We start from the raw sequence: 72,089 nt of genomic DNA, 5'->3' as shown, positions 1-72,089 counted from the left end.
AGAAATTAAACAACCAGGATTGACAATTCCATTAAATGCAGAAATTCAGAAAGTAACTGAAAAGTTTTATTCAGAATTAACTGAAATACATCGTGAGAAAACAAAAGTGCCTGATTTAACTTTCAATGAAGGTTCATTAAACAGAACACCAATGGGTGCAGAGTCAGATACAGAATCATCAGAAAAGACAGAATCTACTTCTAAACTTGATGTGGCAAAACTAAAAGCAGACTTAGAAGAGTTAATAATTGGTACAATTGGTCCTGACAGTTTGAAGTATTATCGGGATGATGAACTTCTATTCATTAGTAAGAGTATTCAGTGGAAAACTAAAAAGAAATATGAACAGTTGGAGGAATTAGCTGCAGAGTTAAATTTTGATTTAAGTAAACAAAAAAATTTTGGAAAACATTACAGATTAGATTTTACCGAGAAGTACATTGCGAATTTTAATACTATGGGAAGAATCATGCACATAAAAGAGTTGATTGTGTACATCAAAAGGTTAGGTGATTTAAGTAAATGGAGAGTGAAATGGACCAAAAAGAAGGAAGATGAAAGATTAGAAAATCTATCTAGACAGCTTCCAATGAGGGAAATTGCTGGGGGTGGATATGTTCATGTTCCATGGTCAAGACAAGATATTCTGCTTTTTACAAATGATTTTCCTCGGCTGAGGGAGAAACCTGTGGAATGGTATCGACAAGTAGACAGGTTCATTAAAGTTTTGAAAGTTCTGTGGATTGATCTAGATGGATTTTTTGACATAGTTGTCCCAGGTGGCGCCGCGGCCAGGGCGACTGATGCTGGAATCTGGGGATCAGGGTTCGATCCCCGGGTCCGGCGGCAGGTTAGCCCAGCACCATGCGACTCTGGGCAATAGCTTGCTTAATCTTCCTGACGGCCCCCAGCGCCTAGAGACCCTAACGGGTGATTGTGCGCTATACAAATGTGGATTATTATTATTATTATTATCAGATCTCTGGACAGAATGTAACATTTCTGTGACTTGGCCAAAAGTGGAACCAGACGTAACAAAGAAACAGGTGCTCCAGCATCTGAGGTCATGGATCTGTATGACAAAGTGATTTACTGGTTGAAAAAGAAAATTGCCCCAAAAGAAGTTGATTGGGTAAAAATAGACAGAACGAACCAGGAACCAAAGGAGTCAGTTCATTCATTCTATGAAAGGGTACTACTGGTTTTTAAGCAGTACAGTGGCTATGAAAAATTAGATGAAAAGGATATGAGTCACTTTATTTACAGATTTGTTTATGGTCTTAAACCTTAAATTGGAGAAATGATCAGGAATAATATTGTCGGATGGCAATCAAATTCAGTTGATGATATTTTGAGAAAGGCAAAATACTGCAGTGATGAGTTGGAAGCAAAACAAAAGAACTTAAAAGAGAAAGCAATGTGGGCTCAGGTAAAAGTAGCAGAACATCAAATTGCAAACCTTGAAAATAAAAATTTTAATTTTGTTCTGAACCAGAATCAAGGTCAAGGAAAATTTAAAAATAATTTCAACAAGCCAAAATGTAATGTTAACATTGAGGAATTAAAACAGAAGTTACCTTGCTTTAATTGTGGCGAAATTGGACATTGGAAACGTGAGTGTAAAAACCCGCCAAGAAATTTTAAAAATGCAACATTAAATCCACAGATGCAGAATGATATAGATCTGCAGCAACAGCTACAGCGACAGTTGAACGACTTGAGTCTTCAGCAACAGCTACAGCGACAGTTAATACATCAACAGAGTCAGATTCCACAACCTCCTCTTCCTAACTGTGGAGGTGGTCAAAGGTATAATCAAAATACAGGATTCAGCGGAGGTGAACAGGTAATAAGAGCTCAAAGGCCAAATGTAAAAAATGCATCAGGACAATTTTTGATAACAGGGAATCAAGGAAGTGATTCTGACAACTGTTTCTGACGGTGCCCGAGAGAGGAGGAAGAGTGTGTAATTGGAGCCACTCTTGAGGTTAACCAGTCTGGTCCATATGTAAATGGAAAAGTGAATGATGTTGAAATCACTTTTCTTGTGGACACTGGTGCTACCCGTTCTACTGTTAGATCAGTGGAAATTGAAAACGTTCCTCTCTCTGGGGAGTCCATCCAAGTAGTCGGTGTAAGTAATCAACAAATTAAGACAGATCTAACAGAGCCTGTTAAGGTGGAAATTGGCAATTTTAAAGACAAACACAGATTTGTAGTTTGTGATAGTAGTCCAGTAAACTTGTTGGGGAGAGATATATTGTGCAAGATGAATTGCAAAATATATTGCTCACCAGAAGGAATTGAATTACAAACAATGGAGGAAGATGGATTGTACAAATGAACAATGTTAATGGTGGAAGCAGAAGAAGCAGGAATTTTTCCTGTATTTGATAAAGAAAATTTGCCAAGTGAATTAAAGGAGACAGTTAAAACTGAAATTTGGGATTTAACAGGAAATGAAATGGGTTTGATGAAACATGTGGACCCAGTCAAAATTACAGTGAAACAGGGAATAGATTTTCCAAATGTTCCACAATATAAAATGAAAGCTGAAATAATTGAGGGTGTCAAACCTGTGATTGAAAAATTTATTAAACAAGGTGTTTTAAAAGAAATTAAGAGCAGTCCTTGTAACTCACCAATTATGGGGATTAAAAAGCCAAATGGAACATATAGGATTGTTCAGGATTTGAGAAAAATTAACCAAATTGTTGTTCCTTGTTGTCCTGTTGTTCCAAACCCTGCAGTCATTCTTTACCAAATTCCACATGATGCAGAATGGTATACTGTCATTGATCTTTGCAATGCGTTCTTTACTGTTCCATTACATCCAGAGAGCCAGGAAATCTTTGCGTTTAGATTCCAGAGTAGAACCCTGCATGGTGTAGAATTCCTCAAGGGTATACAGAGAGTCCTTCTATTTTTAATGAATTGTTAAAGAAATCTTTGGAAGATTTAGATTTACCGGGTCGATCAACTTTGGTACAGTATATTGATGATCTTCTAGTGGCAGCAAAAACAACAGAAAACTGTGTTACAGATACAATTATTCTTTTGAATCATTTGGCAGATGAGGGACATAAAGTGTCTCCTGCAAAATTGCAGTTTTGTAAACAAGAAGTAAAATATCTTGGTCATAGGATTGCAAAAGGAATCAGACAAGTTACAATTGAAAGAATAAAAATGATTCAGGGAATGCAACCTCCAAAAACACAAAGGCAAGTCAGAATGTTTCTGGGAATGGTTAGTTACTGTCGTCAATGGATTAGTTGATTTTCAGTAATTGCGAAACCACTACAGAGATTAACAAAATCAGATATAAAAGATCCGATTGTCCTTACTGAAATTGAATTGGAAGCTTTTGAAAAATTAAAAAGAAGTTTATGTGAAGCTGCAGCTCTGGGAATGCCAGATTATGAGAAAGATTTTGAACTGTATTGCAGTGAAAGGGAAGGATGTGCATTCCTATAGGCCGCTGGATCAGTAGCAGGGTGTGTGTGATAGTATTATAAAGAGACAGGGGCTGTGATGGTGTTATAAAGGAGTAGGGGTGATAGGGGTCGTGGTATAAAGGAGCGGGGAGTATATGATGGTGGTGGTATAAAGGGGCAGGGTGTGTGTTGGTGATATAAAGGTGCAGGGGTGTGTGTTGGTGGAATAAAGGAGCAAGGGGTGTGTGATGGTGGTATAAAGTAGCAGGGTGTGTGTGATAGTATTATAAAGAGAGAGGGGCTGTGATGGTGTTATAAAGGAGTAGGGGTGATAGGGGTCGTGGTATAAAGGAGCGGGGAGTATATGATGGTGGTGGTATAAAGGGGCAGGGGTGTGTGTTGGTGATATAAAGGGGCAGGGGTGTGTGTTGGTGGAATAAAGGAGCAGGGGATGTGTGATGTGGTATAAGGTAGCAGGGTGTGTGTGATAGTATTATAAGAGACAGGGGCTGTGATGGTGTTATAAAGAAGTAGGTTGTTGTTGTTGTTTATAGCTTTATTTCGATTTCATCTGATATCATAAAAGCATTACATAGACATTAAAACAGTTAAAAAAGTGAACAGTACAAAATACATAGCTCTATGGAACACTCTATGCATATGACTCAGTAAAACAGTACAGCAGTATAAAATGGACTCAGACAAGATGAGAAAGTCTATTAAGTCTAATACGCCATGCCCAGCCTAAAAACTTGGCCATTTCAATAGCGAACAGGGGGCGAGGGTCCATTTTAAGAATTCCTAATGCCTCCCGGTGTGACCTAGTCCCAAGTGCTCTACAGAGTGGCTTCAACCATCTGCTACGAGGTGCTGCGTAGGCCACACATTCAAACAGCAGATGGGGAACAGTCTCTAATCTGTGTGAACAACAAGGACAATAGGGCGAGGTCTGAGCCGGAACCTTCCAGTTAGCAGTCACAGTTCCCACTGGAAGCACACCTACCCTGAATTTGAAGTAGAGGGCCCTATCCCAAGAAACTGTGATGGAGTCCAAATATAACTCTCGTAGGGGCACAGCTTTTACCAAGAGAAATTCAGTCGATGACCTACACAGGTTAGCATCCATTTTTCTACCCTCAGACACCCAAGACCAAAATAACTTTTTTAGCGTTATCTTTGGCGGAGCAGATCTGTTGTTCCAGTGATCCTCAAGACCCAAATTAATTAAAAGATGTTTGACTTCCCTTAGCCACTGAATCTTCGCCCAGCCAGGCGATGCAAGAATCTCTTTTAAACCATCTGCAGAGCTGGACAATTCAGGGACTCTCCAGATACGGGCCCATAGGAGGAGCGGGCGCAACCTTGCTTGATCACTAATAGGACAAATGCCCATATCTAGTAAAAGGGGTATAGTTGGAGTATTATAAGGGAGGGCCATTAAGTCTTTGAGGAATTTGTTTTCGGAGCGGGCCAGATGGTACGCGTTCTGCACACCCCATAATTCTGCACCATAGAGTGCTGCACTAACACCCCGAGCCCTGTAAATATCCAGTGCCGGTGCAATTGGTTTCTGCGAGGAGCCACGATGTTTTTTGAGAAGGGCACCTGTCACTCTCTTATGGGACAGCAACATCTTTTGGAGGTGGGGTTTCCAACTCATGGAATCGCAGATACGGATGCAGAGATAGTCAAACTCCCTGACCCTCTCCAGTGGAACTAGATCAAGTATAGGTGGTTTGACTAATTTCCTTGGGGGATTTAAAACCAGGAACTTCGTCTTCCCCGTGTTTATGACCAGACCTCTTGAGTCACAAAAGGTCTTAAAGCTGTTTATTAGACTCTGTAGGCCCACTGGTGTCTTAGAGATCAGGAGAGTATCATCTGCAAATAAGAGGGTAGGTGTTTTCTTTCCTGCCAGGGAGGGGGCATCTGCTGGATTTTGTAGCAGATGCTCCACCACACCGTTGATATATAACGAAAACAGTGTGGGGGCCAACACACAACCCTGGCGGACACCTCTATTTACAGGCATACGTGATGTCTTTTGTCCGTGTGCTCCCCACCTGATCTGGGCAAAGTTGTCTACGTGGAATTTTATCAGCATGTCTAGCAGGTAAGGGGGGATGCCCAATGTGTCGAGGACACTCCAGAGCTGCTCTCGTGGGACCAGGTCAAAGGCAGTCCTGAGGTCTATAAATGCCAGGTATAGGCTGCCTTTGCCCAGTACAACCACTTTCCAATAGAGCATCAGCAAGCGGAGTGCTTGCTCGATTGTCCCCGTACCAGTTCTAAAACCTGCTTGGAAGTCTGACAAAACATTGTTCTCTTCAATCCACTGCGTGACTCTTCCTAAGACAACCTTGCCTGCCACCTTCTGGGAACTATCAAGGAGGCTTATGGGGCGATAGTTAGCAGGGTCGTCCCTGTCTCCTTTCTTAAAGACAGGGACGACTTCAGCTCCCCTCCAAGAATCCGGTAAGGCCGCACCAGCCAAACCAGCATTCATAACGGAACCAATAAGTCTCCCCCACTTGGCCAGGTTAAGACGGAGTAAATCCCCTGGAAGGCCATCCGGGCCCGCTGCTTTATTTGGGACCTGGCGCTTAATCGCCCACTCTACTTCTTTACATGTGATTTGGGAATCCTCCTTGGGCTCCGATTTACCCAAGGCGTGCTGGCCCACCTCATTCGGGACATAGGGCTCACTCACTGCATAAAGCTTAGAAAAGTGATCGAACCAGGCTCCCTCAGTTATATTGCACGTTATGAGCGAGTCCGTAGGTTTATCCTTTCTTCTTATTACGTCCCAAAAGCATTTAGAATCTTTCCTAAGGCTGGCTGCCAGTAGATCCTGCCAAACGTGGTTCTCGTATTCAGCCTTAGCCTTTGCCAAGATCTTTCTATAGTGGCGCCTAGCACAGCTAATCTGAGCCCCGTCCTTCGCTTTTACCACCCTAATCAATTCTTTTTGGCGACGCTACAGTCGTGCGAATACCAACCCATATTACGCGTTGGTCTACGATTCGCGCTGCGCCTTGAGCCTGAGGGGTGAGCCACAAAAAGTTCTCCCAGCGCGGTAATCGCATCAAAGAATAGATTAGGAACTTCAAGGTCACAATCAATGGGTCCTAATGAGTCTAACCGCGTTGCGATGTTGGTCATTATAGTTTTGGCCTCCCAGATCTTGGCATCATTTGCCACAAAGGTGTTCCATTTTAACCGTCTGGCACAGTTAGAAGGGATTACTTTGTTAGTTGTTTTCCAGAAGTGAGAAGTTAGGGCAGATGGAGCACCCTCCACGAGGGAAGACAGGGACAGGAGTAGAGGATTGTGGTCACTAACGGGGGACTGCATAACTTCCATATCGGTTAGGTGTGCCCAGAGCCTATGGTTCAACAGTATGAAGTCAATCCGCGAGGAATGACCCACTCTATTGTACGTATGAGCTCCTAGCTGGTCTGACTTAGTTCTACCATTGGTGGCCCTAAGGCCATGTTCCAGGCAGAGTACATTAAGATCAATAACATTTTGAGACCAGCTTCTGATAGGGGCCAGCGAGAGAGATGGAATACCTCTTCTGGCATCATCCTCCCAAGAGCCCAATATATCTTCGGTAGCCAGAGGTTCAAATGTGCAGTTAAAATCCCCTGCAAGTATCACCAAGGCATCGGGCGCACAGGAACTAAGGCCCTCCTCAATACCCGTAGTGGACAATGTAGATTTTCCACCCTTTGCCCCCCTAACATAGATGTTAAAAACTTCGAGGCTACTCCCCCCCTGTGGCATTCTAATAGAGATTCTCTGTAGATCCGGTGACTCCTTAACTATGTGTCTAATGGTGAGGCCTAGCGAGATGTTTGCCCAAATGAGAAGACCGCCAGAAGGACGGCCTTTCCCTGCTTGCGATTGTGTTGCAGAAACAAAATAAGTGGTAAACCCCACCTTATGACATGGTTCCAAACACCAGGTTTCCTGGAATAGGCACAACCCGAATTGTTCAATAAAGAGATTCCAATCGGGTATGTCTATATTCCGGGCAAGGCCTGCTATATTCCAACTGAGTACCTTAAAGCCCTCCCTTGAAACCCTATTTAGGCCATACACATGGTCATTTACGGGGTTGGCCAGAACAATACTAGGAGTGGTGATAGGGACAGCAGTGAAGGAATCAACCGTCGTTGTTACAACACTCTCCGTTACCAGCTCTGCTGCCGGGGAACAGAATAGCTCTCCGCCCTCGGTCAACAGCGGTGATGGAATACAACTGTTGGCCAGTTCGGGTGAAGATGGTTCTAGGGGAAGGGGTCCCTCTAGCTGTGGGCAGCCTGTTGCAGGCAACTCCCCGGGGAGGCAATTACACTTGACGTTGTCGTGAGAAAGGACCACCTGCCTTGATTTGTTACTGGTAATGCGCTCAAGGATTGTGTCCGCTGATCGGAATTCGTGTGGTCTATCCTCTGAGGACAAAACCCTGTTTTCCGGTGCATTATGGTTGTGGTGAATACCTCGAGAATGCACACGAGTAAAATGCTGGAGAGGTAGGGACAAGTCCTCATAAAAAACTGTGCAAGGCGCATTATTAGTGAGTCACTCGATATCTTCAAGGCAGCCAAATCTATTGTGGGTAGGTGCCCCATCCCATCTCCCTTGTGTACCCTGCCAGCAGTCTACTGCATCATCCCATGCATGTCTTCTAGACAATGGCCAATTCCCCCCATTTTTGGGCCGTAAAGGCGGAGGATAGAAATACGTTAGGGATCTTGCTACTATGGTCGAATTCCCCCCATGATCATTCCATGTACATATGTGATGTGCTGTATAGGGGTCATCAAAGGAAACAATTATACAATCACCTGGGATTGATTTGGGAGAGGAGCCTACCCATGGTACCCTGCGAACCATGAGAATGTTACTTCTCAGGTGAGCAGATAACGGCCTATTTTCATTAAGCCAGTGTGTTACCTTGTTTCTTAGTGACCCATAGTCTTCCTGCTGATGGTATGCAATTTCTGGGACGCCTGTCAGCACCACCACATAAGGTCTAACATCTGGGGGGAGCTCGACATAACCCTCACGATGCTTTTCCTTATAGTTTACCCCCTGCATCTTTGGATAGTAGGACTTTTGTTGTTTTGCCCTTGTAGGTGGTATGGCCTTTGTAGCTGGAGCTGTTTGGGCAGGTGGTTGCTTGGGTGACTGCTTTATGCCATTAGTATTATTACTTATGGTTGCCTTAGAGCGGGGTTTGGGGATGGGTTTGGTTACAGGGATCAAGGGTATATGGACTGTGGATGGTAATATGGGGTGGACTGGGTCAGGTATACTGCTCGGTTTGTGATCAGTTAAAGTAAGAGTAGCTAAATTTAAAATACTTTTTTCTGTCTCAAGCAGTTGATTTTCTATACACGTAAGCCTGACTTCCAGAGGTGCTAGAAGTTTTTTCAGCGTTTCCCAGACAATCGTTAAGAATTCCACATCCCTCCCCCCTATCACACACACAGGGACCCCTTCATTCTCACCATCAATAACTAGATCCTGCACCCCCCCTGAACCCATCCGACTAGTTTCTGCACTAGTTGTACTGTTGGGGGCCACAGGTGGTAGGGATTGGGGAGGGAAGTGGGAGGATATAGTGGACGCCCCTCCTACAATAGGGTTAACATTTGTAAAAATCTGGGCCTTTGCAACCTTCGCCTTCTTCCTAGAAAAGGCAGATGTAGTTTGGCGCTTACGTTTCGAAACAGCCACTTCTTTAGGTGGAGAAGGATTCTTGCCTCCCTCTCCCTTAGGATCAAAAGTTATGTCAGTAAAGGATCCCTTTACCGGCTCCAACACTCCCAAGGTGGACGAGCATTCGAGGGGCGGGGAAAGTAATGGCCCCTCCATCGGGGCAGGGGGTGGAGAGACCGGAATCCGGTGGACAACTGCCTGCGTCAGGGCGGGAGCAATACCTGTCCTACGATCGGTAGTTTTGGCTAATGCAAGGTGGCCTAGGGATGACTTCCTCGCTACGGACAACTCCAGCGATATTCTTCTGGCTGCATCAAGGTCCATAGAGACTCTTTGCTGCATTTTGTTAATTTCTACATCAATGGCAGTATTAGTTCTAGTGATGAAATCATCAAGAGTCCCGTTCATCTTCCTACCTTTAGCTGCCCTGTTTCTAATCTCACGTACAGACATAATGCCTATGCAAAAAAATCAACAGGGATTACTAGGAAACAAAAGGCAAAAGTTTAAGAAGCAAATGAATAGGACCAAGAGGAGAGGCCCGGTCCGGTCTCTTCCGTTCTCTAACGGCCTCAAACGGCCCGCTCTTTGCCCGGTCTTAGCCCCGAGCTGAGTCCCGCGCATGCGTCCCGCGCTGCGGGACACAACGACCAAGATATAAGAGTGGTAACGGGCAGTGGGCGGAGCAACAGGGAGAGCGGACCGGAAGATGGATGGCGGTCAGGCAGGGACTCCTGGGAGATGGAGTCCCTGCAACGCTCGCAGCCCCGTTGCGTGCCTCTACCTGGGTCTAACAGTTCCCAGCTCCCTCGGTGCGTCTAGCTGCCTCTGTGTCCACAAGCGATGCGGCACCCGCGGAGCGGGTGCGGCGAGGTCCGATGTCCGAAAGGATGCAGAATGTGACTCCCCTCCAGCAGAGTCTTCGATAGTGAAGTAGGTTTGATAGGGGTCGTGGTATAAAGGTGCGGGGAGTATATGATGGTGGTGGTATAAAGGAGCAGGGGGGTGTGATAGTGGTATAAAGGAGCAGAGGGGGTGTGATAGTGGTATAAAGGAGCAGGGCGTGCTGGTGGTATAAAGGAGCAGGGGGTATATGTTGTAAATAGATGATCCTTGAGCCAGGTGTATAAAACAGGATAGGTTTATTTAGCTTAGTTCCAGGTTAAGTTCATCAGGATAAGATAGATAGATGGAAATGTAAATCCCACCAGGAACAACCTCCCTGTCGCTTAGCCTGCCTGCCATCAACTGCCACTCCACACACAAGCCTGGCACCAACATTCCATGATGTCACCAGGCATTATACCACTCACACTATCTGAGCAACAGGGAAGTCCCAGCCAGGGAAAAGAGAGACACAAGTCAATTATAACAGTATATGATGGTGGTGGTTTATAGGGGCTGATCTTAACGAGCTGAAGTTAATGAATGAGTCGGTGCAGAGGTTGGTTTCGCAGTCAAGGCACCTATGCCCCCGCCTTTGCTCCATTTATTGTGGAAACAATGCTTCAATGTAGTAAACGCGGCCAAGGCCAAAGGGAGTGAAACCGGTTGGACAGCTTCTGATGGTGGCAAGGCCGAGAGGCTGATAATCATCACAAGGTATGAGCGCCACCCACCCCTATTGTTGTAGAAACTCCACTGTGGTTAGGAAGGCTTTTTTTTTTTAAACAAAGAGCAGCACACAATGTAATTTTTATGAAGTGTTGACACTTTTTTGCTCCCTCAGTTGGGGATGTCAGACACGGAGGTAGATTGTGAATGTTGAAGGTGCAGTGTGTGTCCCATTGTAGAGTCCCAGTGCGGCCTAGGAACAAACACACCGAGTCCGAGGTGTTGCAAACTCGGATGCTCCGTGACCACTGACGTCATGGGCCTCGCCTTTATTATTTATACCCCGCATTGCGTCATGCTGAGGCAAACTACAAGTCATGATGGGGTGGGCGAATCTTCCCTATCACCCCGCGGGCACACTTTACTATTGGAACATTACACCCATCTCAGCCGTTAGTGTAATCAAGGCATGGGCGAAGAACGATGCTGGATATGAAACATATAAAGTGAGCAAACGGACAGTGCTGTAGACAATTTTACCTCTTGAAACACAAGAAAATAAATATTTATCTCACTCGCCTCATGAAGTGGAACCACAAGCATGTAAGTTTTGTGTTTACAGTTCCTGTTTTCATAAAGTTTTGACTTCGAAATTGGCGCAAATAGATATTCGGCCTCAGTTCGTCAGCAATTCTGATATCCAGCTCAAGGCAAATGGTATTATATTCATTTGTAAGCCCAACAGTTAAAATGAAGGTCGAGACACAAAAATACAAGGCGTAGAAGAAGTGAAATCACACACCCTTAGACAAACCCAAAAAAGGGAAAGCAGAGGGAAAGCAAAGAGTAACAAAGAGGGGAAACAATATGAAAGAACACAGGGCTGAAAAAGACAATACGTCTCATCTATGAAAGCTATAGGTTTTGGCAATGTTTTGTAGTCATGCTATACAGAAGCGCTGATGCTTTTCAGTGTTGGTAAAACTAATTTAAAAAAAAGACTCTGACACAGATGTTCTCTAAAAAAAATGCTTTAGCGCTGAATCCATGGTAGTCATTTTTTAAATGATTATTTTTTAGCCATGCTGCACTGCAGCTTTGCTACTATACAGCATAGCTAAAAATCATTGCCAATGTCCGCAATGCCCATGATGTACAAAAGGCAATGTCTGACCCAATAGTCGCAAAGACCTATTGATATCGCCAATGCTTGTTTGATCTCCGCACAACCTCCCTGTGATTATCAGAAAATCAGTTAACCTCCCCATCCATGAAAAAAAATATGGCATTTGGCAAAAAATGCTATCTCCTAAGAAAGTAATTGCGCCCATGTCTTAGAGAAAATGCATTTGTAAGCTGGTAACATCTGTTGTCACAATAAAAGCAGATAACATCTATTGCCACGATAAACATCCATTTTAAAGGAGGACAGGGCTTCTTTGAAGTGCATGTGGCCTTGTAAAACATACCTACAAATAGCAAGGGGGTTCAACAAGGACGGTAGGGAGGAAGAAAAAATATAAGTAGTACTTCAATAACAGCGCGATCAGCGGAAGGACAGCAATGAAGCTGAAGCAATCAATTCAATTCGAAAACTTTATTCGATCATTTTAGAAAATAATCATAAAAGTGCATACAGTACATCAAATAACTACATTTGAAAAATTGGGTTTTTACAAACATTAAATTACAAAAGACATACTTTTCCTGACGGATACTGATTTTAAAATATATACAGCAGTAAAAAATCACACATCAGGTTCAACAAGTGCAAATAAAAGGCTCATGGCTGATTTCATAGAGGATACCTTATATTTTTTAAAAAGTGGTTTCAAGTAGATAATACGTAATTGAAGGTAATAAGGGCAAATCAGTAAAAAGTGCTCTGTGCTCTGCTTTGAGGTCCCATCACATGGGCATGGAGCTACAGTATGTAACTTGATATGTGGATAGGCGACAAGCAAATAAACAGACCCCAGTCGTAGTCTGGTAAGAACATACTGGTGTGAGCGTATAGTTACCATATTTAGATATTTGGCAAAACCAGATTCAGCCAGGTTATATTTGTTATAAAAACTGTGCGTAGAATACTGGCTGGTGGCAACACAACGCTTTTGTGCCTTGGCCCTCAAATACACGTGCTTTAGCTCCTTTTTTGGGATGTCCGATGCACTTAAAGGATTTTTTCGGACATCCAGCTTAAAAACCTCTTTAAATGAAGAAAAAATGTAATTGAGCCAGAGAATCAGGTTACACTTATCCAAGTGGAGACAGTCATTAATAATTTTCCTCGTAAAACTGGTTTGTTCTTTGAGCCAGATAGACCTCCATACCAGTAGGGGTCTAAGACCAATAAGATCTGACAGGTGCTCCAGACCAACCTCCTGATAGATCAAACTAGTAGAGGCTGAGGATAGTAAACAGAGGAGTTTCTTAATGAATGTATTTTCTTCAACTTGGAGCATGTTATGATTACAGTGTCCCCATACCCCTGACCCATAAAGGGCCAGAGCTACACATCTGTGACGATAAATATACATCATATCAAATATGCGCCTTGAGCCCAGTTTAGACGCAAACTTAAAAATACCAAATGCACATTTACCCATTTTTGCCCTAACATTGGTCATCTCATGAGACCATATACCCCACTATTAAAGGTAATACCTAAATAGCAAAATTTGTCGACCACTTGAATCGTTTGATCTTTGAACGAAAATGGTCTTAATTTTTTGTTTTTTTTCCCACAAGTCAAAATAAAAGTTTTCGAATTGTTAATCTTACGTTTTCTCCCATTAATAAAATCCGAAAATCTATCCATGAGTCTTTGCAGCCCGACAGGGGTTCTGGATAGGAGTACCGTGTCGTCCGCGTAGAGCAGTACCGGGATTGATAAACCATCAGCAGACGGAGCATCGGCACTGACTAAACGCAGTTCCGAATCTATGGCATTAATAAAAAGGGAGAAAAGGAGGGGGGCGAGAACACATCCTTGCCTAATGCCAGACCCTACTCGGACACTAGAGGTACATTCACCCATTTGCCCAAAACGAATCTTAGCGGACAAATTGCTATACAGGCACGCCAAGAAGTGGATAATTTCTGGAGGGGCCCCCATATTCAATAAAGTTATCCATAGTAAGCCATGGTTAACCAGGTCAAATGCGCTTGAAAGATCCGCAAAACACAGGAACAGCGAACCCTGTTTGGCACGCGTGTACTTGCCTATAATAAGATCTAGATTAATGCACTGTTCTATAGTGCCCAGTCCCTTGCGGAATCCAAACTGGGAGTCCGCAAGGATGCCATTGTCTTCGACCCACTCCTCCAATCGAATCAATAACACCCTACTCATTATTTTCATGGAAGAGTCGAGGAGAGAAATAGGGCGATAGTTTTTGGCCTCGCCTCTATCTCCCTTTTTATAAATAGGAATAATAATCGACTCTCCCCATGTCTGTGGTGCAGAGGCCATTGCAACAGCGTTAAAGACCTTGGTCAGCAAGGGGCTCCAAAGCAATACATCTGCTTTGTATAGGTCAATAGGGACCCCATCAGGGCCAGGTGCCTTCCCTCCCTTGCTACCCCGGATGGCATTATCCACCTCAGTGATAGTAATGTTAAGCGGTGTAGGGGGACCAAAATCAACAACCGTATCTCTCTCTGGGGATGTCCCTCCTGGGTTAAAAATACTGGAGAAGTGGGATACCCAGTTGTCCTCACTTACTTGGGCAGAGAGTACAGGGTGTACCTCGTTATGTAAGAATGGGCTATTTACAGTATTCCAAAATAACTTGGTATCCCGAAGTTCCACGGCCTTGGACATGTTGTCCCACGCTTCTTCCCTTAATTCCTGCTTCCTTAGATTCAGGTGCATTTTGTAAGTGTGCCTTAGGGATCTAACTGCTTCCCTATCCCTGGGTTTATTGGCAAGGGCATTTTTTAAATTTTGTAAAGATTTTGTACATGCCTTGTTAAATCACCCGTTGGGAGCTCCAGGTCCCTTTGCCTTGCTGGAAGTCAGGATCTTTTTCGTAGTCACATTAATTGAATCAAACCCAGCTAATAAACATGTCAGGCCTGTATTGGGATCAAGGCAACATTCCACCTCCTGGAGGCATGCGGACACAATTTCGGCCAGCAGCTTTTCCTCATTTTTCTTCCCCCACTTAATCCTGGGGCCATTCGGTCTGTGCGGGATTAAATCCGTTACTGATCCATGGGACACATCAGCCTTTCCCCCCCACATAAACAAATGTGTTGTAAGGCAATTATGATCGCTAAGAGCCAGATCTAGTACTTCCGGGGAGCTGCACATGGTAGTTATGCTTGCCGAAGCTATAAGGTAATCAATGATAGTGGCGGAATTCCTTCCCACAAACGTTGGTACCAAATTGCCATCGTTATCTTTCTTAGGTGACAATATCTATAGATCCAGTTTAAGCAGAAGAGTATTAAGTGAATCACCATAGATCGTATGTAAGAAATGAGCCTGGTCCTCCCCATCCTCCCCACCAAACCCACACACCCTCAAAAAGGAGTAAGGGCACATGTGAATATTAAAGTCTCCTCCCCATAAGATATCAAAGGGTACACAGGTTTGCCCACACAGGTTATCGACTGCCGCATCAAGTTCATCAACCACTAAGGAGCTGGAATGACATATTATTATAATGATTGATTATTAAGACATTCCGGCCACCATTGTGCTGCAGCCATAGTACCTGTGAGTGTGATCCGACTGTCACGTGGGTTTTAACTCGTACCGGAAGGCTCACTGACAGCAGAATCACCAATCCACCTTTAGCTCTGCCCATATTAGAGCTCAGGGCCGGACAATTATAAGCAACAAAACCATCCAGAAAGATATCATCGGTACACCACGTCTCCTGGAGACAAAGAATATCGAATTTAGTTATAAAATCCGACCAGCCGAGGCGGTCAGCCTTATTACACCACCCTGCGATATTCCAACTCATTAACTTATATCCTTTCCCCGGGATATCACCTTCCTCAACAATGTGTGTTCCAATATGGGGAGGGTGCAAAGACCTATTCAATGATACAGTTAAAAGCGGGGTGTTATAAGGTGTCATCCAGGGTACCATGGAGGGTGGATTGTCACTTAGGGCAGTGATTGACTTCGAGGACACCCCTAAACCCTCCTCTCCATTAACTGGGCAACCTAAGACAGGTCCAGTAGCATGATCCCGACGATAACCCGGGTTTCCCTGCTCCCCTGGGTCATTAAGGTGTTCCATTTGAGCCTGATTATGTTGCAAGTAGACTTCCTCAAAGGAGTGATACGACCCAAGGGACTAGTGTGCCCCAAGGGCCTCTGGATGTTGACAATCATACTCGAGGCTTCCGCCTCCGTTCTACCCATCAGACTACTTGGACATATTACAGTGGTTAAAGTATTGTCCCTGGGAATCCCCATCACATCAGCATCGATAACAGTGCCCTCCATGCTATAGGTATGTATTCCACTTCCCTCAACCCCTGGGCTCCAAAAACTTCAATCGCAGTCGTCTAACCCATTAAATATCTCGAACCTATTTGTGGTCTCCAATGGCGTAAATGGTTTTAAATGGTCCATTCTCCTATTCGTGGTTGTATTGGACCTGGGGGGTACAAAATTCCACCCGTAAGGATCAGGAACCGATACAGGATAGGGCATATATGGAGGATTCCTGACATTCTGTGTAGTTGGGGGAAAGAATTAGGGTAGGCTTGTATTTGAGGGTATTGAGGGAGTTGGTGCTGTTGTGGGAGTACCATGGATCTTGGGTAAAAATACGTCAATGGTCTAGGGATAATGCGATTGTTACCATTCCCTGGAGGCCAGTTTAGTATATAATGAACGGCATTTTGATTTCTAAAATTCACTACCACCACATCCCCCAGGATATCCTTGGTCTACCCCCCAACCACTGAAGGCGGCGGACATGTACAATATCGCCGCTGATGTTACTTGCAATTGGTCTGTACAAACTCAGCCAATGCATGATTTTATTCTTCAGCTGGGCGAATCCCTCCCGCTTATTTTCTTCCAGCTCAGGCACCCCTGTAAGGACCACCACGAAAGGCACTGCTTCCGGTGGAAGTTCTGGAAGGGGGGCCCTATTTTGTATCCCCCGAGTATACCTAGTACTTCCCTCCTCCCTTATTGGTATCCCCAGTGGTACATTACCCATGCCCTTAGATGGTCTGCTAACAAAAGTAGTAGGAATCGGGTCGGGTTTGTTTGTTGGCAATTTAGCAGGTAGATTAAATTGCTTATTATTTTTAGTTTGGGAGGGTTTCTGGGTAGCTGGAGTTGTGTTAAGTACAGGGATGGGGACTGAAATAATAGTTTGGGTAGGCAGTGTAGTAAGTTGCGCGGTGTAATTTGCAGCAGCCTTTATAGGGACCTCCTTTCTTCCCAGTTCCCGCTCTATTTTCCCCAGTCTGTCTTCCACCTTGTTTAGTCTCTCTATAATTGCTAAGGAAAAGCTCCTAATTATACACTCAATGCTATCCAGTGTGACGTTATTATGTGCTACTTGTGGTTCTATGTCAACAGGGGGAATATCAATACCAGCCACTTCACCTAAGTGTGTGGGGGGTGGAGATGCTGACATTGGTACTATTGCATCGGGACCAACTGTTGAGGCCTTGTCACTCCCTGTGGGAGCCTTTACCTTTATACCAAAGTCGGAATGACTTAGCTTTTGTTTACGTGGTTCTCCCTTTTTCCTCCTTTTTTTGGTAGGAGGTGGGCCAAAATTTCTTTGTGGCGTATTTTTCTTGGCCCTATTTCTGATAGTTTTACATGGTATAGGGGTAGGAGTAATCAGGGCCTTAGTTACAATAAGAGAGCTGGTAAGATTAGAAGACAACAAACCATTCACAGTTGACTTAGGGACGGAACTAGATGTCGGAGTACAAATTCTAAGTACAGAAGGCCCGCTATCCAATATGACTACGCTATCATTGCCTCTGTGACTCAATTCAATAGTAGGAGCGGCTGGTAAGGGTGACTCGATCAGGGACCTATTCTTCATACTTTCAATGGAACGGCGGCGTTCCGCTCGCCGCTCCGCTAGGGTAGTTTCCTTAGGAGCATCAGCAACAGTCTTAATGAAATAATTGTCCAAAGTTCCGTTAAACAACCCCCCAGACCTGTCCGACATTTCCATGTCTGAGCTTAATGCTGGCAATGACATTTGTAGATGGAATAGGATGGCGGCAGATGATGGTCCAGAGCAGACTTACCCCCAGTGTGATCAGTGGTGTGAAGGACAAACAGGGGGACGGGTCCAGTCCAGTCTCCTCGGGCCTCTGAGGGCCACAGAGGGCCCGGGCTTAGCCCCGGGCGCTCCCGCTTCTCCCGCGCAGTGGAGGTCTTTGTTACCTATATACGTCGTGATGAGGTTGGGGCGGGGCGGTCAGGGAGAGCGGGCCAGGTGTGTCGGCCTCGGGGTAGCCGGGGCTCCTGGGAGATCGAGTCCCGGTTCCCTGCGCTCGCAGCCCTGCAGCCCTAGCAGTCACCCAACACTGGATCCTTGGTATATTGCAGGCAGCTCCGACGATGCGGGACCCGCGAAGCGGGTTCCGCGAGGCGTGGAAGTGATCCCGGTTTTTGGCAGCAGCAAGAAGAAGCGTTCCACTGAAGCAATCAGTACTTGGTCCATGCTCCAGCCACAAGAAGGCTAAGTGAAGCCAGCAAGCGCTGACCATTTAGAAGGCAGTAAATAAGAACGACAATGAAGCCAACAAATGTTAAGCAATGGGCAGGCTGCAAGCCCCTTGTTGTATACAATACCTCTCCCACGCAAGAGCGAATGTGCTGTTGGAGGCGGGGCCTACAAATCGGCAAATAAATGTTACTCAAGGAGACCATGGCGCTGGAAGCCATTAAATCATTAGAAAACAATATACAATAACCTGATTAATTTTACTGTATTTCAATCTTTTCTTGCAGAAAAACACAGGTTGTGTGATCTGACTGACGCGGCCCATGTTAAATTTAATCATCTTTCTATCTAGTTTTCCTTGTGCTTTAGGATGCAGTACAAATTGTGATGCAACAGTTATTGCGTACTCAAAATCACAGTGTCCTACCTAAAGGTCTAAATAATCACAAGTCAATCAAAGCAGAAGTGTAACACTGTAACTGGTAAACACATGTAGCATGATCTTAGAGCTTTCTCTTAAGCCCTGATTATGACCTCGTCAGACTGAAAGTGCAGACTATCACTAACAATAAAATCTGATACCACAGGGTTAGGAATTTAATATGTATCATCAAAACCACCTATCCCACATGCCTCAGTCCCTTTGCTGTATGTCTCAGTAAATACTATGGGGCAGATTTATGAAGGCCTTGCGCCGCCGGTGCGTCACTTTTAACATGGGAAAATGTGACGCACCGGCGGCGCAAGGCCTTCATAAATCTGCCCCTATACATTTTCCCCCTGTAACTTTCAGTAAAATTGACTAAATTCAACAAAGGCTTAAGTATTTAATGCACTCAGTAAATAACACCCAACTCAGAAATCCTTTTTGCGCAGGGATCAGAAAATGCTGACAAGCTCAAAATCAGGGCCTTAGCTTCACTATAACCTGAAGTAAACAACTTGAGGTCTCCATATCAACCACTATAAGCCCCAGAACCATAAGTGGGATGAAGAGGTAGGATATGGAAAGGCACAACCTACTACAACCAGCAAGCCAACACTATCCAAGTATTTCTCCAACCCTACATAGGCGACAACACCAAAACAGTAGGGTCATAGACCACAACTCTTTGCACACCCAAAATATTACATCTGAACCCAGCATTACCTGCAACCATTTACCTACTGCCAGTGCTTAATTTGAGCTGGTGTTTGCAAATGGGGCCCAACAACACTAATTTTTGGAGACCAGCGCTTATTTTTCCTCATCGAAATTTGACCCAGAGAAATAGAGTGAAAAACACATAAGAGGGATAGAAAGAGGAAGCTAAATATGGAAAAAATGTGACTGAGGGAGAAAGCAGGAACCTGCAAAAGTGAGATAAATGGGCAGGAAACCTCTGGTGGTGGATTAAAGAAGAATAAGGTGGACTCAAGACTACGCAGCTTGGTATAAGGCAGTCCGACCTTCAATTGCACCTCTGCGGGCTTGAGAAATACTTTGGGCACCAGCACTTAGGGGCATATTATCAAGGGATTTATCTCCGCTTTTTTGGCTTTAAAAGCCAAGAAAGCGGAGATAAAATTATCTCCCTATCAGCAAGAGTGTGCTAACACGCAAATTCGCATGTTAGCACCCTTTTTCTCTACGCTTCCCCTTGCATCTCTAATGAGATGCAAAGGGGGCGTTCCAGAGAAAAATAATAGGAGAAATGTTGTTAAGCGACATTTCTCCTATTATCAAGGATTCCGCTAACCTGGTTAGTGATAAAAAAAAGCAGTGCTAACCGCGGTTAGCACTGCTTTTTTTACACCTGCTATTTTCCTGACTTAGCCATGATATCCTATGGAAGGTGGATATCATGGCTAAGTTTGTGAGCCCCTATCATCAAGCTAACTCCAAACTTCGAGAGATTATCGTTGGTTTTCCAGTGATAATCTCTCATTTGGCAGTTAGCGCGAGGATTTTTATCACCTCTGAGATAAACCTTGCTAATAGCAAGTTATCTCTGCGATAATTTCCGGCGATGCTTAGCGTTAAAAAATTCGTTGCTAAGCCTCGTTAGCGTTAAATATCGCTAATCGTTGGTAATATGCCCCTTAGTCGTTAACAAATTAAACTAAGCCTAGTGCAAGTTCTGTACACACCTGCAGTCACTAATAGTAACCTAACCAGAAGGACATGATACATAAACAGGGAACACACCCACAGCTATCCCTGGACAAGGGATTACATGGGGGTGAGAAAATAGCCAGGTGTCATAATGGAAGGGAGAGATGAGAGTAGTAAATTGATTAGTGTAGGGTACACATAATAGGTTGTGAGGCAGGTCGGATGAGAAAAACATTGTAAATATACAGTGGTATCCATTTTACCTGTGCATCTCTTGAGATATAAAGGGGCATATCTTGCTCAGTAAAATGGGGAGTAGAGGAGGTGTAAGCTTCAGATTTACCAACCATCACCCTGGTGAAAATACATTATATGAAAAGCAGGGCCAGAGGGGGGCTTAAAGAGCAGTAGAAAGGAAGAGGAGTGCGGATTATGAGGGGTACTTAAAACACCATTATTTTGTAAACTAACCATTTTTAAGATCTTTAAAATAGAGATGTGATTGTGTGTGTGTTTGTCTGTGTGTATGTCAACATTCCAAGTTAAATCCAACAAACACCTCCCCTTACCCAGCTTAAAGCACCAGCACCCAACTATTTACTACAAAATAGCTTAATTGGGGGGGGGGGGTGAAACACCCCAAACACCCTCCTACCCCCCTCATCCACCCACAAAGCTACACTCTGGAAATATGACAGCCAGGTGGTAGATGTAATGTCCTATGGCGGGGTAGCGGTTCAGCTTAACCACGCCCGGTGAGTACATAGCCATGCACTTGAATAAAATAAAGAGGCGTGGCCTCGTATCAGCAGTTGGGACCATGCGATAAAACCAAGTAGTCGTATTGCATCCTAATTGCGGCTGCCTTAGTGCACAATAAATAACCAGCACAGCAGCCCCTTTACACTGGCGATGAGGCGGTGACAAGCTCACGCCGCTTCACTAATCAGCTAATTATTGTGAGTAGCCTGCTGCCTCTCACCAAGGCCCTGCAGCCACACGAAGAGCCAGCCAGACAGTGCAAGCCAGCTGTCACTACTTGCGGCCCTGCAGCCACATAAAGGGCCAGCCTGCTGCCACTAGTGGAAGCCCTACAAACCTCGTGAGTACCAGTGCTTGGGCCAGCGAATCGCCCTCAGCACCTGGCCTACTTACACACGTGCGTCAGGCCCTCAGCACCCCCTGGTGGGCGTCGACGACGGGGGCAAGTGGTGATACCGTGATACACTGTGCCAGGGCCCATCTACGTCATGGCCAACCTCGGTCAGCCGGCTGCCACCCCGGTCTGGTACACAGGCAGTGATCGTGCTGTGAGGTGTTCCCACAGCTGCGTCAAGATGGCATCAATCCCGGCCATCGAGCCCTTCGTAGTGGACAGTGCCTCCTCCTCCCTCGCCCCTAAATGGAGAGACTGGACCAACCATCTCCAAATCTATTTTGAAGGGGCAGGTATAGCTCGCGACAGGGGCAGGGCACTGCTCCTCCACCTAGTAGGCAAAGACATACATCGCATCTACAATACGCTGTTGGAGGCCACCCCCATGATGTAAGCGACACTGATCAATGACCTGAATGCACACTTCGAGCCTATGGCGAACATAGACTACGAGAGATTTATTTTTCGTCTGGCCAAGCAGGAGGCGGAGGAATCATTGGACACATTCCATGGGCGTCTGAAAGAGCTGGTCAGCATGTGCGGTTTTCAAGACGAACAGGAGGAAATCAGGGCCCAGACAATACAAGGCTGATACTCCTCGAAGCTCAGGGAAAACATCCTCCAAGAATCCTGCAAGCCCTTGGCGGACATCCTCACCATGGGGAGATCAAATTAGCTAGCAAAGGCCAGAGCATCTCACATGGAGGCCTCCCTCTACGTCCCATCCCACCAGGTGAACGTGGTTAAAGCCAAACCCCAGGGAGGCGCCCGCAAGACAAGAAGAAGGAGTGCGGCTATTGCGGAGGAACGCCCACCACATGCAGGACTGCCCGGCGAAAGAAAGGGAAGATGTGAACTGCCTGGAATGGATGAACCATTTGCAGCGGTATGCAGGTCGTTGAAGGCCCGGAAGGAAACGGCTCAGACCGTAGCTGAAACGCAAGACAGCGAAGACATGGACGACGACACGGGCGATTACCCTGTCCATTAAGTCTTTGCAGTGGATCAACCACCACGGAAAAGATGCCAGCTCCCAAAATGCCGAATCCAGATTCACCACCAAGACGTGCATGCCACCATAGACACAGGGGCCTCAATCGAACTTATGGCCGCCAACCTAAATAACCAATTGAGTCCACGTCCACCCTTGCGCGAAGCAAGGATTCAGGTATTTGCCTATGGACAGAAGACACCTATCCCACTTTTGGGATGCTTCAAAACCGAACTTAGGCATCAGGATCTCAAGATCCCCACCACAGTGTATGTGACCAAAGAAGGAAGCGGAATGCTGGTAAGCGGCCAGACGGCAGAAGAGCTGAGGCTGATCTCTTTTGCTCTCGCTGTCCAAGAAGAGGAATTAGCGGCCATCAAGGAGGAATTCTATGACATATTCAAAGGAATTGGATGCCTAAAAGGGAAAAAGGTCTCTCTCCACATCGACCAGTCAGTTCAACCGGTGGCTGTGAGGCATAGGTGCATAGCGTTCCACCTGCGACAAAAAGTCGAAGACGAGCTGGAGGCGCTGGAGCGGCAAGGGATCATAGAGAAGGTCAGCGGGCCTACTCCACGGGTGTCCCCAATCATGGTGGCAAGAAAACCAAAACAGCAAACGCCACATAACCCCCACCATCGATGACATTCTGGGCGAGCTAAACAGCGCTGTGTGGTTTCCAAAGATGGACCTTCAGTCAGGGTATCACCAACTGCCCCTACACCCGGACTCCCGATATATCACCACATTCTCCACCCACGTAGGCCTCAGACGATACAAGCGCCTTAACTTTGGGATCTTGAGTGCCACTGAGGTGTTTCAGGACACCATTAGAGAAGTCCTCAGCAGACTCCCAGGAGTATTGAATGTGAGTGACGACCTGTTAGTATACGCCTCGTCAGTGGAGGATCACCACCAAAGACTCTGCAGCATTCTCCAGTGAATCAAAGAGTCCGGCCTCACCTTGCACAAAGAAAAGTGCCAGTTCATGAAGAACAAAATCAGCTTCTTTGGCTACACGTTCGCAGACAAAGGAGTGGCCCCAGACCCCGACAAGGTGCAAGACATTCAGGAAGTCCCGGCGCCTTCCAACATCTCGGAAGTACAGAGTTTCCTAGGGATGGTAAACTTCTGCGGGCATTTCATCCCGGATTTAACCAACATCACGAAGCACCTCAGGGAGCTGACTAAGTCCACCACCACGTGGCAGTGGGGCCCGACCATGAACAAGCTTTCAGAGACACTCAAACTGCACTCTCGGCTGACACCACGCTGTCATACTTTGACCCGGCCCGCCCCACCAATGTTGCCATTGACGCCAGCCCCTATAGGCTAGGGGCAGTACTCACGCAACAACAACGCAATGACGTACGGGCTGCGATTGCCTTCTCAAGCCACTCCCTCACAGAAAATGAGCAGCGCTACTCTCAGATAGAGATTGAGGCAATCTCCATCCACTGGGCCGGTCGGCATTTCCATATTTACGTGTATGGACACCCATTTACAGTTTCCACCACCACATGCCCCTCAAAACCCTGTTTCAAGGATCCGTGTCAGCTTACCCATGCCTGGAGAGTATGTATCAGCGCTGGTGCATGACGCCATGCACTTCTATAAAATAAAGAGGCGTGGGCCCGTCTCGGCAGTCGGGACCACACGATAAAACCAAGTACCCGTGTTGCCTCCTGATTGCGGTTGCCGCAGCGTGCAATAAATATCTCGCATAGCAGCCCCTTTACAGTATATAGGGCTCAGAAAAAATATGTGGAAGAGGGGATGCTGGTGGAAGAGGGGATGTTGGTGGCAGAGGGGGTGCTGGTGGCAGAGGGGACGCAGGTCGTAGAGGGGTGCTGGTGGAAGAGGGAATGCTGGTGGCGGAGGGGATGCTGGTGGCAGAGGGAGTGTTGGGGGCAGAGGGAGTGTTGGGGGCAGAGGGGACGCTGGTGGCAGAGGGAATGCTGGGGGCAGAGGGGACGCTGGTGGCAGAGGAGGTGCTGGTGGAAGAGGGGATGCTGGTAGAAGAGGGGATGCTGGTAGAAGAGGGTATGCTGGGGCAGAGGGTATGCTGGAGGAAGAGGGTATGCTGGCAGAAGAGGGGACGCTAGGGGCAGAGGGGACGCTGGGGGCAGAGGGGACGCTGATGAAAGAGGGGACGCTGGTGGAAGAGGGGACGCTGGGGGCAGAGGGAACGCTGGGGGCAGAGGGGATGCTGGTGGAAGAGGGGACGCTGGTGGCCGAGGGGACGCTGGTGGCAGAGGGAATGCTGGTAGCAGAGGGGACGCTGGTGGCAGAGGGAATGAAGGGGAAGAGGGGACGCTGGTGGCAGAGGGAATGCTGGGGGCAGAGGGGACGCTGGTGGAAGAGGGCACGCTGGTGGAAGAGGGGATGCTGGTGGAAGAGGGGATGCTGGTGGAAGAGGGAATGCTGGGGGAAGAGGGGATGCTGGGGGCAGAGGGGATGATGAGGGAAGAAAGGACGATGGTGGGCATAGGGGACGCTGGGGGTGGAGGGGACTGGGGTCGGAAGGGATGCTGGGGACAGAGAGGATGCTGGTGGAAGAGGGGGTGTTGGTGGCAGAGGGGAAACTGGGGGAAGAGGGGACACTGGTGGAAGAGGAAATGTTGAGGGCAGAGGAGATGCTGGTGGAAGAGGAGATGCTGGTGGAAGAGGGGAGGCTGGTGGAAGAGGGTATGCTGGTGGAAGAGGGGTCGCTGGTGGGAGAGGAGACGCTGGGGGAAGAGGGGAAGAGGGGATGCTGGTAGAAGAGGGGATGCTGGTAGAAGAGGGGATGCTGGGGGTAGAGGGGACGCTGGGGGCAGAGGGGACGCTGGGGGCAGAGGGGACGCTGGAGGCAGAGGGGATGCTGGTGGAAGAGGGGACGCTGGGGGCAGAGGGGACGCTGGGGGCAGAGGGGACGCTGGAGGCAGAGGGGATGCTGGTGGAAGAGGGGACGCTGGTGGAAGAGGGGACGCTGGTGGCCGAGGGGATGCTGGGGGAAGAGGGGATGATGAGGGAAGAAAGGAGGATGGTGGGCATAGGGGACGCTGGGGGTGGAGGGGACTGGGGTCGGAAGGGATGCTGGGGACAGAGAAGATGCTGGTGGAAGAGGGGGTGTTGGTGGCAGAGGGGATGCTGGTGGTAAAGGGGATGCTGGACGCAGAGGGATGCTGGTGGGTGAGGAGATGCTGGTGGCAGAGAGGATGCTGGTGGAAGAGTGGATGCTGGAGGCAGAGGGATGCTGGTCCCAGGGGGATGCAGGGGAAGAGGGGACATTGGGGGAAGAGGAGACGCTGTGGGAAGTGGGGGACACTGGTGGAAGAGGAAACACTGGTGGAAGAGGGGATGCTAGGGGCAGAGGGGATGCTGGGGGACGAGGTGATGCTGGGGGACGAGGGGATGCTGGGGGACGAGGGGATGCTGGGGGAAGAGGTGACGATGGTGGGCATAGGGGATGCTTGGGGCAGAGGGGACACTGGGGGAAGAGGAAATGTTGAGGGCAGAGGAGATGCTGGTGGAAGAGGAGATGCTGGTGGAAGAGGGGAGGCTGGTGGAAGAGGGGTCGCTGGTGGGAGAGGAGACGCTGGTGGAAGAGGGGAAGAGGGGATGCTGGTAGAAGAGGTGATGCTGGGGGTAGGGGGTAGGCTGGCGGAAGAGGGGACACTGGTGGAAGAGGGGACACTGGTGGAAGAATGGGATGCTAGGGGCAGAGGGGAGGCTGGTGGAAGATGGGATGCTGGCGGAAGAGGGGATGCTGGAGGATGAGGGGATGCTGGGGGACGAGGGGATGCTGGGGGAAGTGGGGACGCTGTTGGGAGAGGGGACGCTGGTGGAAGAAGGGACGCTGGAGGGAGAGGGGACGCTGGTGTAAGAGGGGACGCCGGGGGCAGAGTGGACGCCGGGGGCAGAGAGGAGGCTGGGGGCAGAGAGGACGCTAGGGGCAGAGGGGACACTGGTGGAAGAGGGGACACTGGTGGCAGAGGGGATGCTGGTGAGAGAGGGTATGCTGGTGGTGGCAGAGGGGTATCTGGGGGCATAGAGGATGCTGGTGGCAGAGAGGGTTGCTGGTGGAAGAGGGGATGCTGGTGATGGCAGGGGGGAAGCTGGGAGCATAGAGGATGCTGATGGAAGAGGGGATGCTGGTGCAAGAGGGGATGCTGGTGGCAGAGGGGATGCTGGTGGCAGAGGGGACGCTGGTGGCAGAGGCGGTGCTGGTGGAAGAGGGTTGCTGGTGGAAGAGGGGACGCTGGTGGAAGAAGGGACGCTGGTGGAAGAGGGGACGCTGGTGGAAGAGAGGGTGCTGGTGGAAGAGAGGGTGCTGGTGGAAGAGAGGGTGCTGGTGGAAGAGGGGATGCTGGTGGAAGAGGGGATGGTGGTGGAAGGGGGGATGCTGGTGGAAGGGGGTGCTGGTGGAAGAGGGGACGCTGGTGGAAGAGGGGACGCTGGTGGCAGAGGGGACGCTGGGAGTAGAGGGGACGCTGGGGACAGAGGGGATGCTGGTGGAAGAGGGGTCGCTGGTGGGAGAGGAGACGCTGGTGGAAGAGGGGAAGAGGGGATGCTGGTAGAAGAGGGGATGCTGCTAGAAGAGGGGATGCTGGGGGTAGGGGGTAGGCTGGAGGAAGAGGGTATGCTGGCGGAAGAGGGGACGCTAGGGGCAGAGGGTATGCTGGGGCAGAGGGGACGCTGGTGGAAGAGGGGACACTGGGGGCAGAGGTGACGCTGGGGGCAGAAGGGACGCTGGGGGCAGAGGGGATGCTGGTGGAAGAGGGGATGCTGGTGGAAGAGGGGATGAAGGGGAAGAGGGGACGCAGGTGGCAGAGGGAATGCTAGAGGCAGAGGGGACGCTGGTGGAAGAGGGGACGCTGGGGGAAGAGGGGATGATGAGGGAAGAAAGGACGATGGTGGGCATAGGGGACGCTGGGGGTGGAGGGGACTGGGGTCGGAAGGGATGCTGGGGACAGAGAAGATGCTGGTGGAAGAAGGGGTGTTGGTGGCAGAGGGGATGCTGGTGGAAGAGGGGATGCTGGACGCAGAGGGATGCTGGTGGCAGGGGGATGCAGGGGGAAGAGGGGACATTGGAGGAAGAGGGGACGCTGGGGGAAGGAGAGGGACGCTGGTGGAAGAGGGGGACGCTGGTGGAAGAGGGGGATGCTGGTGGAAGAGGGGACACTGGTGGAAGAGGGGATGCTAGGGGCAGAGGGGACGCTGGTGGAAGATGGGATGCTGGCGGAAGAGGGGATGCTGGGGGACGAGGGGATGCTGGGGGAAGAGGTGACGATGGTGGGCATAGGGGATGCTTGGGGCAGAGGGGACACTGGGGGAAGAGGGGACACTAGTGGAAGAGGAAATGTTGACGGCAGAGGAGATGCTGGTGGAAGAGGAGATGCTGGTGGAAGAGGGGAGGCTGGTGGAAGAGGAGATGCTGGTGGAAGAGGGGACGCTAGTGGGAGAGGGGACGCTGGTGGAAGAGGGGACGCTGGTGGGAGAGGGGACGCTGGTGTAAGAGGGGACGCCGGGGGCAGTGTGGACGCCGGAAGCAGGAAGGACGCTGGGGGCAGAGAGGACGCTAGGGGCAGAGGGGACACTGGTGGAAGAAGGGACGCTGGTGGAAGAGGGGACACTGGTGGCAGAGGGGATGCTGGTGAGAGAAGGTATGCTGGTGGTGGCAGAGGGGTAGCTGGGAGCATAGAGGATGCTGGTGACAGAGAGGGTTGCTGGTGGAAGAGGGGATGCTGTTGATGGCAGACAGGGGATGCTGGTGATGGCAGGGGGGAAGCTGGGAGCATAGAGGATGCTGATGAAGAGGGGATGCTGCTGCAAGAGGGGATGCTGGTGGCAGAGGGGACGCTGGTGGCAGAGGCGGTGCTGGTGGAAGAGGGGACGCTGGTGGAAGAGGGGACGCTGGTGGAAGAGGGGGTGCTGGTGGAAGAGGGGACGCTGGTGGAAGAGGGGATGCTGGTGGAAGAGGGGATGCTGGACGCAGAGGGATGCTGGTGGGTGAGGAGATGCTGGTGGCAGAGAGGATGCTGATGGAAGAGTGGATGCTGGAGGCAGGGGGATGTAGGGGAAGAGGGGACATTGGGGGAAGAGGTAACGCTGGGGGAAGAGGGGGACAATGGTGGAAGAGGGGGACGCTGGTGGAAGAGGGGACACGGGTGGAAGAGGAAATGTTGAGGGCAGAGGAGATGCTGGTGGAAGAGGAGATGCTGGTGGAAGAGGGGATGCTGGTAGAAGAGGGGATGCTGGGGGTAGGGGGTAGGCTGGAGGAAGAGGGGATGCTGGTAGAAGAGGGGACGCTAGGGGCAGAGGCGACGCTGGTGGAAGAGGGGACGCTGGTGGCTGAGGGGACGCTGGTGGCAGAGGGGATGTTGGTAGCAGAGGGGACGCTGGTGGAAGAGGGGATGCTGGTGGAAGAGGGGATGCTGGGGGAAGAGGGGATGATGAGGGAAGAAAGGACGATAGTGGGCATAGGGGACGCTGGGGGTGGAGGGGACTGGGGTCGGAAGGGATGCTGGTGGAAGAGGGGACGCTGGTGGAAGAGGGGACGCTGGAAGCAGAGGGGATGCTGAGGGTAGAGGGGACGCTGGTGGAAGAGGGGACGCTGGTGGAAGAGAGGGTGCTGGTGGAAGAGAGGGTGCTGGTGGAAGAGAGGGTGCTGGTGGAAGAGGGGATGCTGGTGGAAGAGGGGATGGTGGTGGAAGTGGGGATGCTGGTGGAAGGGGGTGCTGGTGGAAGAGGGGACGCTGGTGGCTGAGGGGACGCTGGGAGTAGAGGGGACGCTGGGGACAGAGGGGATGCTGGTGGAAGAGGGGTCGCTGGTGGGAGAGGAGTTGCTGGTGGAAGAGGGGAAGAGGGGATGCTGGTAGAAGAGGGGATGCTGGTAGAAGAGGGGATGCTGGGGGTAGGGGGTAGGCTGGAGGAAGAGGGGATGCTAGGGACAGAGGGGACGCTGGGGGCAGAGGGGACTCTGGGGGCAGAGAGGATGCTGGGGGCAGAGGCGGTGCTGGTGGAAGAGGGGACGCTGGTGGCCGAGTGGACGCTGGTGGCAGAGGGGACGCTGGTGGCAGAGGGAATGCTGGGGGCAGAGGGGACGCTGGTGGAAGAGGGGACGCTGGTGGCAGAGGGAATGCTGGGGGCAGAGGGGACGCTGGTGGCAGAGGGGACGCTGGTGGCAGAGGGAATGCTGGGGGCAGAGGGGACGCTGGTGGAAGAGGGGATGCTGGTGGAAGAGGGGATGCTGGTGGAAGAGGGGATGCTGGGGGTAGGGGGTAGGCTGGTGGAAGAGGGGACGCTGGGGGCAGAGGGGACTCTGGGGGCAGAGAGGATGCTGGGGGCAGAGGCGGTGCTGGTGGAAGAGGGGACGCTGGTGGCCGAGTGGACGCTGGTGGCAGAGGGGACGCTGGTGGCAGAGGGAATGCTGGGGGCAGAGGGGACGCTGGTGGAAGAGGGGACGCTGGTGGAAGAGGGGAAGAGGGGATGCTGGTAGAAGAGGGGATGCTGGGGGTAGGGGGTAGGCTGGAGGAAGAGGGGACTCTGGGGGCAGAGAGGATGCTGGGGGCAGAGGCGGTGCTGGTGGAAGAGGGGACGCTGGTGGCCGAGTGGACGCTGGTGGCAGAGGGAATGCTGAGGGCAGAGGGGACGCTGGTGGAAGAGGGGACGCTGGTGGAAGAGGGGATGCTGGGGGAAGAGGGGATGATGAGGGAAGAAAGGACGATGGTGGGCATAGGGGACGCTGGGGGTGGAGGGGACTGGGGTCGTAAGGGATGCTGGGGACAGAGAAGATGCTGGTGGAAGAAGGGGTGTTGGTGGCAGAGGGGATGCTGGTGGAAGAGGGGATGCTGGACGCAGAGGGATGCTGGTGGGTGAGGAGATGCTGGTGGCAGAGAGGATGGTGGTGGAAGGATGGATGCTGGTGGCAGGGGGATGCAGGGGGAAGAGGGGACATTGGGGGAAGAGGGGACGCTGGGGGAAGAGGGGGATGCTGGTGGAAGATGGGGACGCTGGTGGAAGAGGGGACACGCGTGGAAGAGGGGACACTGGTGGAAGAGGGGATGCTAGAGGCAGAGGGGACACTGGTGGAAGATGGGATGCTGGCGGAAGAGGAGATGCTGGGGGACGAGGTGATGCTGGGGAAGAGGTGACGATGGTGGGCATAGGGGATGCTTGGGGCAGAGGGGACACTGGGGGAAGAGGGGAAACTGGTGGAAGAGGAAATGTTGAGGGCAGAGGAGATGCTGGTGGAAGAGGAGATGCTGGTGGGAGAGGGGACGCTGGTGGAAGAGGGGACGCTGGTGGGAGAGGGGAAGTTGGTGTAAGAGGGGACGCCGGGGGCAGAGTGCACGCCGGAAGCAGAGAGGACGCTGGGGGCAGAGAGGACGCATGGGGCAGAGGGGACACTGGTGGAAGAAGGGACGCTGGTGGAAGAGGGGACACTGGTGGCAGAGGGGATGCTGGTGAGAGAAGGTATGCTGGTGGTGGCAGAGGGGTAGCTGGGGGCATAGAGGATGCTGGTGGCAGAGAGGGTTGCTGGTGGAAGAGGGGATGCTGGTGATGGCAGGGGGGAAGCTGGGAGCATAGAGGATGCTGATGGAAGAGGGGATGCTGGTGGCAGAGGGGATGCTGGTGGAAGAGGGGATGCTGGTGGCAGAGGGGATGCTGGTGGCAGAGGGGATGCTGGTGGCAGAGGCGGTGCTGGTGGAAGAGGGTTGCTGGTGGAAGAGGGGTTGCTGAAGGAAGAGGGGATGATGAGGGAAGAAAGGACGATGGGTGGCATAGGGGACGCTGGGGGTGGAGGGGACTGGGGTCGGAAGGGATGCTGGGGACAGAGAGGATGCTGGTGGAAGAGGGGGTGTTGGTGGCAGAGGGGATGCTGGTGGAAGAGGGGATGCTGGACGCAGAGGGATGCTGGTGGGTGAGGAGATGCTGGTGGCAGAGAGGATGCTGGTGGAAGAGTGGATGCTGGAGGCAGAGGGATGCTGGTGGCAGGGGGATGTAGGGGAAGAGGGGACATTGGGGGAAGAGGTAACGCTGGGGGTAGAGGGGGACAATGGTGGAAGAGGGGGACGCTGGAGGAAGAGGGGACACTGGTGGAAGAGGGGATGCTAGGGGCAGAGGGGACGCTGGTGGAAGATGGGATGCTGGGGGATGAGGGGATGCTGGGGGACGGGGGGATGCTGGGGAAGAGGTGACGATGGTGGGCATAGGGGATGCTTGGGGCAGAGGGGACACTGGGCGAAGAGAGGACACTGGTGGAAGAGGAAATGTTGAGGGCAGAGGAGATGCTGGTGGAAGAGGAGATGCTGGTGGGAGAGGGGACGCTGGTGTAAGAGGGGACGCCAGGGGCAGAGTGGACGCCGGAAGCAGAGAGGACGCTGGGGGCAGAGAGGACGCTAGGGGCAGAGGGGACACTGGTGGAAGAAGGGATGCTGGTGGAAGAGGGAACACTGGTGGGAGAAGGGATGCTGGTGAGAGATGGTATGCTGGTGGTGGCAGAGGGGTAGCTGGGGGCATAGAGGATGCTGGTGGCAGAGAGGGTTGCTAGTGGAAGAGGGGGTGCTGGTGATGGCAGACAGGGGATGCTGGTGATGGCAGGGGGGAAGCTGGGAGCATAGGGGATGCTGGTGCAAGAGGGGATGCTGGTGCAAGAGGGGATGCTGGTGGCAGAGGGGATGCTGGTGGCAGAGGGGATGCTGGTGGCAGAGGGAATGAAGGGGAAGAGGGGACGCTGGTGGCAGAGGGAATGCTGGGGGCAGAGGGGATGATGAGGGAAGAAAGGACGATGGTGGGCATAAGGGACGCTGGGGGTGGAGGGGAATGGGGTCGGAAGGGATGCTGGGGACAGAGAAGATGCTGGTGGAAGAAGGGGTGTTGGTGGCAGAGGGGATGCTGGTGGAAGAGGGGATGCTGGAGGCAGAGGGATGCTGGTGGCACGGGGATGCAAGGGGAAGAGGGGACATTGGGGGAAGAGGGGACGCTGGTGGAAGAGGGGGACGCTGGTGGAAGAGGGGGACGCTGGTGGAAGAGGGGACACTGGTGGAAGAGGGGACACTGGTGGAAGAATGGGATGCTAGGATGCTGGCGGAAGAGGGGATGCTGGAGGATGATGGGATGCTGGGGGACGAGGGGATGCTGGGGGAAGAGGTGACGATGGGGGGCATAGGGGATGCTTTAGGGCAGAGGGGACACTGGGGGAAGAGGGGACACTGGTGGAAGAGGAAATGTTGAGGGCAGAGGAGATGCTGGTGGAAGAGGAGATGCTGGTGGAAGAGGAGATGCTGGTGGAAGAGGGGAGGCTGGTGGAAGAGGGTATGCTGGTGGAAGAGGGGACGCTGGTGGGAGAGGGGACGCTGGTGGGAGAGGGGACGCTGGTGGGAGAGGGGACGCTGGTGGAAGAGGGGGCGCTGGTGGGAGAGGGGACGCTGGTGTAAGAGGGGACGCCGGGGGCAGAGTGGATGCCGGGGGCAGAGTGGATGCCGGGGGCAGAGTGGACGCTGGAAGCAGAGAGGACGCTGGGGGCAGAGAGGACGCTAGGGGCAGAGGGGACACTGGTGGAAGAGGGGACACTGGTGGCAGAGGGGATGCTGGTGAGAGAGGGTATGCTGGTGGTGGCAGAGGGGTATCTGGGGGCTTAGAGGATGCTGGTGGCAGAGAGGGTTGCTGGTGGAAGAGGGGATGCTGGTGATGGCAGGGGGGAAGCTGGGAGCATAGAGAATGCTGATGGAAGAGGGGATGCTGGTGCAAGAGGGGATGCTGGTGGCAGAGGGGATGCTGGTGGCAGAGGGGATGCTGGTGGCAGAGGGGACGCTGGTGGCAGAGGGGACGTTGGTGGCAGAGGCGGTGCTGGTGGAAGAGGGTTGCTGGTGGAAGAGGGGACGCTGGTGGAAGAGGGGACGCTGGTGGAAGAGGGGACGCTGGCAGCAGAGGGGATGCTGAGGGTAGAGGGGATGCTGGTGGAAGAGGGGACGCTGGTGGAAGAGGGGACGCTGGCAGCAGAGGGGATGCTGAGGGTAGAGGGGACGCTGGTGGAAGAGAGGGTGCTGGTGGAAGAGAGGGTGCTGGTGGAAGAGGGGATGCTGGTGGAAGAGGGGATGGTGGTGGAAGGGGGGATGCTGGTGGAAGGGGGTGCTGGTGGAAGAGGGGACGCTGGTGGAAGAGGGGACGCTGGTGGCAGAGGGGACGCTGGGAGTAGAGGGGACGCTGGGGACAGAAGGGATGCTGGTGGAAGAGGGGTCGCTGGTGGGAGAGGAGACGCTGGTGGAAGAGGGGAAGAGGGGATGCTGGTAGAAGAGGGGATGCTGGTGGGAGAGGGGACGCTGGTGTAAGAGGGGACGCCGGGGGCAGAGTGGACGCCGGAAGCAGAGAGGACGCTGGGGGCAGAGAGGACGCTAGGGGCAGAGGGGACACTGGTGGAAGAAGGGACGCTGGTGGAAGAGGGAACACTGGTGGCAGAGGGGATGCTGGTGAGAGAGGGTATGCTGGTGGTGGCAGAGAGGTAGCTGGGGGCATAGAGGATACTGGTGGCAGAGAGGGGATGCTGGTGATGGCAGACAGGGGATGCTGGTGATGGCAGGGGGGAAGCTGGGAGCATAGAGGATGCTGATGGAAGAGGGGATGCCGGTGCAAGTGGGGATGCTGGTGGCAGAGGGGATGGTGGTGGCAGAGGGGACGCTGGTGGCAGAGGGGACGCTGGTGGCAGAGGCGGTGCTGGTGGAAGAGGGTTGCTGGTGGAAGAGGGGACGCTGGTGGAAGAGGGAATGCTGGGGGCAGAGGGGACGCTGGTGGAAGAGGGGACACTGGTGGAAGAGGGGATGCTGGTGGAAGAGGGAATGCTGGGGGAAGAGGGGATGCTGGGGGAAGAGGGGATGATGAGGGAAGAAAGGGCGATGGTGGGCATAGGGGACGCTGGGGGTGGAGGGGACTGGGGTCGGAAGGGATGCTGGGGACAGAGAGGATGCTGGTGGAAGAGGGGGTGTTGGTGGCAGAGGGGATGCTGGGGACAGAGGGGATGCTGGTGGAAGAGGGGATGCTGGACGCAGAGGGATGCTGGTGGGTGAGGAGATGCTGGTGGCAGAGAGGATGCTGGTGGAAGAGTGGATGCTGGAGGCAGAGGGATGCTGGTGGCAGGGGGATGCAGCGGAAGAGGGGACATTGGGGGAAGAGGAGACGCTGGGGGAAGAGGGGGACGATGGTGGAAGAGGGGGACGCTGGTGGAAGAGGGGACACTGGTGGAAGAGGGAACACTGGTGGAAGAGGGGATGCTAGGGGCAGAGGGGACGCTGGTGGAAGATGGGATGCTGGGGGACGAGGGGATGGTGGTGGAAGGGGGATGCTGGTGGAAGGGGGGTGCTGGTGGAAGAGGGGACACTGGTGGAAGAGGGGGACGCTGGTGGAAGAGGGGGACGCTGGTGGAAGAGGGGATGCTAGGGGCAGAGGGGACGCTGGTGGAAGATGGGATGCTGGTGGAAGAGGGGATGCTGGAGGATTAGGGGATTCTGGGGGACGAGGGGATGCTGGGGGAAGAGGTGACGTTGGTGGGCATAGGGGATGCTTGGGGCAGAGGGGACACTGGGGGAAGATGGGACACTTGTGGAAGAGGAAATGTTGAGGGCAGAGGAGATGCTGGTGGAAGAGGAGATGCTGGTGGAAGAGGGGAGGCTGGTGGAAGAGGGTATGCTGGTGGAAGAGGGGACGCTGGTGGGAGAGGGGACGCTAGTGGGAGAGGGGACGCTGGTGGAAGAGGGGGCGCTGGTGGGAGAGGGGACACCGGGGGCAGAGTGGACGCCGGAAGCAGAGAGGACGCTGGGGGCAGAGAGGACGCTAGGGGCAGAGGGGACACTGGTGGAAGAAGGGACGCTGGTGGAAGAGGGGACACTGGTGGCAGAGGGTATGCTGGTGAGAGAGGGTATGCTGGTGGTGGCAGAGGGGTAGCTGGGGGCATAGAGGATGCTGGTGGCAGAGAGGGTTGCTGGTGGAAGAGGGGATGCTGGTGATAGCAGACAGGGGATGCTGGTGATGGCAGGGGGGAAGCTGGGAGCATAGAGGATGCTGATGGAAGAGGGGATGCTGGTGCAAGAGGGGATGCTGGTGGCAGAGGGGATGCTGGTGGCAGAGGGGATGCTGGTGGCAGAGGGGACGCTGGTGGCAGAGGGGACGCTGGTGGCAGAGGCGGTGCTGGTGGAAGAGGGTTGCTGGTGGAAGAGGGGACGCTGGTGGAAGAGGGGACGCTGGTGGAAGAGGGGACGCTGGGAGCAGAGGGGATGCTGAGGGTGATGGGGATGCTGGTGGAAGAGGGGACGCTGGTGGAAGAGAGGGTGCTGGTGGAAGAGAGGGCGCTTGTGGAAGAGGGGATGCTGGTGGAAGAGGGGATGGTGGTGGAAGGGGGATGCTGGTGGAAGGGGGGTGCTGGTGGAAGAGGGGACGCTGGTGGAAGAGGGGACGCTGGTGGCAGAGGGGACGCTGGGGGTAGAGGGGACGCTGGGGACAGAGGGGATGCTCGTGGAAGAGTGGGTGCTGGTGGAAGAGGGGGTGTGTTGTATATTATTCCTTTCTCTATTTCCATGCTTTCCCATTGCATTAGCTCTATGTCATGTATTCCAGAATGTAGGTGGCTCTGACTCATCCTGGCATTCTAGGTTGAGACAGTTTGTGCCTGGCCAGCTAGAGTAGAAGATGCCTGCTGTTTTACTCTTGAAATAAACCTGCTGTTATACACTGGAAGCCTCCGAGTATTCTACTACAATTTTGGCGACGTTTACAGCTGGTCAGTTGTAGTCCTGGTGGCTTCCGACGACTCCAAGACGTTTTTTATCGTTTTTGGGATATCGTTGAAGTGTGAGCCAGTATTACAGCTAAGGATCTTCAAAAGAACCCATGGTGTGCGGTTTGTCTTCTTTCCTGTGCCACTGAGTACTTGGATTGTGGCGAAAAGAAGTTTAAGGGCAAAATTGTGAGTAGCGTAAATACTACAGCGCGAGCGCATCAGCATGCATCGGCAACGGCTTCTGTTGCTATGCTCCTACGTCATCGCCTTGTTTCTGACAATGAACGTGATGACGGGTGCTAGATCGCGCTAGCGTCTTATGCGCTCCTAGCCTCGTTTCCACTCTTTCATCTGTGGCGGCCATTTTAACTATCAGAATCACTGTTCCAAGCCTACTTCAAGCCTCGTTTTGGATAAAATCGGCGTGGCGGCCATTTTGAGTGTGTAAATCAGCCAGAGAAATCCTATTCAAGTGTTGTTTAAATCTCTTTCCCTGACAACAATTCGCTTCAGGATACTTCAAGAAGACAACATTTTTCATGATTTTAATCTTACAATTTGAAACAGTTTTGAGGTACGTTCTGCTGTTAACGTCAGCCTGTTTTGTGGATGCTTTGACGATTGTTTCTTCCAACTGATTTTCTAGTATCCAGTATTTAGTTTTTTTTGTTCTCCATTGACATTCCTAAACATGGCTCAACAAATTGTTGTTACAGTACCACCACAATTTCTATCCCAACGTGGGATTCCAGAGATACCTTGGGAGGATTGGTACATAATGTTTGATAACTACCTCGAGGCACTCGATGGACAAGAGTTTTCCGCAAAGAGGAAAAAGGCTATTCTTTTGAGCACTCTTGGCAAAGAAGGGCAGAGGGTTTTCAGATTTTTACTGATAGCCTTGAGAGCTAATGGTCAGGAAATGCCTGATGAATTTAAGGAGGCTGTTGCAAGACTCGAGGTCAGATTCTCAAAGGAAGAGAATCTAGTTATGAACCGCTACAAATTTTATACGCAGCGCCAAAAGGATTCAGAGTCAATAGATGACTTTGTAGCTCGACTCAGAGAGTTGTCTATTAAATGTAAGTTCGGTGCTATGAACGATGAACTTATAAGGGAACAGTTAATTGTTCAATGCTCAAGTAAAAATAATTCAGGAGAGACTGTGGGCGGCGAAAAATCCTTCATTAAAGGATGCCATTGACTTAGCGATGGTCATTGAGGAGTCTAACAAATGTATGAAGGTTCTAGATTCTCACAAAATGAGTCCACAACAAGAAGTCTCAGCAGTCTCTGATAGGAAAGGTGCTGCAGAGTGTGAGCATTTTGGAGGTGATAACATTGCGGTGGTTAAAAATAAACCCAAGTTCCCAGTTAAAAAAAGTTTTACCACTAATAAGTTTTGCAACAAATGCGGAAGCAATAGTCATTCTTCTGACACAAGGTTTTGCTTCGCTGCGAACAAGGAGTGTCTCAAGTGTGGTAGAATTGGACATTTCTCAAAGACGTGTAAGTCTAAGCCTAAGCAAAGAGTTGCTACTGTGGATGACTACGAGTGCGACAATGGGATTGAAGCTGAAAGACTTTTGGTGGTGAATGAGGTCGATGTGGTTGGTGAGGATCCAAGAGAGAGCAGACCAAAAGCTGTTTTCAATATTGACTCTCATGAAGTGTCATTGATGGTGGACACAGGGTCACGTCACACCATCATTCCGAAATCTATCTTTGACACTTTCTGGGAAGGGTTAAGTTTGGAGGAGATTGATATCTCTCCTAAGGGTTTTAATTGACAAAAGATTGAGATTCTTGGTTTCTTTGAGTCTAAAATTGACTTTGAGAAGAGATCTACTTTTGGTAAGGTGTATGTCTCTATTGATGGTCCTCCCATCCTTGGTTGGGTACATCAGTACGATCTCTACATTATTATCAACCCAAGAACAAAAAATCAAATTATGGTTGTGGAAGATGACTCCATTGAGAGTATCCTAAATGAATTCAGCTCTGTGTTTAAAGATGAGCTTGGTGAACTGAGAGGTTATTCTCACCTCATTAAACTTAAGAAGAATAGCTTACCTGTGCAACATCGTGTGAGAAGGGTTCCCATCTCTATTCGTGATGATGTGAAAGTGTTAATTGAGGAAATGCTTCAATGTGGAGTGATAGAACCAACGGAGGCATCAGCATAGGTTTCTCCGGTGGTCATTTCTAAAAAAGCTGATGGAAAATTGAGGTTCTGTGTTGACCTCAGGGCATTGAATAAGTGTGTAGTCGCTGACACATTTCCATTTCCCTTGCCCAATATTTCTGAGATGGTGTCCACTCTTCAGGGAGCGAAATATTTTTCTAAGCTTGACCTGAAGAGTGCTTATCATCAGATCAAGCTTCATGAGACCGCAAAGCACCTCACTGCCTTTATTACTCCGGAGGGAATCTTTCAGTTCACTCGGCTTCCCTTTGGGTTGATATCGGCAGCGAGTGTGTTTCAACGATTAGTTACTGAAATTTTTAAGGGGTTAAAGAATGTAGTGTTCTTTCAGGACGACATCTTGATCTTTGGTAATTCGGTGGCCGATCATAATCTTGTTCTTAAGAATGTTTTGCATAGGATTTGGGACACTGGACTTACCTTACGTAGGGAAAAGTGCTCTTTCCTTGTTCAGGACATTGAATACTTAGGCCATGAAATATCGGCTAATGGGGTTAAACCAAAGAGACATCTCCTCAAGGCAATACGTTCTGCCCCTTGTCCTGGTGATAAGGACCAATTACGTTCATTCATGGGTTTGATTGAATATTATTCGAAGTTTGTAGAGAAATTTTCAGAAAAACCTTTACCTCTCAGAGCTTTGTTAAAAAAAGGTTGTAAATTTGTTTGGGGGCCTGAACTTTAAATGTGTTTTAACAATATCAAAGATGCTATTTGCAGTGCTAAAGTTCTTGCGCCTTTTGATACAAACAGTCTCCACTTTGTTGGTTGATTCAAGTGCAAGTGGACTTGGCACTGTTCTTTTACAAACTCATAAGGATGGGGAGAGGCCTATTGCCTTTGCATCGCACACTCTTTCTCAATGTGAACAGAATTACTCTGTCATTGAGAAAGAGGCGTTGGCAGCAGCTTGGGGTGTTCACCATTTCCGTACTTATTTGTGGGGTACTCGCTTTAACCTAAAGACTGATCACAAACCTCTTATCCGAATTCTTTCCCCTGGTGGTGCAGCCTGTAGTTCTCCAAGGTTGGCGAGGCTAGTTTCCAAGCTTCAAGAATACCATTTTGATATATCTCACATTCAGGGTTGGAAAAATTTCCAAGCAGACTGTTTGTCTAGACTTTCTGTGCCCTGCAATATTGAGTCTTGTGGAGGTTTTAGCCTTGAAGGTGTAGAGGAAAATATTGCATGGATTAATGATGTCCTCTTTCTTGCTGAGAGTTCCTTTTCACGTGAAGATTGGTTGGAAGCTATGTGTAGAGACAATGTTTTGCAAGAAGTTATCCAGTTAATTAAATTGGGTTCGCGAAGGGAGAGTTGTGTGCATGTCTCTGTTCGTCCTTTTTTAAAGATTATTAATGATCTGTCTGTCTGTGATGACAATGTGATAATGCGTGGAGACAAATTTGTCCCTCCAGCTGATTTAAGAATTAAGCTAATTTCTATAGCGCATGAGGGCCATCTTGGCCAAACTTTAACGCAACAAAGACTCAAGTTGAACTTTTGGTGGCCTGGAATGGACTCAATGGTTTCTTCCTGGGTTGAGGATTGTCCTACGTGTAAGGTGGGGGAGAAAAGGTTAAAAATTTCTGTTGGTTCCAAGATGGGTGCGTTGCAGTTTCCAGATGTTCCGTGGCACACTATGTGCCTGGATTTCATAGGTCCTATGGAAGAATTACCTGTGTCTCAGAGGTTTGCAGTTGTTGTTGTGGATTGTTTTTCCAAATGGCTGTCAGTTGAATTTTTGAAGGACATCACCACAGATACCACCATAAAGCATTTGAAATCTTTATTTTTTTAGAAGGTTTTCCTAATGTCATCATTACTGACAATGACACGCAATTAGTTTCACATAATATGCGCACTTTCTTGGCTGATTGTGGTGTTTCTCATCACAGAACTTCTCTCTATAATCCTCAAGGGAATGGTTTGTGTGAACGCTTAAATAGATTGGTGAAAGGAACTATTCAGATGGCTCTTTCAAAAGGCTCTTCTGTTTGTGGTCTTGTACATGAAATGGTTTATGCCTATTGTACTACTCTTCATGGTGTTCAGCTCAAGTCCCCCTTTGAGCTCATGAGGGGTAGGATTCTAAGCACTAAGTTAACACCATCTTGGCTTAAAGATATGGTGCTTCAGTCTGATCAAACAAAGAATGTTTCTGAGTCTGTTTCTTCTTCTAGTTCACCAAAAAGGGGTTCGGTTGGGAATTTGCTGAAGAGTGCCTCTAATAAGCTTTCTAAGGGTGGCCTTGTTAAAGTGAAATCTGGTCTCTGGTGGTTTGTCAAAATTTCGAGGCCCTTTTACTGTAAGGAAAGTCTATCCTCATTATGTTGTTCTTTCTAATGGGGAGAAGTGGAACTTGAGGAGAGTGGCTCTTTATCAGAAAGCTTGTTCTGGCGCTGATTCTTTGGCCTCTCGTTCTGTTCCTGTGCAGAAACAGCGTGATTGTAGGAATGATTGCTCTGGTTACATGTTTATTCCTTCTCATGTTTCTACCACGCCCAATTCTGTACAAATTTTAGGGAAGCGATGGTGGGGGTGATGCTCCTGATATGCAGTTCAGCAGTGGGGTGTCTAGTCAATCTGCTCTTTCTCCTTGTCCTGGTTCCCCACAGACTATTTCCAGGTCTCAAAGGTATCGTAGACCACCCTTGTATCTGAATGATTACTGTTGTGAATAATTAGTTTTTTAATGAGTGGAGGTGTGTTCCCTCTATCCCTTTGACATATTCTTTTGTTTTGTTTCCTAGCTTGTTTCTTTTTTAAATTTTCCTTATCTTTTGTTTTCTTCTTCTTTTGGTTCTAATTTTGTTTTATTTTCAAAGAGAGAAGATGTGTTGTATATTATTCCTTTCTCTATTTCCATGCTTTCCCATTGCATTAGATCTATGTCATGTATTCCAGAATGTAGGTGGCTCTGACTCATCCTGGCATTCTAGGTTGAGACAGTTTGTGCCTGGCCAGCTAGAGTTGAAGATGTCTGCTGTTTTACTTTTGAAATAAACCTGCTGTTATACACTGGAAGCCTGCGAGTATTCTACTACAGGGTGCTGGTGGAAGAGGGGGTGCTGGTGGAAGAGGGGGTGCTGGTGGCAGAGGGGACGCTGGTGGAAGAGGGGGTGCTGGTGGCAGAGGGTACGCTGGTGGAAGAGGGGATGCTGGTGGCAGAGGGGACGCAGGTGGAAGAGGGGACACTGGTGGCAGTGGGGACGCTGGTGGAAGAGGGGATGCCGGTGCCAGAGGGGATGCTGATGGAAGAGGGGGTGCTGGTTGGCAGAGGGGGTGCTGGTGGCAGAGGGGATATTATTCAAGAACAGGGGTCCTTAGCATTTTAGATAAGACAAAAAATTGATGAAATATAGGCCATCATTGGAAACTATATTTTGTCACTGTCCAGCCGGACAGGACGTTTTATTTTTCAACAATGTAAATCTTGTAATTAAAAGAATAACAAGGCACAATCCTGTACCGCGAGGGAAGAGAACACAAAGAATAAAGAAAAATTTCCAGAGTGTTGGAAAACAGGCAAAAGAAAGAGCAAATGTTGGCCACTTTTCAAATCAGTGTTACATTCAAGGTATGCCAATCAGCTGCCAAAACACAACAAGATTTAACACAATGGTTTGGGTTGTGAAGGCAATCTACATAGTCGACGTTTCGATCCCTAGTGCTCAGTTAATTGGGACCATCATCAGGACTGACAAATTTACAGTATTTGCCTGTCAATATAAATTATATATAGTTTTACCGCCTGTAAAGAAATGAAAGGAGGAAAAAAGCGAAAGAGAAAACTGTTTTAGAATTTAACAATTTTGACATGAAGAGAGTGTTCATTAGACCTGAAGATTGTTTGATCACATGCGATAACAAAAACTCTTGTACTCGGACTCGACTTAATCGTGCCTACATATGTGATACACTCGTGGTGGGTTTGTTTAAAAATAGACCGACGTGGTAGTGACTTGTGAATAGCTCCTTGTATTGTTATAGTACATTGATCTATTGAGAATGGTATAGTAGTGAAAAAAAGAATAGTAATTAAATAAGGATCAACATTGACGCGAACATTAATGGTGAACCTATTCTCAGTGGCTAAGACATGCAGTCGGCGTCAGTTGTGGGGTGAACGGAGGGGCGGGCAGTATGGGCTTACCCTGGGTCGGCGGGGATAGCGACCCTGTTGGTGGTGGTGGGGGAAGAGAGAATGCGGGTCATCCACCTGAAAATAAACGGGATTTTTAGCAATGAGTGCTGCTAAGGGCGGGGCTGTGCGTGGCTCATTCTCCGGGGCGCAATTTACCTTAAGAACTCGTGGGGTTCAAGCTCCGCGTTGGGTAGCCTGGGACTCGTTGGTTATTCACGTTCCCTGTGGGGAAATGAATTCTAGTCAGGAGATAGTACTAACAACAATGGCGCAAATTATAGATTTTGGAAGCCGGAACCTCTCGGAGTATCCGACTTAGTGCAATCTTACCTGAGGGCGTTTGGTTTCCGCGCTATGTCTCGGTCGACATAGTGGAGCAGCGGGCGGATAGTCAATGTCCGGTACAGCGCTGATTGTGCACTGGAGGCCATTGTACTGAAGTAAGCGTGCAACGCGTCAATGGGATGACGTCAGCAGTGGGCGCCATCTTGGAGTGGGAGTGAATGGCAGAAACTGATCGCCATGTTGGGTGGGTCAGTGCGCGGTGCGGCCGAAGGGCCGTCACATGCTATGAGGGGGGGGCAGGGGGAAGGGGCGCCCTCTTGAAAAGTGGGACCCATGGGTTAAGTCTGAGCGCCTTATAGCGGGGACAATGGAAGAAGTGACATTTGTGTAAATACCAATAATTCCAATGGTGAAAAGGTGCTTACTTACAGTGCAGGTGCAAATCTATTTAGTGACATTTCTTTAAAACATTTCTTTAAAACTTCTCATTTTGTTTGACCAATACATAACTTGTAAGAGCAATAAATCGTTCTTTGCCTATGTAGTTTCAGGAAATGCAGCATTTAGTCACTCAGAGGAGACTTGTCCAGTCCTCTAGGCGATTTAAGCCATTCCGAATGGTGTCAAATTGGATCATTGTTCTTAGTTCTTCCTTGTTCAGTAGCTGACCCAAATTACCCCCTCTTGGGGGAAGTTTCACGACTTTGAGGATGGACCATTTGATGTCATTCTCAGTGTGTCCTACTGCATTATAGTGGTCCACCAGGGGGGCATTTGCAGTCCTGCATCTAATGCGGCTTCTGTGTTGGCAGATTCTGGTCTTTGCTTTCTGCGTCGTTTGTCCCACGTAGAGTTTGGGACAGGGGCATTCAATAACATAAATCACATTTGATGTGTTACAATTTGAAAAAGATCGTCTTTCAAATGTGATGTGCTGGTGCGTGAATTTTGTGCCCTCCACCGTGAAGTCGCAAACATTACATCTTCCACACTTAGCATGACCTACAATGGGTGGCAAGCCCCAAGCTGTTTCAAGTGTATTCCCTTGTGTAGCACCTGGGAGAGCTGCCCTCACCAGATGGTCTTTCAGATTTTTATTTTTCCGAAATGCATCCCTGGCAGAGGGGATGCCAGTGGCAGAAGGGTGCTGGTGGCAGAGGGGTGCTGGTGGGCAGAGGGGATGCTGAAGGAAGAGGGGATGCTGGGGGCAGAGGGGATGCTGGTGGCAGAGGGGGTGCTGGTGGCAGAGGGGGTGCTGGTGGCAGAGGGGACGCTGGTGGAAAAGGGGACGCTGGTGGAAGAGGGGGTGCTAGGGGTAGAGGGGACGCTGGGGGCAGAGGGGACGCTGGTGGAAGAGGGGGTGCTGAAGGAAGAGGGGATGCTGGTGGAAGAGGGGACACTGGTGGAAGAGGGGACGCTGAGGGCAGAGGGGACGCTGGTGGAAGAGGGGGTGCTGAAGGAAGAGGGGACGCTGGGGGCAGAGGGGATGCTGGTGGAAGAGGGGGTGCTGGTGGAAGAGGGGATGCTGGTGGAAGAGGGGGTGCTGAAGGAAGAGGGGGTGCTGAAGGAAGAGGGGACCCTGGGGGCAGAGGGGACGCCGGTGGAAGAGGGGGTGCTGGTGGAAGAGGGGATGCTGGTGGAAAAGGGGACGCTGGGGGCAGAGGGGGTGCTGGTGGAAGAGGGGGTGCTGGTGGAAGAGGGGGTGCTGAGGGTAGAGGGGATGCTGGTGAATGAGGGGATGCTGGTGGAAGAGGGGGTGCTGAAGGAAGAGGGGACCCTGGGGGCAGAGGGGACGCTGGTGGAAGAGGGGGTGCTGAGGGTAGAGGGGATGCTGGTGGAAGAGGGGATGCTGGTGGAAGAAAGGGTGCTGAAGGAAGAGGGGACCCTGGGGGCAGAGCGGACGCTGGTGGAAGAGGGGGTGCTGAGGGTAGAGGGGATGCTGGGGGCAGAGGGGACGCTGGTGGAAGAGGGGGTGCTGGTGGAAGAGGGGGTGCTGGTGGAAGAGGGGATGCTGGTGGAAGAGGGGGTGCTGAAGGAAGAGGGGGTGCTGAGGGTAGAGGGGATGCTGATGGAAGAGAGGATGCTGGTGGAAGAGGGGGTGCTGAAGGAAGAGGGGATGCTGGGGGCAGAGGGGACGCTGGTGGAAGAGGGGGTGCTGGTGAAGAGGGGATGCTGGTGGAAGAGGGGATGCTGGTGGAAGAGGGGACGCTGGTGGAAGAGGGGGTGCTGAGGGTAGAGGGGATGCTGGTGGAAGAGGGGGTGCTGAAGGAAGAGGGGACGCTGGGGGCAGAGGGGACGCTGGTGGAAGAGGGGACGCTGGTGGAAGAGGGGATGCTGGTGGAAGAGGGGATGCTGGTGGAAGAGGGGACGCTGGGGGCAGAGGGGACGCCGGTGGAAGGGGGGACGCTGGGGGCAGAGGGGATGCTGGTGGAAGAGGGGATGCCGGTGGAAGAGGGGACGCTGGTGGAAGAGGGGACGCTGGTGGAAGAGGGGATGCTGGTGGAAGAGGGGATGCTGGTGGAAGAGGGGACGCTGGGGGCAGAGGGGACGCCGGTGGAAGGGGGGACGCTGGGGGCAGAGGGGATGCTGGTGGAAGAGGGGATGCCGGTGGAAGAGGGGACGCTGGGGGCAGAGGGGATGCTGGTGGAAGAGGGGACGCTGGGGGCAGAGGGGATGCTGGTGGAAGAGGGGACGCTGGGGGCAGAGGGGATGCTGGTGGAAGAGGGGACGCTGGGGGCAGAGGGGATGCTGGTGGAAGAGGGGATGCCGGTGGAAGAGGGGACGCTGGGGGCAGAGGGGATGCTGGTGGAAGAGGGGACGCTGGGGGCAGAGGGGATGCTGGTGGAAGAGGGGACGCTGGGGGCAGAGGGGATGCTGGTGGAAGAGGGGACGCTGGGGGCAGAGGGGATGCTGGTGGAAGAGGGGACGCTGGGGCAGTGCCAGGGATTCCTTATATTTCTCCACATTACAACGAGAAGTAGGTAAAGGAGTGCGGCAGAGACGCAGTGAGAGAATCAGTGAAGGGAACAGGGACGAGTGCAAGGGAAACAAGGACATTGTAGGAGAGAAGTGATAGTGCACGGGAAGGATAGATGGAAGTGAAGAGAGGGAGTGTGAGATGGGAGTGAGAAGAGCGAGTGTGAGACTGGAGTGTGGATCGGAAGGATGACATGCATCTGACGAGAGAGAAGGTGAGATTGAATTGATAATGGGGGTAACCCGATTAATACTGATGATTAAATTGAGGAGGTGGGGAGACAGGGCGTCAACAAGGGTTGTTAGACATAGGAAGGATGACCGTCATAGAGACGAGAGTTTGTCAAACAAAAACACTTTTAATTTATTTTCTTTTTACAGAGTCATTAACCTGCTGGGAGGCAATTTGGGTCTGTACGAAGCTTTGATGGAGGGGTGAAGTTGGTGCCTTCCATTGGTAGCTGTTGGAAATGGGATCCCTGGCTGGCCAGGGCTATCGCCAAAGTCAGTCAGAGACCACCACTCCCAAGTCAGGGCAAGGGAGTTACACGACAAGATAACCCCTGCTCACCCTCTAGGTAACGTGGCGCGAGCAGCAAGGCTAAACTTGGAGGCGATGTAAGTTAAGTATTTGCGCACGCACCCCAGTAACAACAACCAAAGGCCCACCACAAAGGAAACTCCACACAAGGTTATATAAAAATAGCCTTTGTATTGCACCAAAACACAATAGATAAAACACACACTTTACAATGTGCCAGAGGCACGGGCAGAATTTACAGGGGATATTTACAAGACAGGGCCACCTGTACCACTGTCAGGAATCAGAAGTAACACTTTCAGAAATAGCACTTAGAATGTAAATCACTGTAGCACAAAATATAAAATCAGAGCACACAACCAGTAATCACTGGTAACCAGGACCTCACTAGCACCACCTGTACTAGGGAGAAAACAACCACCTAAGTATCACAATACCTGTAGGGGTGTAAGCACATAACACATGATGCAATGCATAACATTCAGAGGTGTAAGGAAGGAGGCACATGACGCATTATCAACACATTCAGAGGTGCAGCGCAGGAGAACACATGATGAATAATCTACCCATTCAGAGGTGTAAGAGAAACGAATCTATGACATAATATCGACAGACAGAATATCTACATACAAAAATATCGACACAAAAATATCGAAATCAAATATATCGGAGTCATATCTTCATAAAGGTAAGTACAAAAATATCGAAAAATTAATATCGTAGTACAAAAATATCGAAATTAAAAATATCGTTTTTTTAAATGTATTAATAATAATGTAAAAATAATTTTAAAATACATATAATTTTACAAATATTAAATAAAAACATTAAAACATAATTAAAAAATTAAAACTAATACATATACATTTAAAATAAATTAAAAACTCTACATATAAATTAACACAAAAACTATTAAAACGCATGTATTTACAACGCATGTTTTTACAACGCAGGTACCTTTACAACGCATACCATTACAACGTAAGTATTGGTAAGAATATATTTCTTATTTTAATTTTAAAAAATTGAAAATAATATAATTTAATTTAATATAATTTAATGTAATTTTTTTAAATTTTATTTAATTGAAATTTTATTTTATTTGATTTTTACCCTGTACCGCTGTACCCCAAAAACCCAAAACTGACCCTGAACCCTAAAAATACCCCTGTACCCCAAGAACCCAAAACTGACCCTGAACCCTAAAAATACCCCTTTACCCAAAAACCCAAAACTGACCCTGAACCCTAAAAATACCCTTTTACCCAAAAACCCCAAACTGACCCTGAACCCTAAAAATACCCCTTTACCCAAAAACCCAAAACTCACCCTGAACCCTAAAAATACCCCTTAACCCAAAACTGACCCTGAACCCTAAAAATTTCCCTTTACCCAAAAACTGAAAACTGACCCTGAACCCTAAAAAAACCCATTTACCCAAAAACCCCAAACTGACCCTGAACCCTAAAAATACCCCTTTTCCCAAAAACTGAAAACTGACCCTGAACTGTAAAAATACCAAAAACCCAAAACTGACCCTGAACCCTAAAAATACCCCTTTACCCAAAAACTGAAAACTGAGCCTGAACCCTAAAAATACCCCTTTACCCAAAAACTGAAAACTGAGCCAGAACCCTAAAAATACCCCTTTACCCAAAAACTAAAAACTGAAAACTGACCCTGAACCCTAAAAATACCCCTTTACCCAAAAACTGAAAACTGACCCTGAACACTAAAAATACCCCTTTACCCAAAAACTGAAAACTGACCCTGAACCCTAAAAATACGCCTTTACCCAAAAACTGAAAACTGACCCTGAACCCTAAAAATACCCCTTTACCCAAAAACTGAAAACTGACCCTGAACCCTAAAAATACCCCTTTACCCAAAAACTGAAAACTGACCCTGAACCCTAAAAATACCCCTTTACCCAAAAACTGAAAACTGACCCTGAACCCAAAAATACCCCTTTACCCAAGAACTGAAAACTGACCCTGAATCCTAAAAATACTCCTTTACCCAAAATTAATTAACATTATTTAATTACCAATTAATTATTAATTAACAATAACAATAAAGTAAATATATTAGCACATTAGCTATAATTAATGTAATTTACTAACTAATATTAATTTTACCCAAATAATTAATTAACAATAACAAAAAATTATATATATTAAAAAAGTACTGTAATTAATGTAATTAACTAATTAATATTAATTAATTACCAATTAATTATTAATTAAAAATATGTACAAAATTATATTAATTAATTAAATAATTAATATTAATTAATTACCAATTAATTAATATTTAAAAATATGTACAAAATTATATTAATTATTTAACTAATTAATATTAATTAATTACCAATTAATTAATAATTAAAAATATGTACAAAATTATATTAATTAATTAACTAATTAATATTAATTAATTACCAATTATTTATTAATAAAAAATATTTACAAACATATATTAATTAATTAATTATTATTAAATTACTTCCCACCCTATTCCCCTATAAACCCACAACCCGCTCTGATACTAAAACGCAAAATGTAAACAAATGTACAAATTTTCAAACATACATCACAAAACATGTTTAACAAACATATAAACAACATAATAAAATACATAACACTAAACAAAATTTCGATATTAGTAAAATTCGATATTAGTAAGATACATACCTTAAAAAACAATATTCTGTCTGTCGATATTTTGGACATCGATATTCTTTACTATCGAAATTAAAACATCGATATTATTGTATATCGATATTTTAATTTCGATATTTTGTCTCACTACCAAGAGAAACACATGACGCATCAACACACGTTCAGCGGTGTAAGGAACAAGGCACATGATGCATCAACAACACATTCAGAGGTGCAGAACACAGGGTGCGCAAAACATACTACACATTGTACATTTCCTAACACCCAAAAGCAATAGGACATAGATCATAACAGCATCTAAACCTCAGTTAGCGCATAAATCATGTTTAGCGCAGAACTCACAAAGTCCAGGTTGCGCCACTGCGCCAGAACCTAAACGTAGCAGCTGCCCACTACTTGCTGGGCAGCTGAGGGACAGAACAGGGGGCCTAAACGCTGCAGCTGGCACTAAGTGCTGCGCAGCTGGGGAAGGCCAGGGATGAAGGAGTGCGCCTCACTCCTAAAGTCCACAGTACATGTCCCTAGGGAAAGAAATACCTACACGGTGCAGCTGCCCACTACTTGCTGGGCAGCTGGAAACACATCTGCGCCAGGGGCCCTCACTAGCCCCTCAGGAACACTGTGCCCAACACGTTGGAGCCCTTCACAGGCTGTGAATCCATAACGTGTGCATGGGAGCACTCTGTCTCCTTAAAGAAACAATAGCACTAAAAACATGCACAAGTGACTGGGCCCCCACGAGCCTCTCTGGGGCTCCAAAACACTATGTGGGCACTCAAGAGCCCCTCGAGGGCTCTCCAGTGGGGCCTCGCAATCGGTGGGGCCTCGCAATCGGTGGAGTCCCGCTCGGGGACTCAAAAACACTCGTAATGCCCCCGGAGCCTCTTGGGCTCGTGAAACCATGCTGCCCGCTAGAGCCTCTCTGGGCTCTCCGCTCACACAATGCCCCTCGAACGTTGGAGTCCCTCCGGGGGGGACTCGAAATGCAGAGGACGGCCCCCCAGCACCGGAGACACAGAGCAGCACTCACCGGGCCGTAGGCTTCCTCTTGGCTCCCTTCTCTGCCGGCTCCTCTCCTGGGCAGCGGTAGGGGAAGCCTTCTCTCCTGGGCTGCGGCGGCAACATCTCCGGTCTCCCTCTTGACCCGGGAGACCGGCATAGCAGCAAGGGCTTCCCCCAGGCAGGGGGAAGCGGAAACAACATCTTCGCCCCGGACTGCGGGGGCGGGAATTCCGGCCGGGCCGCGCTGCCATTGGGCGGCAGGCCAGCCACTTCCGGGTCGTCGCGGGCAGCGCGGCGGCCCGGCTGGGCATTTAGGCGGGGGTTGAACTCACCGAGAGGTAGGCTCTTGTTGTGTTCATAATTCTTGTGTCCCTCCTAGGACACCTTACCATGTGTGCCCGCCTGTGTCCCTGCGAGGACACCGTACTAGCAGTGAGGTCACCAGCTGGCAACTGTCAGAAGTGACAGTTACCAGCTGATCGCCGAGGACTGCAGCTGCGCTCCACGCTTGAGGAGCGTACGTGTTGGCCCTTGAATAAAGGAGTTTAAAACGAACTTCTTGTTTGTTATTCTTAACAAAACTGGCGACGAGGGGCCAACACGCAAGAACCCACGGACAAAGAATAAAAAAGCAGTCACATGTATTTCAGAAACTTCGCTGGCTTAAAGGACATTGAAAATATTTTTCTTTATTAAACATCTGAAAACGCGGAGTATGCAGAGCGTAAGCTGGAATGGAAAACGGAAATAATTAAGGAAAAAGATATCTACCGCGATCCAAGCGTGTCAACTGCGTGTCTGCCGCTGCTGTGAGGCCGATAAAAAAAAAAAGGGTAAAAGACTTTTAATGCAGCAGTAATAACATGAATGGACTTAAAAAAGAGAATATGAGGGGATGTGTGCATAAGAGTAGAGCACAGTAGCCCAGATAGTCTGGAAACTTTCAACTGTCACATCAACGGTTGGGAAAGACGGTTGACTGGAGGAACTGTCAGGAAGCAGCTGAGGAGTACCAGAGCTGTTTACACGTCGTAGCGTCAACACGTAATCGACGTTGGCGGCCATTTGGAAGGAAGGATATCTGTTAGAAGTATACAGCGGTCCAGCCTATTCTATGCAACCGGGAAGTGGCTGCAAGGAAAATAAACGTGTCGCTCTCAGTGCGCTTGTCGGCAGAAACGGGAGAAGAAGTGTCCGAAGAAGCAGCGCGCTGGTAGCAGTGAATGTAACGAAGGAAAAACGGTAAATAAAAAAATATAAATATATATACTATTAAAACAAAATAAGCATCTTCACTTCAGCTGTGTAAGTGACTCCATCGGAAGTATTTTAATAAGAGCAGGCTTCAGAGACTGAGTGTGCACGAATCCAGCAGCAGAATAAAAAGACAACATAACGCAGTAGTGCCTATAGACTAAGATGCACATTACCACAGCCATGCAATAGAGACTGAGTGTACATCCATCTAGCAACCAATTAAAATCGGAAAAAATAAGAAAAAGCATAGCAGTGTCAACAATTTATAATTCCTTTATATAAAAAAAAATTATCTACACATAAAAGAAAATGAGTGACTTAGCTACAGGATGCATATGGAATCTCTCACCCCCTGAGGCATTTCTGCGTGCTGGTAGTGTACCAACTTTAAAGTGGGAAGAGTGGAGAGACTATTTCCTCAACTACATTTCCACAATTGAAGAAGATGCAGAATTGAAGCCTGAGAAAAAGTACAAGATGTTAATGCACAATTTAGGTGCAGGAGGAATAAAAGTTTATAATTCAATAAATAAAAAAACAAGAGGTGGTAATGATGGTGATGTGTTCTCCAACGCAATTGATGACCTAAACGCATACTATAAACCTACAGTTTGTGTTGGGGTAGACAGGTACATATTTTTCCATAGGAGACAGGGGAAGGAAGAGACAATAGATGACTATGTATCTGCTCTTAAGGATCTAGCGATTAACTGTCGTTTTGGAGGACTACACGATGAACTAGGTGCACAGACATAATATCGACTCCAAAATATCGTCTGGACAGAATATCGAGTTTTAAATATCGTTTGGAGAAAATATCGACTAGACAGAATATCGACAGCCAAAATATCGTTTTTAAGGTAAGTGAAGTAATATCGACTGTAAATAATATAGACAGTGAAAATATCCAAGTATATAATCTAGATAGTAAAAAATATTGTTTTTTAAATAATATTTAATTATTTATAGTGTGTTTATGTTATAATATGTGTGAAAAGTGTCAATTTCTTTTTTTTTTTTTAATTAATTATTTTTTTAATTATTGTGTAATTTAATTCTGTAGCGGGTTGTGGGTTTATAGGGGAATAGGGTGGGAAGTAATTTAATTATAATTAATTAAATATGTAAATTTATTAATTGGTAGTAATAATTAATTAATTGGTAATTAAATAATATATGTTAATTATTTAAAATTTAATTGGTAATTAATTTTATTTAATTGATTAATTGCTAATTATGTCAATTAAAATAATTTATTTTCTCTAGCGGGTTGTGGGTTTATAGGGGAATAGGGTGGGAAGTAATTTAATTATAATTAATTAAATATGTAAATTTATTAATTGGTAGTAATAATTAATTAATTGGTAATTAAATAATATATGTTAATTATTTAAAATTTAATTGGTAATTAATTTTATTTAATTGATTAATTGCTAATTATGTCAATTAAAATAATTTATTTTCTCTAGCGGGTTGTGGGTTTATAGGGGAATAGGGTGGGAAGTAATTTAATTATAATTAATTAAATATGTAAATTTATTAATTGGTAGTAATAATTAATTAATTGGTAATTAAATAATATATGTTAATTATTTAAAATTTAATTGGTAATTAATTTTATTTAATTGATTAATTGCTAATTATGTCAATTAAAATAATGTATTTTCTCTAGCGGGTTGTGGGTTTATAGGGGAATAGGGTGGGAAGTAATTTAATTATAATTAATTAAATATGTTAATTTAATAATTGGTAGTAATATTTAATTAATTGTTAATTAAAAAATGTTTGTTAATTAATTAAAATGTAATTGGTAATTAATTTTATTTAATTGATTAATTGCTAATTATGTTAAATGAAAGGGGTATTTTTAGGGTTCAGGGTCAGTTTTTAGTTTTTGGGTAAAGGGGTATTTTTAGGGTTCAGGGTCAGTTTTCAGTTTTTGGGTAAAGGGGTATTTTTAGGGTTCAGGGTCAGTTTTTAGTTTTTGGCTAAAGGGGTATTTTTAGGGTTCAGGGTCAGTTTTCAGTTTTTGGGTAAAGGGGTATTTTTAGGGTTCAGGGTCAGTTTTCAGTTTTTGGATAAAGGGGTATTTTTAGGGTTCAGGGTCAGTTTTTAGTTTTTGGGTAAAGGGGTATTTTTAGGGTTCAGGGTCAGTTTTCAGTTTTTGGGTAAAGGGGTATTTTTAGGGTTCAGGGTCAGTTTTCAGTTTTTGGGTAAAGGGGTATTTTTAGGGTTCAGGGTCAGTTTTCAGTTTTTGGGTCAAGGGGTATTTTTAGGGTTCAGGGTCAGTTTTCAGTTTTTGGGTAAAGGGGTATTTTTAGGGTTCAGGGTCAGTTTTCAGTTTTTGGGTAAAGGGTTATTTTTAGGGTTCAGGGTCAGTTTTTAGTTTTTGGGTAAAGGGGTATTTTTAGGGTTCAGGGTCAGTTTTGGGTTTTTGGGGTACATATACAATATTGCCTATTATTTAATTAAATGTTGTTACTATATATATATGTTTTAAGAAATATGATTAAAAATATATATATTTTTTTACTTTCATTAAATATTTAATTATTAAAAGTTATTTTAAGTATTGTTAATTATATTTTAGTAATTAATTTTTTATATTAATGTAATTAAACATTGTTTTTAGTAAAGTCGATATTTTTTACAACGATATTTTTGTAAACGATATTTTGTAGTCGATATTTTTGTACTTACCTGTTTGTACATACAAACTCGATATTTTTGTAGTAGATATTTTCACCTCGATATTTTGGGTACTCGATATTGTGGTAGTCGATATTCTTTCAGTGATCCGATGAACTAATAAGGGATCAAATAGTAATGCAAGGCTCGAACGAGAACATCCAAGACAATCTTTGGGCAAAGGGTGAGTACCCACTGCAGAATGTAATAGATATAGCGAGGAAGGCGGAACTTACTGGACGATGTGCCAAAGCTGTGTTAAAAGACGATAAGATAAAGAAAGATTGTGACCAGGTCAGCAAAGTGTCCGGTCAAAGTTGGAAAGTCAACAAGCAACCTGCAAGAAAGGAAGACAGTATCCAACCAGACAGAAGACAAGAGAAACGGGGGAAGGGATATTGTTACCGATGCTTGAGCACTGCACACATGGCATATGATTTTAGATGTCCCGCCCGTGAAGCAAGGTGCACATTCTGCGGCCTAATTGGTCATTTCAACAAGGCATGTAATAGGAAGAAACCTCAACATGCAAAAGTAGTTGTAGACGAAGAAGAAGAGCTGGATGATGACACAGAGGAAGACATCAACATGTACATCCTCAACATAGACGATGAACAAGAAGAAGTAGAGGATACAGGAAAAGGAGCTCAGACAAGAAAACCGATGTGTACCATGACAATTGGTGGTGTGGAAATAGACTTAGCTGCAGATTCAGGCTCACTATACACCATCGTTAATGAAAGGGTATGGAAAGCAAAATTCAAGGAGGTGATCGGTGAAAGACTCAATAAACCGGACATAAGTATCAAATCATTCGAGGAAAAACCAATTGAAATATTAGGGTACAGGACTCTCAGGTTCATATTCAAGAGTAGAGAGGCTCAATGCAAACTATATGTATCGAGGGTAGGACCATCTGTACTTGGATGGATGGACCAAGGAAGTCTAGGAATCAAGCTGGATCCTAACAGCCGTGAGCCAGTGCTTAGTATGACAGACGCAGACGTCTACGCAGAATCTCAAAGTAAAATGCCTATCAGGACCGATATTGACATTAAAAGAAATGAAATGGAAGAGTCACACATAGAAAATGTAAGGAAGGGTTCCAGCAAAATAACAAGGGATGAATGGTTGGAGGAAAACAAGAAGAACAAAGGCATATGTATACCATCCACGCCTTGGGAAATGATTGGCATCGACGTAATTGGACCGGTGTCTGATGGGAATGAATTACAATATATAATGGTTATGATTGACCACTACACGAAATGGCCAGAAGTAAGGGTCAATAAAAAAGCTGATTCTTTGCACGTGGTCCAATTCTTGGAAGACACCTTTACGCGTGAGGGATTACCAAAAAGGTTAGTAAGTGGTTACGGGGTGCAATTCACCTCAGACATATTCAAAGGATACATGAAGAAGCACCACATTGAACACATAACAACGTCAATATACCACCCTGCGGGCAATGGAGCCGTAGAGAAATTTAGCAGAGTACTTGAAGGTAACATTCTGATAGCCACTTCAGACCAATTGGACTGGAAGAGAGAAATAATGAAAACAGTGTGGGCATACAGGATAACGCCGTGCGAGTCTACTGGCTACAGCCCATTTGAACTCATGCGTGGACGAACTCCACTTACAAAGGACAATGTGGGCTGGGTTAAGGCTGCCTGCAGGGTACACTGGTCCTCAGCGGTGGTGAAAGAAAGACTAGCTCAAACACAATCTAGGAACAAGAGTTACGACGACAAGAAACCTGGATGCAGGAAGGTGGACATCATGACTGGAGATGTGGCGAAGACAAGAAGAAGCAGACACGTCGGCAAGGGTCAAGAGAGATACACCAAACCCCTTGCTGTTCGTGGAGGGCACTGCAATTCCGCACGCCTGAGTGATATGAAAGCCCGGCGTTTCTCAGCATTGTCATCTCGCAAACATCCCGGAAAGGATACAGTGGGCAACACACGGTTTAAAACTACTGCAGTGCAATTCGGAACGCGGAACGGTAGTACGGCAAGACAATACTTTTCTGACACGGAATCTGATTTTGAACGTCCAACAACCCTAGAGCGGAGTAGTGATGATGGTGGGCATAAAGGCACCCGACCAGAGGACTGTTTGGCCTCTACATCCAGCCCTGCAGGCGCAAGACGCAGGCTACCTGCCATCCCGGTCTGTGACCTGGCTCAACCTTTGGACAGATGCAGTGCTGGTAGACTGTTTAGACTGCCAGCAAAACTTAGGAACTATACATGTGGTTAGCGGAGCCCTATGCTCCTTTCCTGTTCTTGTTGGTTCAGTTCTCCCCAAGGAAGGGGGATGTGTTGTGTTCATAATACTTGTGTCCCTCCTAGGACACCTTACCATGTGTGCCCGCCTGTGTCCCTGCGAGGACACCGTACTAGCAGTGAGGTCACCAGCTGGCAACTGTCAGAAGTGACAGTTACCAGCTGATCGCTGAGGACTGCAGCTGCGCTCCACGCTTGAGGAGCGTACGTGTTGGCCCTTGAATAAAGGAGTTTAAAACAAACTTCTTGTTTGTTATTCTTAACAAAACTGGCGACGAGGGGCCAACACGCAAGAACCCACGGACAAAGAATAAAAAAGCAGTCACATGTATTTCAGAAACTTCGCTGGCTTAAAGGACATTGAAAATATTTTTCTTTATTAAACATCTGAAAACGCAGAGTATGCAGAGCGTAAGCTGGAATGGAAAACGGAAATAATTAAGGAAAAAGATATCTACCGCGATCCAAGCGTGTCAACTGCGTGTCTGCCGCTGCTGTGAGGCCGATAAAAAAAAAAAGGGTAAAAGACTTTTAACAGCTCTCTCGAAGGAATTCGTAACCGGGCAAGCAGCGGCAACTGAAGACGGCAATGAGCGGGGTGGCACCCGCGCCGCTCGGGGTGACAAATGCCGGGTGGGCACCGGCCAAGGCACATGGAGCGCTCTCAAGCGCTTAGCGACCATGCAGCGCTTCCAGGCGCTATAGGTGAAAGAAAAGCGCTCCCAGGCGCTGAAATAGCAAATAAAGCGCTCCCAAGCGCTAGGGCAGACAGGACAAGGCTCAGCAGAAGGTCCTGGGCATCAGGAGGGGCATGCAGGGCCCAGGGGCCGGCGCACAGGGCAGGAGACAGCCCCCATGGCGGTCCCTCCTGGGCCCCACCAGCAGCAGCCCCCTCCTATCAAGATCCTGGAAAAGAACAACTTCTGTGGGGACACAGCCCCATTTTTATACACCATTTTCCTTTGTCTGAGGGCAGGGTGGGGGCAGAACCAGTCGCAGCTGGTTCTTGAGTACTCTGTTTACCTCAACCACCCTCTCTATTCACTGGCAGGGCTTGGGTCATTAGACGCACCACAGGGGGGCGGAGCCAGCATTGTGTGGGGAAAACCCAGCCCATCCAGGACACAGGTACACTCCTCCCACACATCACTCATGCTAATCTCCCACTCACCACCGGGCAGACCCATCCAGACTTCCTGGAGCCTGTCATGCCAGCCAGCTCCAGCCAATCACACTCCAGCACCCTCACTGCACACGTACAGCCATGTCTAGGAATGACACTTCCCCACTAGACACATACAAGCCGCACATACCGTTGCGCAGCATTCACTCCCACGAGTTCACTTATATCAAACTCGAGCCTGCACTCCCCACACATCAGGAACTACCAGGGGCACATACATTCCCCATGCATTCCTATGGGAGGGCAGGCCTACCTCACACACGCACTCAGGGAGCGCACGCACTTTACACTGCGCCACAGTGTCAAAGTGCGCAAAGGCCAGAAATCACTATACTTTAAGGCAAAAAGTTCAGGGGTGAACCTGCCACAAGGCCCAAGTCCAACAATAGCTTATGGTTCTGAGAAGAGGTTCCTGTGGTTAGGTAGGTACAGTAGCACATCGTTCCATTTAACTAATCGCACCATCAGTCATCGTGCCCTCATTACAGGACTAAATGTACTCTAAGGTAGTACATTTTTTTATAGACAGTGCATGGTTGAAGACAGCTCGAGTTGCAGGTCATCCTCCATTTCAGATTATTTTTCGGTGGTGCAGGAGTTTGGAGAGGCCTGGTCAGGCCACACAATGGTTCTGGAAGACTTTCACCATCTCTGGTCTCGGTTCTTAGATTTCCTTATTCCACTGGAAATGACACCAATCAGTGACCACATGGACCCTGGGAGCAGTGTGGTCCTGCAGGTCTCTGGCAGGAAGAAAGGTTATTTACAGGAACAGCCATCCCTAGTTTTGTAGGAATATTATGGGGGGGGAGAACACCGATGATACACAAAGGGCAGGCAGGGTCTCTCTTGACAGTAGCCTGTCTATAGTAAACTGGACTCTGGTGTAAGATTGCCTCTGATGCTGGCTTCCCCATAGCTAGGATGCCACCTATTTCTCTCGGCCCAGAACTGGTTTGAGTGGAGTGGGCTTCTTGCTTGTGAGGAGAATGAGGGTCGCATTTTAATAGGCCAGCCACCCCGAGGACTTAAAGAGCTCCGCAGAACAGACTGGGTGTCCTGACCTAGCTGGATACACCCACAATTGTGTTTTCTGTGATTGTTTTGCAGCAGGATATCAGGAACTGCTCCAAAAGAATATTGCACTGAGAGTGGCACCTTTCCTAGGACAGGCCTTTGTCCCATCACCAATCACTAGCCAGTGACTACTAGAAGAAAGACTCCCACCCCAGAGACTTCGGAAAAATGAATGTACTTTAAAGGAGACAAGATGGAAGAACTTCCTGCTGTCTGACCAGGAAAGGACTGAGGGTTTAGATCCCACTTTCTGATGTACATAGGCTTTGAAACTGCTCCCAAAGATTCAGGCAAGATGGCCAACTCCATTCCCAGTGGAGTAAAGGACAAAGAATAGCTTAGTTGCCAAAGAGCTAGCGATTACTTGGGACAGGACTTTTGCTACCTGGTTGGAGTGTTTAAACCAATCTCCCCTGATTTCTGTGCCATGATATCTTGAAAGCTATTCCTAGCAATCTGATCTGGTAGCCGAGAGGAACATTTTTGCATTCTGCTAAGTTGGGGTTAGAAGAGTTTTTACTGGGAGAGACGCGCGAGCGCGTTTACCAAGATGGCCGCCGCCACCGGAGCTCCGTGATTCCCGGAGCTTTTAGCCCTAATTAACGACGATTTACTGTCCAGAACCCAGCGAAAATACCGGCGCTTGCCTCCTGAAGCCTCCACCTACCTGTGAGTTTGTTTCTGAGCTGTTTAAACGACGGATGTATTTTTCCTCTCCTCACAGACTTCTGCTTCATGCTTCTCATCGAGGTAATGCCGAGAATGTGAGCCTGGGGGCGGAGAGTCATTTAAGAAAGAGGCTGGCTTGGGCCTAGCTCCGCCTACAGTTCTGTTTAGCTGCTGCACCTGGGTTTTTTCAGTGTTATTTGACGCAATTGTCCATATTTACAATACTTTTCCTCATATTTTGAGGTTATTTGTTTCAATCTATTTTTCTTCATATTCAGACATATTTTTTCACCTCAAAATGGATTCAAAAAATCCTTCAGCTAATAAAAGGAAGCAGCAGGTTTCTCCTCCTCCCACAAAATCTAAAGTGGTGGAATCCTCAGAACCTTCTTTGTCTTTGATTTTGGAGGAAATTAAAGCCTTGCGTTTGAATACTGACTCCATTGCTTCAGAGGTTAAAAATGTTCGTAAAGATATGGCTTCTATGTCCATGAAGGTGTCAGACAATACCATTAAAATCCAAGATAATAAGAATAAATTGGATGCTTTTACACCTTTAATGACTAGAATTATGCCAATGCATACTCAGCTGTTGGACTTGGAAAATCGCAATAGGCAATACAATTTGCGCATCTTTAATTTGCCTGAAGAAATTGAAGGGACCAATTGTCGCCTTTATCTTGAATCTCTTCTGCCTGGTCTCCTGAATATCAAGTTTGCAGAAAAATTTGAAATTGATAAAGCTCATAGAGTTCCGTCACATCGTAATCCTCGTCATTCAAAGCCAAGGCAGATGATATTTAAGGTCCTGCACCATCATCACCTGGTCCTTATTCGGAAAGCTGTTCGTGAAATACCATCTTTGGTGGTGAATGGAACCAAAATCTTCATCCATCAGGATTTTGCTAAAGAAACTGTGGCTATTCGTAAAGAATTTTCATCTCTTCGTCCGCAACTGAGGAGCCTTGGTTTCAAATATGGACTATTTGATCCTTCTATAATGCGAGTCTGGAAAGACAATGTCTCTAAATCTTTTCAACGTCCTGAAGATCTTCGTCTTTTCCTTGAACAGCAGGCTCCTCCATCAATGGATACACAAGACCCTAATTCTTGACTTCATCTCGCTGGCTTCTTGTGATAGGTCTATTACTAAATTTCTTCATGGGCTCCAACGGTAACTGGCCATGCTTGAGGAACGGGTGTGCGTTTCCTTGTCTTTATTTATGTGGCATGTTTGTACCTTACTCTCTCTTTTTTGTTTCTCCCTTTCCTATCTTTCGATCAGAGTTACTCTATTAACCTGTCTTATCCTACCTTCTTCTTGTTCCTATTCCTGTCTTTTTCTTCTCTTTTATCCTAATGGCTAACATTCATAATATAAAAATTGTTTCTCTTAATGTGAAAGGTTTACGACATCCAGTGAAACGTTTAAAAATGTTAGATTATTTAGGTAATTCTAAGGCTGACATCTGTTTTGTCCAAGAGACTCATGTTGATGATAAAGTTTTAAGTTATATGAACAAAAAGTGGGTGGACTCTATTGTTTCTTCACCTGCTGCAGGTAAAAAGAATGGGGTCGCTATTTTCTTTGCCAAAAGGTTGCATTGTCAGGTCTTGCATAAAATCTCAGACTCTGATGGAAGATATATTATAGCTAAAGTTAAAATTCATGATTCTATTTTCTTTTTGATGAATGTTTATGGTCCTACGTCAGAGGATCCTGTTTTTTGGACAACTGTTACGTCAGAAGTTTTAAAGTTGGGAAATGCTCCATTGATTTTTGGTGGTGATTTAAATATTTTTGTAGACCCCTTGTTGGATAGATTATCTACGTCTCGATTTCGACCGTCCAAGACTTTTCATGCCTTTAAGACTTTTCTTCAAACTACTAAATTAGCTGACATTTGGCGATTACACTATCCAACTGGTAAAGAGTTCTCTTTTTTCTCCAACCCACACAACTCCCATTCCAGAATAGATTATTTTTTCCTTTCCCCTTCCCTTATTCAATTTGCAAATGATCCTATCATTGGTACTATCGACATTTCAGATCATGCTATGATTTCTTTTGTATTAAATGTATCATCTTCGTTTTCTAAGCAATCAAGATGGCGTATGAATTCTGACATTGTCCTTAACGATACTCATAAGCCTAAGTTACTCCAGGCTATTCAGGAATATTTTACTTTTAATTCAGAAGGGTCTACCTCCATTACCACTCGATGGGATGCATTTAAAGCTTATATTAGGGGTACCACTATCTCTATTATGGCTCATGAAAATAAGAAGCTTAATTCACATATTAAATCTCTAGAAAAACAAATAGCTCATTTTGAGCGTTTATTTATTTCGTCTAGTGATCCCCAATATAAAGTAAAATTACAAAAGCTGCGGTATGAATTCAATGCTATTCTCAGTACTAGAGCTGGGATACAACTCTCTAAATCCAATGCCAAATTTCGTTTTAATACCAACAGGTCTGGTAGACTTCTGGCTAATTATCTACGTATTAAACGAGATAAAACTCAGATTACCTCCATCAAATGTCCTCAAGGTAAAATTGCTTTTTCTCATAATGAGATTGTTAATGAGTTTTTGAATTTTTATTCTACTTTATATAATAAACCTGATTATTGTGATGTTTCTTTAATTGATTCCTTTTTACAACATTCTGATTTACCTCACATTTCTGCCTCTGATAAAATTAAATTAGATTTACCCATTACTAATGAGGAAATTCTCTCAGCCATTAAATTGCTTCCAAAGAAAAAATCCCCTGGTCCTGATGGTATCCCTGCAGAATTTTATAAAGAGTTCCAACATCATCTTTTACCTTTTTTGAACCAGATTTTTTCTCATTTTTCCTCATCAGGTACTATTTCAGGTTCTTTTTCTGAAGCCTTAATTGTTGTACTTCCCAAACCTGATAAAGACCCTACCCTTGTTGCTAATTACCGTCCCATCTCCTTAATCAATCAAGATTGTAAACTATATGCTAAAATTATCGCTTCCAGGTTAGCCCCTATCCTTCATTCAATTATTCACCCTGATCAATCTGGTTTTATGAAAAATCGATATTCTGCTAATAATACGAGAACGTTATTACATGTTATTGAGCAAAGTTCCTCTATCCTTAACCCTGCTGGTGTTATGGCATTAGATGCTGAAAAAGCTTTTGATAAAATCCATTGGCAATTTTTATTTAAAACTTTGTTATCCTTTAATTTTGGGCCTTCCTTTATTCGTATGATTTCTGCTTTATACTATGCTCCCACAGCTCGACTATTTATTAATGGCCAGATTTCTAACCAATTTTCTCTTTTCAGAGGAACTCGACAGGGTTGTCCCCTCTCCCCTCTTTTGTTTTTACTTGGTATAGAACCATTTCTTAATTACATTCGAAAATGCGAAAACATTCAAGGGATTACTGTTTGTGATATTACTGTAAAAACTCTAGCGTATGCTGATGATGTGTTATTATTTATTAGTAATCCTGTTTCCTCTGTTCCTTTTCTGCTTGATATTATTTCTAAATACTCTATTGTGTCAGGTTATAAATTAAATGTTACTAAAACGGAATTTTTTCCACTCAATATGTTGTGTACTCCTGATATGCTACCCTCACCAGACATAGTTTGGCAAAAGAGCAAACTGAAATACCTTGGTATATTATTTTCATCATCCCTTCATGCTACCCTAAAATTAAATTCTGATTTCATTCTCGAACATATTAAACAAAAAACTTCCAAATGGTCCTCCCTTCATCTTTCCTGGTGGGGGAGAATGGAATCTATTAAAATGACTATTGCACCTAAAATATTTTATTCTCTTGCAATGATCCCAACTCAATTCCCGCTCAAATTTTATAAAGATGTTGACAAACTTTTATCAAAATTTTTATGGAATAATAAGCCTCCCCGTATTGCTTATAAAAAATTAAAAATTCCCAAATGTAATATTGGTTTTGCCCTACCTGATTTTCTTCTATATCATAAGGCATTTATCCTTAAACAGAGTTCGTTATGGTTTAATATATCTCCTAAGATTAATCCCCCTATTTGGTATCATATTGAGACTTCCCTTGTTAAACCTTTTCCTTTATTATCCCTATTAACCATGTCTCCCGTATCTAAAATTGTACACTCTTCTTCCATAATTAAGTCATCAAGATTAATTTTTAACGATTTGGACTCCAATTTTGAATCCCCTTTACTTTCAACGGTACATTTGTCCTTATGGCATAGTGCCTTGTTAAAATTAAATAGGAATATTTCCTTTTGGTCTTCATGGATTGCAAAAGGTATTTTTTATCTTGGAGATGTTTTCATGGATGATGCATTTATTCCATTTATTCAACTCCAATCAAAATTTAATCTGCCTTTAACTGATTTGTCTAAATATCAATTTCTTTGTAACTCTATTTTAGATTCTTTCCCAAATGGCATTCCTTCTAAATCGACAGCTGATTTTCTGCTATATGTTAACACTGTGTCTTTATCCCCTAAAGCGGTGTCTGTATTTTATAAGAAACTCACTGTATCCTTAGGTTCCAATATTGATACAATTTCCACCTTTTGGAACAACTAGTTATCTTTATCTCTGCCAAATGATTCCTGGTCATTAATATGGACTCTGTCTATTTCTGGTTGTTTACCAGTGTCAATTTATCAAACTAATGCTTATATTTTATTTAATTCCTTATGGACACCACTGCGTTTATTTAAAGCTCATTTATTACCATCTAATGTATGTTGGCATTGCAATTTGCATCCTGGTTCCTTACGTCATATGTTATTTGACTGTCCGCTTATTTTGAAATTTTGGTCTGAAGTATGGACTGTTATACAGAAAATTCTACCTATTTCTGATTTACCCTCTTATACTTTAATCATATGCAAATCTGTTGTGTTGAGTGTACCCCTTGATGATAATGAAGCTAAATTATTAAATTTTTTGGTATCGGCTGCATTAAAATCCATCACTTTTTGTTGGAAGGATGTTACTTCCCTTTCAGTCCATGCTTGGTGGTCTTGGATTATCTTTACAAGAAGAGGTGCTCAATTGTCACTACAAGGTGTTCATCATAATTCTTCTACTTTTCAATCTTTCTGGTCTCCTATAGATTCATATGTACAGTTATAACTATTGTTGTTCTTTCCTTAATACTGTATCGTATTGGTAACTCTACTTGTGTAAGTATTTATACTATGAAATGTATATTCCCCTTCCCTGCTCCCTTCCCCTCCTTATTTTCTCCTTAGAATGTCAAATTTTTTCTTGCGATGTAATTTATTAATGACTGTATTTTTTTATGATTAGTCTTTTTCGCTTCTTTGTACTTTAATGAATTCCTTCTTCACTTTTTTGTATGTACTTATGTGCTTCATCATTCTTAAAATTTCAATAAAGTCTTACTGAACAAAAAAAGAAGAGTTTTTACTTCCACTGATCAAAAGACAGTGCAAAAGTTACCAGAGAAAGGCCCATCATCATCTAGCTAGATTTTCTGGTTTGTCCCATTTGGAGCTTTTCTCTAACAAGCGACAAAGCTCCAGCGGGACCTCACAGAGAGCACATCTCCTTTGTGTAGCATTGCTGTACCATGGCTCCCAGCCCTGCCGTCCTGGAGAATTACAAGCCTGTGAAATGAAACTAATTCTGAAAGAAGAATAAGAGAGATGTGAAGGCGACGCAACCACAGAGATGAGAGTGATTTGGAAGCCATGTTTTTGAAGTTTGCCCCACCCAAAGCTTTTGGCAGCAAAACTTAAGGGTTCAAAGGGAACCAAATCGGATTTATCCTGGCACGCAAAGCCTTCCTTTCCCATGGCATCGCGCCTTGCCTACATGGAAGATTCTGACCACCTGAAAAAAGACTGAGGGCCAGATGTGCCAAAATTGGATTCTGCGAGTCTATAATAGCAAATTTTACCGATTCGCTATTATAGACTCTCAAAATGCAATGTATGTATGTTTCAGCAAAATTATTTCCTACACATTCCTTATTGCGAGTCGTAAATAAGGAATGGCTTCCCATTAATTTCTATGGACCTAGAGGCCCATAAGAATGAATGGGAATTGAATGCACAATTTGCGAGTGCCCAATAGGTACTCCCAAATTAAGCAGACAATTTCAAGGGTGCAAGGTGCCAAAAGTTGTGATTCCCTATTTTGGGATTGCCTTTTGGAATGATACATCCCAAAAGCCTTTTACTCGTATACAGAATCGGACCGTTTGCGAATGGGAATACACTTGATACATCTGGCCCTAAGCATGAAGGTACTTGGAAAAAGGTTGTAAAGTGATCACAGAGACGAAGAGACTGCAACATTGTAGTTTTCCAACTGAGAACTTTGGGCAGCTAAACTGGAGGTGTGGGGTAACTCACTCACCATAATATCCAGGCTAGGGGAACCCCCACCAACTACAGGGTCCTGCCTTGCCCCTCTTGAGTACTTTGTCTTTCATTTCAGAGACTATGCCAAAGGTAAAACTGTTGACCACGGTGAACCACTAGACTTTATTCGACCCACCTACTGTCACGGTCACCTGTGAAGGTGCCGGATTACTCATACCTCATAGATTATCAATGAGTTTTACTTCTCCATTGTTTTTTATTAGCACTTTTTGACATTTATTATTCAACTTGTTAACGCCTTACCACCGTGAGTGATTTTTACTATTTTGCTGTTTTAGTTAATGTTTTGATCTTTTTACTAAACGGATATGAGAATTTTACTGTTTGATTTCTTGACTTTAATATTGTTTTGGGTTCTACTTGCATGCTTTAGCCACACTTTTCTGAGAGAAACCTGTTGGTTGAGCATTATTAAGGGTAAGACTGTTATTGAACCTGCACTTTAGTTTTCAGGACCGCAGTATCTTAACTTTGTGCTTGCAGTTTTTTGCATTCCCTATAGTTCCATCCAGGTTGCTCATACATTATCCTTTACACTCTATTACATTCCATAATACTGCTAGTATGTACAACTTTAAGGATATTTTCAAATAATGGATATAATATAATATTTATTGCATGTGTAGCACTTTTTCGTAAGTTGTTGATTAAATCTTGTAAATAGGCGGCAACTGTGCAATGCTTGCTGGCTTTTCAGAGGTTGTTTATGATGTCATTTATGTATTGATTGCACAGTCGAATGATTACATGCCAGCAATGCAAGAATTATTTTGCAATTACTGTGGAAAATAGTTTTATATAGCCGATAACGAAAAGGTCATGTGTATAAAATAATTTGCAAAAGGCTTAAGTCTCCTGTATTTCAAACTAAGTAGTGTTATCGGTTTTGTATACTTAAATAACAATGATACCGTAGCAGAACTTGTTTGTGACTCTTAAACCATCAGTGGTTGGTATGGACCAGCTACAGTAAGAACAAGGATTAATTGTGCTGAAAGTAATTTGACAAAAACAGAAAAGACTTCTGGGTAAGATGGCAGCGACCTGCCCCTCCCTGAGCCGCTGTTCTCCATGACTAACGAGCGGACTATAAAAGCCCCAAAGCAGCTGAGGTGGCGCTGAGCCATTCGAGCACCCCCGAGATCCCAGCGAGAAGCAGGGAAAGCCATAGCTGTCCACCCAAGTGAGAGCCTGCGAGGTGAGCCCTGCAGAGGAACAAGGGCGCGAGAGATCAAGCGGTGGGCCGCTCTTGTGGAGGCGCAAAAACACATTCCCCCAGATTCATCAAGAACACATTTTGCTATTCCTTAATAGCTAAAAATACTGATTCGCTATTAAGGAATAGCAAAATGCTATGCATCAAGAAATCACTAAAAAATAGCGATTTCTAATAATTCCTTAATTGCGACTCGCAAATTGCGAGTCGCAATTAAGGAATATCTCCCCATTCATTCCTATGGGCTGAATGGGGAGACAATCTCAATTTGCTAATCGCAATTAGCGATTCGCAAATTGAGATTGCGATTTCAAGGGTGCAGGGGTGTCCAAAGGACACCCTGCTGCACCCCTGAAACTGATGTGTGCAAATATGTTGCGCACACACATTCCCTTAGGGCATGTGTGTGCGCAACCTGAAACTTTGAAAAATGCACTTTAGTGCATTTTTCAAAGTTTTTGCAAATTACCATGAAGTTGTACTTCATGGTAATTTGCGTGCCCTAATAGCGAATTTGCTATTTTTTTCACTTTCATGCATTGCATTTAAGGAATCTCAATTTGAGATTCCTTAAATGCAAAGAATCGCAATTTAGCGAATTCTTAATTAGCGATTTTTGCATTTGGGATGATGCATCCCAAATGCAAAAATACTGGTCGCAAAGGGGCAGATTCTGAGAATCTGCCCCTTTGCGAGCGGATTTAAGCTTGATGAATCTAGCTGTATGACTTTAGGGCTTGGCATACACTGAGCAGACTGCCGGCCTGCAAAGAGGCTCCCAGCCAACCGTGGTGAAAGGAGGGTGCTGCGCAGAAGCGGCTGACCGGGGCTGCATAAAGGAGCTGCTTCACAAGTCCCAATGTATCAGGAGGGCATGTGGTGAGCTAGAGGTGCAAGGACGTTATAGTTAGGAAATAGAATTTTTTTTAAACCATAGAAATTCTGTGAAAAAGCAAAGACTACAGGGGTGTTATAGTTAGGCTCAGATTTCCGTAGGACAAAACCATTGAAATTCACTAGTTATAGTTAACTGAGCCAGCTATAACTTATGCACCTGCAGTGCACTGCTTATGACCTCACATATTACATCACTCATGACATGGTCAGTGACATCAGAGATGACATGATCCACAGAACCACTCACACACCCACTAACACTCCCCTACAACCGCTCAAACACCCACACAACCATTAACAAACCCAATCTGATAAAGACATCTAGCCGCAGATTCCTTAACTTAGAATTTCCCCCAGGCGCCAGTCTGGATCCAGAGATTTTTCAGCAGTACCTCTGCATGCCGGGGGACGGCATTGCATGGCTCTGCCCTGACATCGTCCATGGATATGACGTCAGAACTATATCGTTTACTTCCATCACTTTACAAGAGTAATAATAAATAAAATTATTATACTTAACGTGGGAAATAGCTAATGACATAAGCAAAATATCTAGGCAAAAATAGTACGCTTTATTAGGCTGGTGGGTAGTTATAAACTGCAGATACCAACAATAAAAACTATGTAGGACAGTTTAGAATAAACTTAGAAGGGCAAATCTGTGTGTTCGAGTAACTGATTGGTACGCTGATCCCTACTCCCCCCTTTTCTCCACAGAACCTATCAACGTTTATTTGACCTGGGGATTCACTGTTGTGTAACCTGCCTCATATTGGCTTTAATTCTGGTACCATGTGTTGGTATCTATAGGTAAGCAGACTACATAATATAACAATAAAGTGTCCAGCTAATCAACATGGCCCTAGAGGGCCTGTCAGAAAATGTTATAAACACTGTGACATTAGCCTATAAGCAGTTACCTTTTATTACTAGTAAAATAGCTCAAGAACTAATAAAGCTTTGAGGATAACGAAAATACGCAAACCTTGACAGGCTCTGTCCACTGCTCTTATCTTTTCTGGCAAATCATAAATATGGTCTACCATTCTCTACTATAGATGTGGATGTATAATAAACTGTTGTAGGAATTATGTGAATAGGCTCATATAGATATGTATATAGATTTGTATATATGTACATAAATGATACCCCCTATGTATGAATGTCTAGCGGTATTAATAGCCCTTGTGAGAATCGGAACACTAGTACTGTTTATGAAATGTTATATTGTACATTATAAACGTTTTGTGCACTGTAGATACAGACTTGTAAATATCTTTTATATATATTTTTTACAGAAATATGATGGTACAGTCCTGAGGAAGACACAGTTGTGTCGAAACGCGTAGACAGGAAACCATCTTTTTATTGTATCATATATGTACCTACTCATGTCTAAATTCACGCATATGATATAATGCTGGAATATCTGATCATGTATTGATACAAATGTACTTAAAAATTGTTTTTATCATTGAATCATGTTTTATAATAGAAATTAAAATACACTTAATGTGCAAAAACGTTTTTCTTATTATTTTCTCAAAAATCTTTTTGAGCTAATGTCACTGTTTATGTCCTAGTGTTCAATTGCGGATTTGCCTGGGTATTTTACTCACATATACTATGACGTCAGTGGAGCCATAAGTGGAGAAGTGTGGCTCACTGGTTAGAGGAGGCAGACCTGGAAGCAGAGGTCATCCCGGGACCAGGGTTCAATTCCCGGCTCGGCGGGGTCTTGAGTCCTAAAATGTCCATGGACTCGACAATTCTCGCTCCGGTGCCTACTCGATTCACGGGTTCACACTCTGCGACTCTGGGCAATAGCTTGCTTAATCTCCACAACGGCCCCTCGCGGCGGGATGCCTGGCTTTGACCTTGCGAATACCCTGCCGGGGTTATCTCACAGGGGAATACCAGGACGGGTTCCCTAAGCAAGCGCTTAGAAACCGCTCGGTGATTTTGCGCTATATAAATTCCTGTACATTTACATTTACATTTACATATTAGTCCCTCTCGGCGCGCTGACGTCCATTTTCATCTTTTCCGCGCTGCAATGCTGATCCAGGAGAAGTGGTTCCACAGGCCTCTTTTTGTTTTTTGGTCTTTTTGCATCCGGAACAGTGTGTCAATGACTTCGGGCTTCAAGGCGTGTGAGACCTGTACGCAACAGATGTCAGCGACGGATCTGCATGCCATTTGTATGTGGTGCTTGAGCGAGCACCAGAACTCCGAGGAGTGTGACACCTGTAAACAGCTGAGGCCCAAGTCTTTGCTGGAATGCCGGATGAAGTTGCTGTGAGCCCGGATGTCCCATTGGGAGTCCAAGCTGCGTAGCTCCCCTTACCGTGCTGGGGCTCCTGCTCAGAGCAGGTCACGAGGCCAATCCCGTGGACGCCTTTCGCCCTCGACAGGTAAGCGAACAAAGTTGAAGTCACGGAGGTGCTGGTGCCTGTTCCTCCCGCTCTTTACCGCAGACAGCTCCAGAGAAGTCGACTCCCACCTATCCACCATTTCCTGGTAAGGGTGTGACTAGGGCCCAGATGGAAGCCTACTATCCGGCTTTACACACCATGTTTGGATCCACCCCTCTCCCTGGTGCCCCTTCAGGCTCCACAGAAGTGGACGGGATTCTGATCGGGAGTTCGCTGGCGGGCCCGCCCTCGGCACCAATCGAGTGCCCTGGCTCCATATCTGGAGTTGCTGCGATGTTAGGAAACAGTCCAGTGCGGATTCCCATTGAGACGTCAGGGCGCAGCTTGGTTCCGACATCACTACACAGTTCGGTGGGGCTTCCTGTTTTGACGTCTGTGGTGTCCGCGACAGAGGACTTGTCTCCACCTCGACACCATCCTACGCCGCCTTCCCGCATAGCGGTAGATGCCAATATGACACTCTTCGGCGGTGATGAACGTCAATTTAGCACCGTCTCGATGTCGTTCGGCCCCGGAGACATCCTTTCTATTTCCTCTCCAGATAGAGGATGAGGTCACTGCTGTTTCCACTTCCCCAGTGTTGGAGGTGAATTCTGCACCTACTGGTGGTGTTGAGTATTTAGATGTTCATGGCCAGCCTTGGGCAGGGGGTTCTTTGAACCACGTTAGCCTACAGCCGTCCCCTACCTATGATTTACTGTCACCTCCCCAGAATGGCGACGGAGGCTAGTACAGATTTTGCTAGGCTGCTGACATTTTAAACTTCCAGCCTCTTGTTATATCTCTGCCTTCGGATCCCTTGTTGGAGCTGCTCCATCAAGGAGCTACTAATGCGGAGCCTTTACTGACCTTCAGTGAGTTGTTACACGACATCCTTCTGGGGACTTGAACAAGCCCCACCCACGAGACTCTGTGGAGCGTGCTACTGCACACCATCATCGACCTGCTCCAGACGATCCTGTCTGTCTGTCCCTACACCCTAGGGCTCATGGGCTTTGCTGCATTTGCATTATCCTCCATTGCTTACACCGACTAAGGAGTCCTAGTGGTTAGAGTCCTATGGACGGAATTTGTTTGCGTCCACTAGCTCGGTCCTCCGATCTTTAAATACGTCCTGCGTGTTCGGACTAGCTTCTTTTGCCCTCTGGGGTTTTGTTCACCGTCTCCTTCCTTCTCTTCCTGAAGGACCTAGAGCTGATCTTGCTCAGCTAATTCAGGATGGTTGTGAACTGGCCGAATTCTCTATTCGGTCGGCCATGGACACAGTGGAATCCGTGGGTAGAGCTATGGCTAGATCACTGGCTCTGAGACAACATACTTGGTTGCGTGATGGCAGTTTCCCAGACAATGTTCAGGAAAGTCTTAAAGACTTACCCTTTGATGAGATCACCCTTTTTGATAGCCATGCTGAATCTGCAGTCCAGCGCTTCATGGCTGGCAATCTGTAATTTTGCCTTACCTTGCTTCCTTCTTTTTCCAATGGTCCTTTTGTTACAGACCGAATTGCATTAATGGTAGTAGCAGTGTTTGCACTGCTCTTCTTATATGTAGCTCCTTCAGTCTCTGGGTTTGAGGCTTTTCATTCCCGGATATCTGGTTCAGCTGGACAGCTGTTTTGACTTTATATTTCATTTTCTCTGCCTAGGAGCTAGTTTCAAGAGATGCTGCTCCTCCCACCTTTTAATGGGGATATGACTTACCCTAAGTGGGGTATTAGTTGGTT

The sequence above is a fragment of the Lissotriton helveticus genome, chromosome 1_2, assembly GCF_964261635.1.
Source record: "Lissotriton helveticus chromosome 1_2, aLisHel1.1, whole genome shotgun sequence".
NCBI classification, from domain to species: Eukaryota; Metazoa; Chordata; class Amphibia; order Caudata; family Salamandridae; genus Lissotriton; species Lissotriton helveticus.
Note: the sequence above shows the minus strand (reverse complement) of the source record.